Source organism: Aphidius gifuensis, linkage group LG4 (genome assembly GCF_014905175.1).
Source record: "Aphidius gifuensis isolate YNYX2018 linkage group LG4, ASM1490517v1, whole genome shotgun sequence".
Lineage (NCBI taxonomy): Eukaryota > Metazoa > Arthropoda > Insecta > Hymenoptera > Braconidae > Aphidius > Aphidius gifuensis.
The window spans coordinates 14483841-14555929 of record NC_057791.1 but is presented as its reverse complement, the minus strand read 5'-3'; the positions used below and the strand labels follow the sequence as shown (position 1 = coordinate 14555929).

The 72089-nt window shown below is 27.2% G+C and overlaps 8 protein-coding genes and 1 pseudogene across 8 annotated transcripts in view; 1 reads left to right on the top strand and 8 right to left on the bottom strand.

Moving 5' to 3' along the window:
• Positions 1 to 3177, bottom strand: part of LOC122855138 (dynamin-1-like) — a 3462-nt gene extending 285 nt beyond the window's left edge. The window contains exons 1-13 of the mRNA XM_044156305.1: positions 2908 to 3177; positions 2571 to 2775; positions 2425 to 2507; positions 2219 to 2353; positions 1943 to 2146; positions 1668 to 1860; positions 1374 to 1580; positions 1098 to 1294; positions 848 to 993; positions 619 to 776; positions 491 to 527; positions 177 to 410; positions 1 to 104 (exon numbers count right to left, since the gene is read on the bottom strand). The exon at positions 1 to 104 is cut by the window's left edge and continues 285 nt beyond it. Of these exons, the coding sequence (XP_044012240.1) occupies positions 1 to 104; positions 177 to 410; positions 491 to 527; positions 619 to 776; positions 848 to 993; positions 1098 to 1294; positions 1374 to 1580; positions 1668 to 1860; positions 1943 to 2146; positions 2219 to 2353; positions 2425 to 2507; positions 2571 to 2734 (1862 nt within the window). The 5' untranslated portion in view covers positions 2735 to 2775; positions 2908 to 3177. The remainder of the gene's footprint in view (positions 105 to 176; positions 411 to 490; positions 528 to 618; positions 777 to 847; positions 994 to 1097; positions 1295 to 1373; positions 1581 to 1667; positions 1861 to 1942; positions 2147 to 2218; positions 2354 to 2424; positions 2508 to 2570; positions 2776 to 2907) is intronic.
• A 2899-nt stretch (positions 3178 to 6076) lies between these two features.
• Positions 6077 to 8509, bottom strand: LOC122855137 (toll-like receptor 3). Its single transcript, XM_044156304.1, has 2 exons — positions 8412 to 8509; positions 6077 to 8310 (listed from the first exon to the last, which is right to left on the bottom strand). Exons 1-2 carry the CDS (start codon positions 8434 to 8436, stop codon positions 6401 to 6403), a joined length of 1935 nt encoding a protein of 644 aa, XP_044012239.1. The 5' UTR covers positions 8437 to 8509; the 3' UTR covers positions 6077 to 6400.
• A 19137-nt stretch (positions 8510 to 27646) lies between these two features.
• Positions 27647 to 28404, top strand: LOC122853898. Its single transcript, XM_044154306.1, has 3 exons — positions 27647 to 27790; positions 27871 to 28281; positions 28384 to 28404. Exons 1-3 carry the CDS (start codon positions 27647 to 27649, stop codon positions 28402 to 28404), a joined length of 576 nt encoding a protein of 191 aa, XP_044010241.1.
• Positions 28405 to 34327: 5923 nt separating this feature from the next.
• LOC122853897 lies at positions 34328 to 36210 on the bottom strand (annotated as a pseudogene).
• A 4967-nt stretch (positions 36211 to 41177) lies between these two features.
• LOC122855140 (dynamin-1-like) lies at positions 41178 to 44498 on the bottom strand. Its single transcript, XM_044156307.1, has 13 exons — positions 44290 to 44498; positions 44045 to 44227; positions 43896 to 43978; positions 43632 to 43778; positions 43331 to 43534; positions 43059 to 43251; positions 42736 to 42942; positions 42459 to 42655; positions 42222 to 42367; positions 41960 to 42117; positions 41852 to 41882; positions 41465 to 41734; positions 41178 to 41375 (listed from the first exon to the last, which is right to left on the bottom strand). The coding sequence occupies exons 1-13, from the start codon at positions 44325 to 44327 to the stop codon at positions 41244 to 41246; spliced, it is 1989 nt and encodes a 662-aa protein (XP_044012242.1). The 5' UTR covers positions 44328 to 44498; the 3' UTR covers positions 41178 to 41243.
• Positions 44499 to 46326: 1828 nt separating this feature from the next.
• LOC122855139 (dynamin-2-like) lies at positions 46327 to 46807 on the bottom strand. Its single transcript, XM_044156306.1, has 2 exons — positions 46629 to 46807; positions 46327 to 46543 (listed from the first exon to the last, which is right to left on the bottom strand). Exons 1-2 carry the CDS (start codon positions 46803 to 46805, stop codon positions 46409 to 46411), a joined length of 312 nt encoding a protein of 103 aa, XP_044012241.1. The 5' UTR covers positions 46806 to 46807; the 3' UTR covers positions 46327 to 46408.
• A 48-nt stretch (positions 46808 to 46855) lies between these two features.
• On the bottom strand, positions 46856 to 49594 carry LOC122853896 (dynamin-1-like). The gene is made up of 12 exons (XM_044154305.1): positions 49495 to 49594; positions 49117 to 49314; positions 48959 to 49041; positions 48743 to 48889; positions 48482 to 48685; positions 48207 to 48399; positions 47814 to 48020; positions 47540 to 47736; positions 47316 to 47461; positions 47087 to 47244; positions 46950 to 47000; positions 46856 to 46868 (listed from the first exon to the last, which is right to left on the bottom strand). The coding sequence occupies exons 2-12, from the start codon at positions 49278 to 49280 to the stop codon at positions 46856 to 46858; spliced, it is 1563 nt and encodes a 520-aa protein (XP_044010240.1). The 5' UTR covers positions 49281 to 49314; positions 49495 to 49594.
• A 14563-nt stretch (positions 49595 to 64157) lies between these two features.
• On the bottom strand, positions 64158 to 66122 carry LOC122853895 (F-box/LRR-repeat protein 2-like). Its single transcript, XM_044154304.1, has 5 exons — positions 66083 to 66122; positions 65804 to 65995; positions 64712 to 65287; positions 64308 to 64657; positions 64158 to 64172 (listed from the first exon to the last, which is right to left on the bottom strand). Exons 1-5 carry the CDS (start codon positions 66120 to 66122, stop codon positions 64158 to 64160), a joined length of 1173 nt encoding a protein of 390 aa, XP_044010239.1.
• Positions 66123 to 70383: 4261 nt separating this feature from the next.
• LOC122853894 (dynamin-like) lies at positions 70384 to 71526 on the bottom strand (the record flags this gene model as incomplete). Its single annotated transcript, XM_044154303.1, has 5 exons — positions 71511 to 71526; positions 71111 to 71173; positions 70838 to 71030; positions 70535 to 70741; positions 70384 to 70456 (listed from the first exon to the last, which is right to left on the bottom strand). Coding segments are annotated over exons 1-5 (552 nt in total), but the record flags the coding sequence as incomplete, so codon positions are not given.
• Between the last annotated feature and the right edge of the window lie 563 nt (positions 71527 to 72089).

The window sequence follows — 72089 nt, the reverse complement described above, 5'->3', positions numbered from 1 at the left end:
GACATTGAGGTAATTGTATCCAATGATTTTTGCAATGCTTCACGCATACGAAGAAGTTCATCATGCTTATCCTTCTGTTCTTTCAATGATTTCGTCAAGGGAGACTAAAAATAAATAATTGTTGATTAAAAATAAACAAAATATTCAAATAATAAAAAAATAATTTTGATGCTTACTTGATCATTGTCCTCGTAAAGTTCTACCAACAACTTATGATTAACATACTCTTTCATATTTTTCATTATAAAGAACATAATAGTTTTTGGAACAATATCAATAATATTTTTTGTAACTTTTATTAAATATGAATCAATCATGATGTGAATTTTTTCAACTTCTTGCATTTCACAAAGTATTGGCATTACATGAGTAATGCTGGAACAGGGAACTCCATTTTCTTGTGGTACCTCCTGAACAAATGGAAAGTCAATAAATTATAAAATTAGATTAGGAAAAAAATTATTTGTAAGCAAGTTCATTGTAGTATTACCTCTGATTTTATTTGAAAAGCCACAGGTTCTTGTGCCCTAATAAAAAAAGTTATTTTTAAATAATTGATGAGTTTATTCAAATTGGTAACAGGAAAAATAAAAAAGTTAATAATTTCAACGAAATTACCTCATGAAATTAACGAAATCTGGATTTTCAGTGTTCAAATAACTGAGTTGTATTTGAAATAAAACATCAAGATTTTCATTGCATTTTTTTTCACATTCTTGGACATGTGAAATTAATAATCTGTCAATTTCTTCTCGTAAACCTGGATATTCGAACATCTGAAAGTATAAAAATTGATTAATTTTTTGTAAATTATTATTGTGATTATTACAAAATAAAATAAACTCACATGCTTGGTACAATACTTCAAGATACCGATGAGTTCTTTAACAACAAGGCTGACACATTCGTTACTTGCTTCTTTCAACAGACTAATTTGTGCTTTAGCAACATTTTCAAATATCTTATCTGGCACGAAGATACCTTCTCTTGCACCTTGAATAAAGAATTCATGATAAACATTATAATCATTCTAAACACATAATAAACTTTTCTAATTCAATATAATGAAAGTATAATTAAAAAATTTTATAAGGCACCTTGAATGCTGGAAATTGTTTCAATAATTTTATTACGTAAATTATCAGCAGTGAGTGCTACACTGTGAATACCAAGTGAAAGACTTTCACGCATCATCTTATAAATATCGAACCCATCACGTGGTCTTTTACTGGCTCCATTAGATTCATGAAAACAAATTTCTTTATTGAACGTGACGAGAACAAATCTATGCATTCTGGAACACAATAAAATAATAAAGTCAGATAGTTGTGAAACAATCAATTATACTGTTAAAGATCAAATAAAATACTAACTCAAATAATGATTCTATTTTTGATGCTGACTTGATGACTTGACAATCCTTTTTTCCTAAATATTGTATAATATTTGATAATTCAGTATCCAACTTGTTTCGTAATGCTGGTAATTTATCACGAATGTGATTTGTCAATTGTTCATTGAGCATTTGATGTAGACAATGAACCCCAAGTCTATCAGGCAAAAATTTATATGCTGGATGACTGTAAAAGAAAAGTTGAACAGACATTAAAGAAAATAATTAATAAAAATGTATTTATTAATGAATAATTTTAAGGTTGATAAATTACCTGTTGAAAAATTCTTTCTCAAACTCAATTGCATCAGCAATACTTTTTTTTTCCTCACTATCATACTGATTACAATCGATGACGCCAACGTATCCTCTACTCAATGGATACAATCTATTTTCCAAAACAGCTTTGGCGTACCTAACATCACCCATCATGTCTAGCTTGGTAATGACTCCAATTGTCCTGGTACCTAAAAGTATATCATTATTTTTGGGTGATTAAAATATCAATAAGAAATATATCAAATGAAATTTTAATTTAATAATTTTTACCAGCTGGATCAACTTCTTTTGCAAGTTTAAGTGCATCACACTCAGCAAGATCAATATTAGAAGGTGTTACTGTTAATATCAAAGCATTTTCTTTGCTTATATAACTAAGAACCAATTTTTTTATTTGATCAGCAATATCATCTGGTTGTCCTTCAACTGCTACTGTTGTCAATTCAGGCAAATTAACCAATGTTAAATTTAAAACTGAAAAAAGTATTACAATTTATAGTTTTGATCTTTAATTATTTAATAAAATATTAGTATTAAATGTCTTACCAGTTGGTGAATAAATCTTCAAAGTTATTGGTTTAGGATTTATTCCATTGTCGCCAACTGTTTTATTCTCAATCTCTTTACAAATTTCATTGATTCTAAATTTTGCACTTTCGGTGTGTTCAAATTCAGCATACTCTATTGTCAATAAAAAAAAAAATTAAAATTGAATAGTCAATCTCAAAAAAAGGAAAAAAAAATTTAGTTACCTTCATCACTGTATTTGTTGGTTATTAATTGTAAAATCAGTGGCCTGCGTGTTACAATTCCATTGCCTCTTGGAAGAAAAACTCTGGAAAAAAAGTATTTTTTGATTAATTAATTTTTCAAGTTAAACAAAAAAAAAATGACATACTTTCCAACAAAATTTTCCAAGACTGTATCTTTACCAGCACTTTGACCACCAATAACCACAATTTGTGGTAAGTCAAATTTAAGAGAATCAGCATTTTTTGTTAATATATCTTGAATTTGATTCATAAATGGAATCAACTTTTCCATATTGTCGTTATTTGCCATTGTTACTTTTTTTTTTGGATGTCAATATGCACTGAACAATTCTCATAAAAAAAATTAAAATATTAAAATTAATCTTGTAACTGTTAATTATTTTTTGTCAATAAATAATCTTTGTTTTTCACTTTAATAAATTATGATAAATTAACACAAATTAACAAGTCCAAGCAAGTTACTTATTAGATGTTGCACAGCAGAGAGACCGAAACCAAATGAACTGTGGTGGTGAGTGCCGAGTGCCTTGAGTGCTGTGTGCTTTGTCTTTTGTGTCCCGTTTTTTGTTTCGGGTGACGTCAGGAGCATGGATCTTTCCAGATTCTCAACCGTTTTTCTCCTTCTCCCCCAATGTGATGGCCACATCAATTCTAGGAACAGAAACAAAATACATCCAGAAATAAATACAATACAAAATACATGTATTCGTCATCCAGTCACATGCCTATTTTATTTACTGTAAAAAAAAAATTTTTTTTTCCTTTTCACACGAATTATATTTTAGAAATAATTGCATTAATCCTTTAGCCTATTGAACAAAAAAAAATTCGACGATAATAATTTTAATATTTACATACACAAAATAATAATAATAATAATAAAAGAGAAAAATAAATACATAATTCGAAAAAACAGAATTATACATATAAAAAAGTAAATAATAATAATAAGTATTTTAGTTCCCTGATACTAACATAATAAAAATAATTTTATCCGTTTGGTTTTTATGATAGCAATCAGTCAACAATCAACATAGATATTTTCAAAAACAATCCGATTACTATAAATATTTTTATTTCGAAATTTTATATATTATTTATATTAGTAATAGCGATTTTATGTCTCAAGAAAAATATATGTATACATATAATATTTCCTTCAGCAAGAAACAAAAAAAAATTAATATTTTCATACGTATTGCTCAGAACATTTGAAGCTCTATCTTATCAATTTGTTAGTTTATTCTTTTATATATATATATATTTTTACATTAAAAATTAATATATTTTTATATTTTTTCTTACATATATATTTTATAATATATATTAATATAAATTTATATATTTTTTACATTAAAAAAAAAGATTATTGAAAAATTACAATCCGTCTATCTCATTTTTCACGAATTTTAGTGGAAGTTAAATGACTTTTAATTAATTTAAATGTCCATCGGATTTTACATTTGAATTGGAAAATTTCATAGGCTTGAAGTTTTTATCGACAGCGTGTTTTTCTTTATATAAAACATAGCTCAGCATTGGATCATTCATCATCTGCATAGATAGCATAGATAGATTTTTTTTTAAATAAAGATGATCTATTAAAAATGGTTTGAAAATTGTATTTCAACTTATTTTATTATGTTATTTTTAAATTTCAATTTTATTTGAATAATTTTTAAATGACAAAGATGAACATAATTTTATTAAAAGTACAGAATTATTTTAAAAAGAAATTGAATTATTAATAATTATCTTGAAATTTCACGTGAAAATCTTTGTCGAGGTATAGAGACAGACTGTTGAATTTATTATAAATAATTTACCTATAAAATTTAGTCCATTGAATGCTCTATGTGAAATAGATTATTATTGATACGTAAAAGTATGAGATTGGACAAGCTATTAAAAGTATTATTTTCAAGACTTGTCAGTTTATTTGATGACAAATCCAACCCAATCAGAGATTCCAATTCATCGAATATTCCTTGTAGAAGAGATGTTAAATGATTGTAATTGAGAAATAACTTTTATATTGGACAAGCTGATAAAAGTGTTGGGCTCAAGGTGATCCAGTTTATTTGAGCCTAGATCCAGACATTAGAAATATTAATCGATTGATCCAGTTTTTGATTTTTATTGAAAATATCAATTGGAAGATCTGTCAAACTATAGATCCAAAGACATTAGAAATATTAATCGATTGAATATTCCTTGTGGAAGAGATGACAAACTATTACTTGTAATACTTAAATGTTCCAGTTTAGACAAGCTATTAAAAGTCTCAAGCTCCAGACTGGTCAGATCATTTGAATCGAGATACAAATTAGTTAGAGATATTAATCCATCGAATATTTCTTGTGGTAGAGATGTTAAACCATTTCTATTGATGTATAAAAATTTAAGATTGGACAAACTTGTAAATGTTTGGTCAGTTTGTTTGAATCTAATTTTAAATGAGTCAGATATATCAATCCAGTAAATATATCTTGTAGAAGAGATGTTAAACCTTTGTTAGACAAATCAATATCTGAGGTTGCAGAATCATCACAAATATTTTCCATGTAAAATATTGAAGATGTATTACAAAAGTATTTTTCGTATGTTAGTCCTGAAACATACATACAATTATAACATTTAAAAATTAAAGAAATAGGAAAAAAAAATATATGCTTATTAATCAAAGTTGAAATAAAAATATAACTTACTTTGATTTGTTAATTGGTTATTCATGTCATTTTTCGGTACGATGCTGTCTTCAGCTTCTGAATTATTTGTTTGGGAATTGGGTTGGCAAAAATTTCGATGCTCCCTGAAATAATTATATACTATTATATCAATTTTAATTTCAAGTTAATAACAAATTTTATGATTAATTAAATTTGTTAAAATTTAATATTTTGTTAAATTAAATAAAAATTATATTTTTGTTTATTCATTTATTATTATTTTAAATATCTGTACAACTATATTGTTTAATTTGAAAAAACGAAAAAATTCGAGCGTGACAAAGATTTGAACTCAGGATTTTTCACGTGAAATTTTATGATGCTGTGATGCTAATGGTTTTTTTTTCTAAATAACGGTAAAGAAAAATGTCAGTGTTTAACTTGCTGAAACTAGGAAAAATTGAAAAGCTTTGTGGCCTAGAGGATTAAGGGATTAAGGCAATTACCCAGAAAAGAAAACGACTCGGGTTCCATGGTAAATATCACAGCATCCCAAAATTTTTTTTTTCTATGTGTGATGCAAGTCTTGTTGTTGATCTTGATACTCATATCAGTCATAATATATAGATTATTATCTCTTCGACAATGTATTAAAATAAAAACAAAAAACTTGCTTATTGATTGATATTGAAATAAAAAATGTATTAACTTACTTTGGGTTACGCTGATTGGTCAGGTCATATTTCGATACATATATATCTGTTATACCAGCTTTTCGATTTGGATTGGCAGATTTATTTCAACGCACATAATTATGAATAGCTATGGCTAAAAAAATTAAAAACTTTATGACGATAAAAAAAAAAATACTTCAATTTGAGTGTTTTTGGTTGAATTATAGATAATTCTTATTATTCAATAAATTATATACAATTGGTACATATTGATTCTAGTAATGACACTTTAAAATTGCAGTTTTTTAATTTTGTTATTATTCATAAATGATGAGTTTTTTTTTTATAGAATTTTACATTTTAATTATTTTATTATTATTATAGATTCTCGTGGATCAATAAAAAATATATTTTAAATGTTTAAAATATTTTAATATCAAAAAAATTATTAAGACGGTTTCTTTTTCTGTTATCAAGAATAACAAAAATTAAAAAAATTAAGTTCTATATATTTTTTGCAAAATATGATAATAATAATATTATTTTATCTTCCATTATGACTTATTTCAATACATCAATTAATTATTTTTATTATTTATTTCATAATATTTGTTAATATACTGTCATAGATGAAAAGCATGGTTCGTTTTTGAAAATATTATATGTAGTAGATTCATTGTAGGTTCGCTGTTTAATATTTTTTAAAATTAATTTTTTATCATCGTCTGTTAGACTAAATTTATTATCTTCAATATTAAGCAAATGAAGCTGCGTTAAATTAGTAAAAACTTCAGGCTTTGATTCATTGAGATTGTTTGATTGTAAATTTAAACATTCCAGTTTTTGATTTTTCTTGAAAATATCAGTTGGAAGATCAGTCAAATTATTATTATGAATATCTAAAATTTTAAGATTGACCAAGTCATTGAAAATATTAGATTCCACTTCATCGAATATTCCTTGTGCAAGAGATGTTAAACTATTATTACTAATAGATAAAATTTGAAGATTGTTCAATCTAGTAAATGTATTAATCTCTAGACTGATCAGTTTATTTGTATCTAAATGCAACTGACTTAGAGATTTCAATTCACTGAATATATATTGTGGAAGAGATGTTAAATTATTATTACCAATATCTAAATCTTCAAGATGGATCAACTTATTGAAAATATTAGACGGAAGACTTGTCAGTTTATTGGATCGCAAATGTAAAACTGTTAAAGATTTCAATTCATTAAATACTTCATGTTCAAGGGATGTTAGATTATTATTTTTGATGTATAAATGAGTGAGTTTGGACAAACTATTAAAAATATCAGAATCAAGACTTGTCAGTTCATTTGATGATAAATCCAACAAATCTAAAGACTCTAATCCAATGAATATTCCTTGTGGAAGAAATGTTAAATTATTATCACTGATATCTAAATCAGTAAGATAAGATAAGTTATAAAAAGTATTATTTTCAATACTTGACAGTTTGTTTGAATATAATTGCAAAGAAATTAGAGATATTAATTGATTGAATATTCCTTGTGGAAGAGATGTTAAATTGTTATTACTGATATCTAGAGTTTCAAGATTGAACAAGCCATGAAAAGTTTTATTTTTAAGACTTGACAGTTTGTTTGAATCTAATCCTAAATTAGTTAGAGATATTAATTTATTAAATATTCCTTGTGGAAGAGTCGTTAAGTTATTATTTGTGATGTATAAATGGGTGAGTTCGGTCAAGCTACTAAAAATATCAGGGTCAAGACTTGTCAGTTTATTTGATGATAAATCCAACAAATCTAGAGACTCTAATCTATCAAATATCCCTGGTAGAAGATATGTTAAACAATTATTATTGATACTTAAAGTTTTAAGATTGAACAAGCTATTAAAAGTATCAAGCTTTAGACTTGTTAGTTTATTTGAATGTAAATGCAACCTAGTTAGAGATTTTAATCCATCAAATATACCTTGCGGAAGAGATGATAAATTATTTTCACTGATAAATAAATTAACAAGATGAGATAATTTATTAAAGGTATTATTTTCAAGACTTATCAGTTTGTTTGAATCTAATTCCAAAATATTTAAAGATCTCAATCCTTTAAAAATATCTTGAGGAAGATGTGTTAAGTTATTCTTTTTGATTGCTAGATACTTTAGTTTGCGCGAACTATTGAAAGTGTTAGGCTTCAGGCTAGTTAGTTTGTTTGATTGTACGTCCAAATAAGTCAGTGATATCAATTCTTTAAAAATATTATGTGGAAGATGTGTTAAACTATTGTTACTGATGAATAAATATTCCAGTTTGGACAAACTATTAAAAGTTTCAGGCTTCAGACTGGTCAGTTTGTTTGCATCTAAATCCAAAATACGTAGAGATATCAATCCATTAAATACTCCTTTTGGGAGAGATGTTAAACCTCTGTTCGACATATAAATAACATGGGTTGAAGAATCGTCACAAACATTTTTCATGTAAAATACAGAAGATGTATTACAAAAGTATGTTTTGTGTGTTGGTGCTGAAACATACATACAATTATAACAATTAAAAATAAAAAAGAAAATAATTTAATTTTAATTTTGCTTATGAATGAAAGGTAAAATAAAAAATATAACTTACTTTGACTTGTTGATTGGTTATTCATGTGATTTATCGGTACAATGCTGTCTTCAGCTTCTAAATTATTTATTTGGGTTGGCAACAATTTCGATGCTCCCTGAAATAATCATGTATTTATAAATTAAAATAAATTTATTTAAATTTTTTTTCAAATTTCAATTTCAAGTTAATAATAAAATTTAATAAAATTTAATATATTTTGTATCTATAACTTATAAAATAACTATGTATTGTTTTATTTGAGCGTGACAATTATTGTTTTGTACTCGTCACAATATTTGAAATATGTAATTATATCTCATTATAAATTTTGTTATAAATTTAACAACATAATTTAGCAATACACTACATATTATATTTGTATCTGTAATATTAATTTTAAAACTTGAATAATTTAAAATTAAACATAATATTTCAAATTGTTATATCTACAATTTGATAGAAAATTTAAAAATCTATATATACTGTTTAAGAATTGTTATATTCTATGTATAAAAGTTGTCAACTTTAATTCATTATCTATAAAAAGCGAAAAAATTTAGGCAAGATGACAAAAAAATTTTAAGTGACTCAAATATTTACAAACAACCTTAACCCACATACTACTGTTTTTTTTCAAAAATAACGGTAAAAAAGGACATCAGTGTTAAACTTGTCGAAGCTAGGAAAAATTGAAAAGCCATGTAGCCTAGAGAATTGAGGGGATTAAGGCAGTTACCAAGAAAGAGAAAACGGGTTTCATGGTTGATATCTCATTATCATAATTCTACGTGAAAATTCTTGTCAATATAGGTATTGTTAGACGATTCACCGGAGTTTATTATTTTACAAGTACATTCTAAAGAAAAATTTATTCATCTCATTATTATATCTTTATATTTTTTTTTAAATATAAACTATATACACAGTCAGCTTAATAAGAAAATTTTTGAATAATTTTAACTCACCCCACTGGGACAATTAATCAAGACAGCTGCAGTAATTATGACAATCGTTATATAGCTGAACTTCTTCATTCTTGTAGTAATCGATCAGTAATAATTATCAATATCTATTTATAAGTCACCCTGAACAAACGTAAATGCATATATGTAGTATTAGATATATGCGTGAAATATGACAAACCTCAATAGTGGTCACTTGGTCAGTATGAAAAAAAAAATCCAAATCATGAAAATCACGCATGCGTTTTGCAATGTATAATGGTGTCCAACAAAAAAAAAAAAACATGATATTTTCTACCTTACCAAGCAACAAACACGCCAATTTCCCGCCAATATATTTTTTTTTGATAAATTTATTTTTTTTTTACCTGAACTATAAATTCTTTATCCTATGATAAATTTAAATTTGATTTTTTTTTAAATCTTGAAAGCAATATTTGTTATTCAATTCTTCTTAATCACATATCCAAGTATTTACACAAAAATTAATGATAATTATAAATAGTTAAGAAAAATTTTTTATAATATTAGTTTTGTATGTTGCTGCTGAAACATAAATTTAATTAAAATAATTATAAGTTTAACTCATAAATAAAATATAATATAAATTGATTAATCATATTGATAAATCAAAAAATTAACTAATTGAATTTTACAATTAAAAAATATCATACTTAATGAGTATAATAGTAGTCATAAAAAAAAATTTTAATAATGCATGAATTTTATTTGAATAATTTTTAAATGACAAAGATGAACATAATTTTATTGAAAGTACAAAAATGTTTAAAGAAAGTAATTGATTTGTTAATAATTAATAATTATTAGTCTAAAGAGCAAGATTCATTTTTAATAATATTATATGAAGTAGATTCATTGTAGGTTTGCTGTTTCATATTTTTAAAAATTAATTTTTTATCATCGTCTGTTAGACTAAATTTATTATCTTCAACATTGAGCAAATAAAGCTCCCTTAAATTAACGAAAACTTCAGGCTTTAATTCATTGAGATTGTTTGATTGTAAACATAAAGATTCCAGTAATTCATTTTCATTGAAAATATCAATTGGAAGATCTGTCAACCTATTATCATGAATATCTAAATATCGAAGATTGATTAAATTATTAAAAATATTAGACTGAAGATTTGTCAGTCTGTTGGATCCCAAATCAAGAGTATGTAGTTGTAGCAATTCAAAAAAAAAATCATTTTCAAAACTTGACAGTTTATTTGACGATAAAGACAAGAAATTGAGAGACTCTAATTCATTGAATATTCCTTTTGGCAGAGATGTTAAACTATTATTTTTGATACTTAAAGTTTCAAGATTTACCAACCTATTGAAAGTATTAAGCTCCAGACTGGTGAGTTTGTTTGAATATAATTTTAAAGTAGTTAAAAACTCTAATCCATTGAATACTCCTTGTGCAAGAGATGTTAAATTATTATTACTGATATCTAAAGTTTCAAGGTAGAACGATGTATGAAAAGTATTATTTTCAAGACTTGACAGTTTGTTTGAATCTAATTTTAAATAATTTAGAGATATCAAATCATGAAATATTCCTTGTGGAAGAGATGTTAAATAATTATAACTGATATCTAAAGTATAAAGATTGGACAACCCAAGAAACGTATTAAGCTCCAGACTGGTTAGTTTGTTTGAATATAATTCTATAGTATTTAAAGACATCAGTCCTTTGAATATATCTTGTGGAAGAAATGTTAAATTATTATGACTGATATCTAGATTAGTAAGATTAGGCAAGTTATAAAAAGTGTTATTTTCCAGACTCGACAGTTTGTTAGAATTTAATTTTAAATGAGTTAAAGATATTAATTCATTGAATATTCCTTGTGGAAGAGATGTTAAGTTATTATTTGCAATAAATAAATGGACGAGTTTGGTCAAGCTATTAAAAATATCAGGTTCAAGACTTGTCAGTTTATTTGATGATAATGACAAGAAATTAAGAGACTCTAATCCATTAAATATTCCTTGTGGAAGAAATGTTAAATTATTACCACTGATATCTAAAGTGTAAAGATTGGACAAGTTATGAAAAGTATTATTTTTAAGACTTGACAGTTTGTTAGATTTTAAGTTTAAATGAGTTAAAGATATCAATCCTTTGAATATATCTTGTGGAAGTGATGTTAAATTATTATAACCGATTGCTAAATTTTCCAGTTTGGACAAGCTATTAAAAGTTTCAGGCTCCAGACTGGTCAGTTTGTTTGAATTTACTTCCAAATCAGTTAAAGATACCAATCCTTCGAATATTTCTTGTGGAAGAGATGTTAAACTATTATCACTGAGATATAAATTTCTCAGTTTGGGCAAGTTATTAAAAGTGTTGAGCTCCAGACTGGTCAGTTTGTTTGAATCTAATTCTAAATGACTTAGAGATATCAATTCTTTAAATATATTTTGTGGAAGATGTGTTAATTCATTGTTCCTGATTGATAAGTATTCCAGTTTGGACAAGCCTTTAAATGTGTTGAGCTCCAGACTAGTTAATTTGTTTGATCCTAATTCCAAAATGATGAGAGATATCAATCCTTTAAAAATATCTTGTGGAAGATGTGTTAAATAATTGTTCCTGATTGCTAAATATCCCAGTTTGGACAAGCTATTAAAAGTTTCAGGCTCCAGAGTGGTCAGTTTGTTTGAATCTAATTTCAGAATACCTGGAGATATCAATCCATTAAATATTCCTTGTGGAAGACATGTTAAATCTATGTCAGCCAAATCAATTACCCAGATGGAAGAATCGTTACAAACATTTTTCAGGTAAAATACAGAAGATGTATTACAAAAATATGTTTTGTATGTTGTTGCTGAAATATACGCATTCAATTATACAAATTAAAAATGAAAAAGTGAATTTTGTTTATTAATTAAAGGTGAAATAAAAAATATAACTTACTTCGAGTTATTGATTGGTTATTCATGTCATTTTCCGGTACAATGCTGTCTTCAGCTTCTAAATTATTTGTTTGGTTTGGCAACAATTTCGATGCTTTCTGAAATTATCATGTACTTATCTTTTAAAAATAAATTTATTGAAAATTTTTTTGAATTTTAATTTCAATAGTTTATAATAAAATTTATTATTTTGTTAAATTAAATGAAAATTATATTTTATTTATTCATTCGTTCATATTATCTTAAATATCTAGAAATTATAAATTAATATTTTTTCATTTTAAAAAAACAAAAATATTCTAGCGCGACAAGGATTTGAACCTAGGATTTTCACGTGGAATTTCACGATGCTATGATACTAATGGTTTTTTTTAAATAACGGTAAAGAAGAACGTCGGTTAACTTGTCGAAGATAGAAAAAATTGTAAAGCCATGTAGCCTAGAGAATTGAGGGAATAAAGGCAATTACCAAGAAAAAGAGAAAACGACTCGGGTTTCATGGTAAATATCACAGCATCTAAAAATTCTACGTGAAAATCCTTGTCAAGGTATTGCTAGACGATTCACCAGAGTTTATTATATACAAGTACATTCTATTTAACTTTAATACATGCACCTGATAGAATGCTTGAAGAATTATATATTATATATTCATTATATACCCTTATATTCATTATATACTCTATAATTAAATAATTATAACTTACCCCAATTGGACAAATAATTAAGACTGCTGCAGTAATTATGACAATCGTTATATAGGTAAACTTCTTCATCCTTGTAGTGATCGATCAGTAATAACAATCAATACTTAAATCACTCTGAACAAACGTAACTGACATATAAAAATTCTCAATAGCACTCAATAGTGGTCAGTTGGTCGCTTGGTCTGCAGTATAAAAAAAAATCCAAAATCATAAAAATCACGCATGCGTTGTGCAATGTTTAATGGTGCCCAACAAAAAACAAGATATTTTCTACCTTACCAATTAACGAAAACACCAGTATTCTGATTTTTTTTTTTTTTTTTATTTACCAGCTTTATAATAATATATTTTTTGAAATACATTTATTATCATTTTACCCGAAATATAAACTCTTCACTCCATGATAATTTCAAGTCTGTTTTTTTTTTTAAATCTTGAAAACAATATTTGTTTTTTAATTTTTCTGAATCAAATATTCAAGTATTAACTTGAGACAATTTTATCTAATGCTTTTTTGAATGCTTCACGTTTACGAATAAATTCATCACGTTTATCCTTTTCTTGTTTTGATAGATCCATCAAAGAAGACTGAAATTGAATAAACCAATAATACAAAAGAAGCAAAATTTTCGAATGAAAAAAAAAAAAATTTTAATGTTTATTATCGTATTGCTGGAGTAGTTTAACGATTGAATCGCTTACGATAAAATTCTTCATATTTTTTATTACAAAACACATGATATTTTTAGGAACAATATCTTTGATACTTTTTGTAACAATTTTTAAATATAAATCAATCATGATGCGAAATTTTTCAGTGTCACTTCAGTGGTAGCATCACGTCATTTGAAAATTGTTTTTTATTTTAATTTATAATTATAATTGAAAATTATATTGCTATTATCATTAGGAAAACCTGTATACTTTTTTTAATTTTTAAATATGTTGTATTATTAAATATAAAAGCCATAATATCTTGATGAATAATGAAAACTGAAATAATCGAATTGTTTAAAAGCATCCTTGTGTGTATTTTCTAAAATAATTTTTTTTTTTGACCTACTATACATAAACACCAGCAAACTATATTTAATGCAAAAATTCACCAGTAACATTTATCTTAAATTAGTTGGCTTAGATGATGAAAAAATAAATTGATTTCTTGTAGAAAAAATGTCAAGTTGCTAGAAAAATTGTTTTTTATATATTTTCATTTATAATTACAATAATAATTATATTACTGTTGTCATTATAAAAAATACTATATACTTTTGATAATTTTTAATATAAATATATTTTTACTTTATCTTTGTTGCATTTAAATGTTTTTTGTTGTAAATAATGCTCGCTAAATAAGCATGATCTTCGGGAATCATTCCTGCAGACACTCATTCCTTCTTGCATTTTATGACTTGAATTGTCGCTAGAAGTACCAAAACTGTAGTCACGACTTGATAACTATTGTTTTTTATGTTAATTTATAATTACAATAATGATTATATTACTATTGTCATTATAAAATACTATATACTTTTGATAATTTTTAATATAAATATATTTTTTGTTGTAAATAATGCTCGCTAAATAAGCATGATCCTTGGTAACTCCAGGCACTTATGGCTTCTTGTTTTTGATTGCTCCTTGTGCCATTGCAAATATTACATTTATAGAGATGAATGCTATCACTAAAAAAAAAAAAAATATTTTTGAACTTGACCGGTGCAAATTATAAGTAAAAAAAAAATAAAATTCAACAGGATTAGTTCAACATACGGAGAGAAAAGACGCAACACCATCTCAATAAATATTGTGACATAACATGTGACTTGATACGGTCTTCACCAACACTAATTGACCAAAAAAGAATTATGAACATCTCGACCAAACGGGCAAGAAAATATAGTAGTATGTATCCACCCCATCTCTACATTGTAGAATTGAAGAAAACAAAATTATTAGCTAAAGAATATAATATGTCTAATAATTAATAAAAAAAAAAAAAACAAATTATCATAATTTTGCTTTTTATCAACTAACCTTAAGCACACTAATAAAACCTAATAAATGCACAAGAAAGAGCAGGGTTATCGGAATAGCCTCAACTGCAGCGGGCACATTTGTGAAGGTCAGTAATTCTTCGTGAGTGATCTTGGTGGAGTGAAATTTTTTATTCGGGAATATCAACACACCATATTGACCACCAATTACTTGTACCGTTAATGGTAACAACAAAGTTGAAATCTAAACATCAAAAAGATTCATTTTTTAGTATGGTGTTGTTGTTATTGACTGTTAGCTTATAAGTTTAAATTTTGTCAAAAGAATATTATACATATATATTTTATATATATACTTACAACGCCATGCAGTGAGACACATTTAGCAAGTCTATAGAGATTGAAGCAGCAACAAGTAGTCCGATGTGGTATTGGTTCTATCTACAGAAAAATAAATAAAATCATGAACAGCTGATTGATGAATGCAAGATTTTCATATATTTTTATCATTTTATATGTAAATAATTAACACCTTTCAATTCTTAAATTATGGATATAGCTGAAGTTAATATAATGAAAGTATTTTAATTTTAAATTGATTTTTTCAACTCACCTGTTTATTTGTCAATGGTATCATTCTGGTATAATTAGTATACTAATTATAGTAATATCTATTATAATATTATAATATATAATATAAGATATAATATAGATATATTATAATATTATATCTATTATAATTATATAGTAATATACTATTATTACTATAGTAATATCAAACTTTTTCCACTTTTTATCGCACGGAAAATATTAGCTTTTTCTGTAATTATAAACTTCAAAGACTGATAAATGATAATAATTATTATACAACTGAAATAATTAGAGATTATAAATTAGTTAATAATAATTTAATTAAAAATGACAAAACCACGTGTTTATAGTAACAAGCCACTCAGCTGATTGAGATTGACGTTTGCTTGAAAGAGAGAAAGACACACACCAAATGCACAATGCACTACGTTGCGCATTAAAAAAAAAATAGTTTTCTCTCAGATGAACCAAGATGTCTGACTATTTTCACAACTGCAATGGTCAAAAGCTCGCATGTTTTAGTAGTCATTACGGTCATTAAATAATTAGCAATGAAAACTATAATTTAAATACAAAAACAAAATTTATATTATTATTATTATTATTATTATTGCGACCAACAATATTACGTATATAACAAATCTCACATATTGTTTACATACACTTAGCTGACTGTCAGATTGACATGTGACTACGAGAGTCCGAGAGACATACGAACCAACACACTATGCGCATTAAAAAAAAAATGAGTTTTCCTGAGAGAAAACCAAGATGTCTGACCATTTTCAAAACTGCAATGGTCAAAAAAAAAAGTATACAGATAAGCTGTTGCATTCATCACATAATTATCTAGTAATGAAAACTCTTATACAAATTGCGAAACGAAATTTATATCTTACTATTATTCGACTCTTTTTGTAGGCGAATGTAGGAATAAAAATCGTTCAATTAAATAATAATAATAATAAGTTGAAGTATTGAATCGAAAAAAATCGGTTTTTTCAAATTTTTTATGAAAAATGTGATTCATACATCAAAATTTTCTCGGAAAGGCGATAGATTTTTCGAGTACGCATGTTTTAAGCATAATATGAAGTCTCTAATACCATTTCATTACGAGTTATTGTTTGCCTAAAAAATGAAAACGGCACAAGCTATAACTCAAAATAGAGTAGTCGCAGAGGTTTCATATTAGGCTTACAATAATCGTTTTTCAATTCTATAACTTTTTTAAATAAATTTTTCCCGGACGAATAGTATTTTTCGTGAAAAAAAAAAAAAAAATGGCCGAATAGATAATGTTTTTTTTTATTGGGGGCGATAGAATTTCCAAAGCTGCTTATTTTAGGCCAAATCCAAAGTCTTTACGATAATTAGTTTAAAAGTTATAAACGTTTTTTTTTTTTGGGGATAAATCCAATACTGCGGCTGACCCTGGTAGAAATAATCTCTCCGGATTTTCTCCAGATTCCTCCGGATTTTCTCCGGATTTCTCCAGATTTTTCCGGATCTCTCCGGATTTCTCCGGATTTTCTACGTGATTGAGACTTCCGGAGATATTTACGGAGTAATCTCCAGACTATTTCTATAATATCTCCGGATTTTTTCCGGAAATTTGACTCAAAAAAACAAACACAAAAAAATGGAAAAATTTTTAATAAGAAAAAGTAGAAATAAGAGTTTACTTACGAAAAATAAAAAAGAAATTTTTTCTGAAAAAATCCGGAGAAAATCCGGAGAAAACCCGAAAAAACTCCGGAATAATATCTCCAGAAGTCTCAATTGCGTAGAAAATCCGGAGAAATCCGTAGAAATCCGGAGAAAATCCGGAGAAAATCCGGAGAGATTATTTCTACCAGGGGAGCCTTTCGGCTCCTAGTCTCCGTAAAAAAATTACAATTGTACATTTAATAATATTTGAGTAAGGATTAATATTGTCATAATGGACAATTGCTGAAATAATTACAATTATACAAATAAATATAATTATACACAACCGAGCATTTGATAATTTCTTTTATATGTAAATATAAATAATAAAATATATTACTTTACTTTTTTACAGGCCCTTGGATACACCAGAAGATTTTTTAATACCAAAGAAAACATCAGTGTTGACTGATGTTGAAAACATTAGCCATGATGAATTAGCTGGTTAAGATCAACGAATTATAACTTTTTCTGATGTTATACGTATATTGTCGTGTCGTATGACATGGCTTGGACCAAGAGTTCAATTGGTCAAGGTAAAAAATACGACAGCTTATATGGCTGTGGAGCCATGTTTGGTTTGCAGTCAAAGAAAATTATTGATTATGGCTCCAAGTGCAGAAGCTGCAAACGTTGTGATGGGCCACAAAATAAAAAAAACCATGACTGTCGTCATAATTACGATGGCAGTGCCAAAAAGATGGAGGCAAAACTTGGCCAACAACTAATGACCAATAGCCCTGTGTTGAAAAAATTAAATCTTGAAGTTGGTGCTTTCATTGGTGACAATGATAGCTCAACAGCAGCAGCAGTGAGAACATCTTGCTCTTATCAACCAATAAAATTAGCAGACAAAAATCACACATCCAAAGAGGTTACTAGTGCGTTGTATGCTATTGCTGGTGATAACGAAAGTGACCCTGGTAAAGAACTGAATACATTAGTGATAAAATATTTACATAAAAATTTTACTTATGCCATTTCACAAAATCAAGGTGATAGTGTGGCAATGGCAAAAGCAAATTTTTTTTTTTTTATTATTATTTTTATTATTTACATAGTAAAAAATATTTTAAAAAATATTATATGATATCAAAAATCCGAAAACATCCACCGGTACTATAGTAGCATAGTAAAACGTAATATTTCTTTCTCTCAGTGTAAAATTATTCTTTTCACACGTTTCTCCGCGTGTTTTTTTTGCGGAGAAATATTCCCGAACGTTTCTTCACCCAAGTCGATTCGGAAAAAAATTTTGATCCCTTTTTTCGCTCATTTCTACGCATGGGTCAATTTGGGAGAAAATCGGAGTAATCACGAGGAAATATTTTCACCAGGAACGTTAAAAATTAGGCTTGGAAAGCCGTTGAAAAATTCTGTCTCAATTTCTTGTCACCAATTAGTTTATAATATTGTGTTAAAATTAATCGTAAGTGAGCTTGGTTGAAAACTTATTTATTTATATTCATCATTTTCAAAAACAATCAATTGAAATTGCGTTGATAATTTGATGCATACTTTATAATGCTTGAAATATTGAATTAAACAGTTTCAAAATCTATTTTTCATTAATTAATCAAACAGAGAACTTTTGAAAATACGTTTATTTGGTTTCCCAATTTTTTTTTCTATTAAAATATTGAAATATTTTGATTTTTTTTTTTTTGATTTAAAAAAATTCATAAAAATGTCAGATGAAGATGACGAAGATAGAGGTGCAGACTTTATCCCCGAAAAATATATCAAGATTCCATCTTCAAAAAGAAAAAGTTCAATGGCCAATCGTCCATCACTATCATCTGCACCACTATCATCAAATACAAATGCACCTCTTAATTCTCCATGTAAAAGATGGTATTATTATTGTTATTATTATTCATAGTATTATTTTGAAATTTTTTTTTTTTATTCAATGACAGTGTGACTGATGTTGATGACACTCTATTTACTGATGATGATGACGAGGATAGTTTTGACTCGAATGATACACTGAAAAAACGTTCCCGCTGCAGGCACGGTACGTTCCTGCTGCCGTAGCAGTAAAGTAGACTGCAAAGCGCTGTGCTGTACTGCTGCTGCAGCCGAACATTTTACTGTCGATGAGTTCAGGCGTATTAGCAGTACAAAGAATAGCTGTATGACACGTATAAACTCATTCGATAAATTAAATGATGTATATATGTATGTTATTAATATTAATTATTAATAAATATAATTATATATTACTATTATTATTGAATATGAATTGATTTTAAAATCTTGTATATTATAAAAAAATATGAATAAAGAATATGAAAAAAATATATTTTATTTGAATATAGAATTTAAAAAAAAAAAAATTACATTTTTAATTTACCGTGTAATAATAATAAATTAACTTATTGAATAAACGAAGAAATTGCATTAACTATAATGATAGCATAAAAATAATATTACACGGTAAATTAAAAATGTAAAAAATTTAATTTTTAACGTGAAACAAAAATTTCAAACTTAACATTAAAAGAAATGTTTAATTGAACGTTTAAAAAATTCTAAATTTTAATCCTAACCTATAAGTGATGTCAAAGTCGTAAACCGTATATGACCGCGCATACAGATGTGCGCATTCAGTTGCCACAGCAGTGCTTTGTACTGCTGAATCAGCAGTACAGTTTACCGAGAATATACGGGTGCTTACTGTGAATTTACATGTCGCTCTCTACCATTACCGGTACAATAGACCGTGCCTGCAGCGGGAACGTTTTTTCAGTGTACAGCTATATTTCTTCGTCAAAGAACAACATTGAGACCAATCAGTCTCTCGGAGAGTAAAATTAAGTCATTTACCTGATTTGATGGCTAGATGTCCATCACCATCATCATCATCATCATTAAATACCAAGTCATCAAATAACAAGTATTATTGTTATTATTATTTTGTTTTTATTTGCAAGTTATTTTTACTTTTATAAGTTTTAATAAATCTTTTTTTTTTTTTGACCAAGTCATTCAAATTTCACATCGACAATATTGTGAATTCTCAAACTACTCTGGTGAAAAAAATCTCTTCCCTGATTTTCTCCGGATTTCTTCAGATTTCTACGTATTTGAGACATCCGGAGATATTTACGGAGTAATCTCCAGACTATTTTTATAATATCTTCGAATTTTTTTCAGAATTTTCGCTTAAAAAAACCAACAAAAAAAAAAAAAAATTGAAAAATCAATAAAAAAACCAGCAATAAGAGTTTACATACGAGAAATAAGAGGAATTTTTTTTCAAAAAAATTCGGAGAAAATCCAATAAAATCCCGAGAAAATCCAAAAAACCCCGGAAAAATATCTCTGGAACTCTCAATCACGTAAGAAATCCGGGGAAACCCGGAGACGATCCGGAGAAAATCCGAGGAGATTATTTCTATCAGGGTACTCAAACGGATGATAGTAATGATGGAAAAAAGACCTTCACTCCATACAAAATAACACTAATCAAATCATCACTTGAAAAATATAAACACATGTATGCAAAGCTTGTGGAAAAAGAAACCATGGAACACAATACAGTCAAAAAAAGATTGAAAATATACCTTCGGCTAAAAGAAAAAAAAAATTAACTCAATCAAGGAAAACTGACAAAATTGAAAAGTCAAAATCAGAAGAAGCTCAAGTAATTAGACAACTCAATTATCAAAAATATAAACGTGTTGGAATACTGAAAGCTGTCAAGAAAAATATTCAACAATTAAATTAATTAAAATAGTATTAAATAAAATTATAAAAAAACCAAGAGGTTAAAAATGCAATAATTGATGATGTTAAAGTGTTGTCCCAATCGTTCATTGAATTTTTATATTTTGTTTCAATCATGAAAATAATGAAGCAATTAATTATATTGAAAATTTGACAACCTTCGGTGAAAATGATTATCTTTGATTCTCTCCGATTTTCTTCGATTTTTGTAAATCGGAGTAATTCGGAGATAATAGGAAAAAAAAATTTTTTGTTTTACTCCGATTTTTCTTCGAAATTTTTATTCAACAATACGCGGAGAAAATCGGAGTAAAACGTAGAAATTCGTAGAAAATCGGAGAAATATCTGAGAAAGATGTAAAAATATCGAAGAGAAACGGAAAATTGTCCAAGAAAATCGGAGAAAAATCATTTTCACCAGGGAAATCAAAAAACAATTTCATTTAATTGAATATTTAAACAAATTTACTTATTATTTTGAGAAACAAAAACCAAAAAAAAAAAGATTTTGTTGAATAATTATTCAAAGAATATGAAATCATTAGAAATGATATTGGTATGTCATTTTATTGTTAGGATTTACGGACAAATTTGATATCAATGGATATAATTAGTTTTGAAACAAATTTCATGAATAATATTATAGCCAATTCCCGAGTTAGAATTAGTAAACTTTTGAAAATAGTTGGTCAAATATACGTATAATAGAAGAAAAAGAAAAAAAATGTTGGACAACTTATTTTACAAAAATATTAAACCAAAAGATAAGGAAAATAAAATAATGGACATCTTTGGTGATTCAAATTTAAACTTTACTGAATTAAAAATTACAAATACAAATGGTGGAAGTTTATGGAGTTTTTCACAAATAATACATTAAAATAAATATATTACACATATATAAAATATTTGGGGAAACGCTATGATTAAAAACTAAAATATATAAAACCGTTTTATTTTTTTTCTATAACAAAGTTGTCTTAACCCTGGTAGAAATATTTCTCCAACTTTCTTCCAACTTTTCTCCGCCATTTCTCCACCTCTTCACGAAAATGACCCATGGTTGGAGAAATGGCAGACAAATTTCTCCAACCTTTCTCCAACCAAAAATTTACTCCAACTTTTTTCCAACTTCTTTCCAACTTTTTTCTAACCATGGGTCATTTTCGTAAAAAGGTGGAGAAAGTTGGAAAAAAGGCGGAGAAAGTTGGAAAAATATTTCTACCAGGGAATTTAAGTAAAAATAAAACAAAAAAAATCAAATACCAATTTTATAAATAAATGCCTCATATAAAAATCATTTAATTAAAAAAATATTGTAAAGGGTAACAATCCTAATCCTTATCTTCCTTAATCCTAAAATAAATAAATTCAAGTGCAGTTCCCGAGGAGTCGCGAGTTTTCGGGGGCCAGAGGATTTTATGTGTTATAAATGGCAACGCCGCAACCCTGGTAGAAATTAGTGAGCGCCGCCCGACTTAACCTGTATAAGCATATATGCTTATACATGTAAAGTCGGGACAATAAGTCGGGCCAACGGAATTTTTCTACCAGGAATATCGCATCTAATTCAATGATAGCTGTCCGAAAATTAAAAAGAGAGAGTAGTAAAAGAAGAAAACAATATTAAGTCAAAACGCACTATAAAAAAGTTCGAGGGGAGATTCATCAAGCCAGCACGCGTCCACGATAGCTGGGGAGGAGAACTAACGCACAAAGAGGAGAGCAATTAAAATGATATGAGATTTAAAATGTAACACATATATGCTTAATGAATATAATATATGAGTTAAACAAAGTAACAAAACAATACATTGTAACGACCGGATGTTGCGAAGGCCAACAACAAAATAATAATTAGTCACAACTAAGGCGTCGACCTGTCATGATTAAAAGCTTACCATACAAAATGATTAAATTGAAATTTTTCTTTTAAAAAAAATTAAAACAAAAAGAAATCTAAAAAAATGAATAACTACAGCAAATTAGATTTTGATTCCATTAAGGAAATCTGCAAAGGCTTAACCCTTGCTGAGAGAATTGATTTTATATGTGCGAATAAAAATTTATATGAAGTTGGAAATAAATTATTGCGTGAAAGTCAAATAATTGTGAGAGACATGGATATAAATGAAGAACAGTGTAAGAAATTGATGATAGCTAATAAGGAGTGGTTAAAAAAAATTAAGTTATCAATATTATTGAATCAAGAAAAAATAATACCAACATTGCTCACGTGTAAAAACCTAACAGAGATAATCGCCGTCTCATGTGGACTGGACTCAGATCAGTTATTACAAATTGCTCATACGTTAAAGAAAGTAAGAAAATTGGATATCAGTAGTAATGACGGAATAATCAGTGAAGTATTAATGATCGTGACAACAATGCCTGCGTTAAGCAAATTATTCATGTACGGCATAAATAGCGTGGATGATAAAATACTTTTGGAGTGCGTTCACATGGAGGAGATCGATGTCGGAAAAACAAATGTTACCACATTGGGATTATTAAAATTTGTTGCTTGGGCAAGAAATCTTAAAGTTATGAAGATCGAAGACTTATCTTTATCATGGGAGGCAATGAACGGGATGGTACAACTCCTGGAGGGACAACAAAATGTGGTGACCATTGTGACAGACTCCAACTCCAAGACAAGGTTAGTCACACAGGACGACTTGCTTTACGTCACCGTGGAGAACGTTGATGAAGAGGACATATTCACATATACCAGATAAATTATTGAATATTTTTTTTATCTATACTTTTTTTTTCTTTCACATTTCTTTTTTTTATATAAAAAAAAAAAAAAATGCTACTTTTTATAATGAGAATATTAAATAATCTTTTAGAATGTAGCTTCTTTTTTTTTTGGGGACTTTTGGGAAAAAATCTAATATAATAAAAAAAAAAAAAAGACGTAAAATTTTACAACAAAAAAATAAGAAAAAAAAAAAATTTAAAACGAAATAATAATAAATTTTATCAGACTTTAATTACTATTGTTAATTTCAATTTTAAAGGGGAACAATTCAACATGAATAATATTATTCAAATACTAATAAACAAAAAAAAACATAAAAGTTTCTAAAATTAATAAAAAAAAAACAAAACAAATAAAGAACATAATAATAAAATTTTGCTTAGAAAATTGTAAGGGATTTTTAACGCGCACGTCGGAGGCAAATTAATTCCGTGTGGGCGGGTGATTTACCAACAATGAATTCAATTTTCAGTCAACCTAAAAATAATAATATCTATAATATATTTTTATTTTGTCATTTTAAGGAGCTAGACTCTTGCGACGACTTTCGTTATATTCAAATCGTAAAATAATTAAATTCATTTCTAAATAAAATATAAAATCTAATATAATAAAAAAATTTCCATTTGAATTTCGACAGATATAAAAATAAAATCGATCTAATATTTTCATAATTAATAAAAATAAATTCATGCCAGTGAAGTTAAAATATAAGTTAATCCTTGTGATAAATTTTTTTTTTCCTTTATAAATTCAACCTCCCTAACTCCTAAATAATTGACTGTGAAATTTCTCCGGGGTGTTGTTTTTCTGTGCTTCGAGTTTTTTTACCGTTTGGATATTTTGAGACTACTACCATCAACAGGCAACCATCCAAATTGACACGCTCTCAACAACATTGGTTTCGGATTATTCTAACATCAAGGTACATCTACAATCATATACATTCCATCTTAACCCATTACCCTGTAGGGAATAACGAAATAAAAGGATTTTTAGTAGTTCAAGCCCTCATCACGGAAAAAGTCATCGCAGGAAGGCTGAGTTTTTGTGAGAAGACTTGTCTCGATGGGTACTATAGGCAAACCTTTGAACTGACACGTATAAATGGTCAAGTTTAGAGGTGGTATTCGGTTAAAAGGGGTGAAAAAATATGTTAACTTATGTCATCGCAGGAAGGCTGCCATTACGCGTAAAATATTCTTTAACATCGATACAATATGAAATGAATATTGGCTGACAAGTAAATAGTCAAAAAAAAAAGTTATCATAGAAAAACTGACCAGACCCGTAAAAATTCAATCAGTATGACATAAGTTAAGTTATGTCATTGCAGGAAGTCTGCCGGTGGGTATAATTAGTTGGAAATCATGTGTAATATATGAAAATAATGATGGCTGACAATTATCTGGTCATATGTCCAAAAAATAAAATAATCGAATTTCCCGGCACTTTTCCGGGCAACAATTGGACATATGACCAGATAAAAATTAGTTTTCCCGAGGAAACCAAGTTGTCTGACCATTATCAAAACTGCAGTAGTCAAAAACACATGTATGTTTTTGTGTTCATTAGATATTAGATAATTATTTAGCATCAAAAACTAATATAATTAAATTCTAAAGCAAAATTTATAATATTATCATTACTATACATTAATATTTTTGTGACCAATAGTTTATTGCATAAAACCTAGTATTATTTTGTTTTCATTTTCGTTATAGCCGAATGTAGGAATGAAAATCGTTTAATTAAATAATAATTATAATAAATTGAAGTATTATTATTAACAACATTTATAAAAGTCCCTAAATTTTTTAATGTTTATTCAAAGATCGAATATTTTATACATAATTATTGAAAGATATTTTAATAGTAATCACTAATACCTTCACGAATAATATAATGGAAATTGAAAAAGTCCTTGTGTGTGGATTCTTTGAAATAATTATTTTTCTTACTATTCTATATAACAAAATTATTTGAGTTGAATAAAAAAAGTATCAAACACTATATCTATATATATAATTTGCATTCTCAATTTGTTACAATACAAATACAACGACAATCTCTGAAACAATTTTATATTTATATCAGTATAAAGTGAATTTTTTTTTTTTAGCATTATAAAAAATAAATCAGCAATTGAACTAGTATATTTCGTTACAAGTGCCCAGGCAGAGAGTGTGCTCACAACGGATTTGGAGGGGCAAGCACGAGCCTTGGCGAGTTAACACTTTGTTGCAAAGAATAAAAACCACATTTCAATTACGTACATTCAAAAAAACTGTATATGATCAAAAACTTTTCATCAAATTTTCAAAATTTAGTATTTGACATTAGAATCATTAATCGGATTTTTTTTTTTAAACCGGAAACAAGAAAAATAAGAGAAAATGGAAACTGGAATCATCCCGGATGAAAACGAAGAGTTAGACGTAATTTTCAAATTATATATATTATGCCAAGATCAAGTGAATAGCCGCGATAATTTCTCAAGTTTTTAGATTATGTAATTGTCGATCCTATTTTTTTTTTCTCTTATATAAAAAGAAGAACTGTAATGCCGGTTCTTCGTTGTGATTGGTTGTTTCTCGGGTCCCTAATTGAATATTCTTTCTCTCTCTTTTTTTAAATTTATGATTCTGTTTTTTCGTCCTTTTTTCACAAATTATTATCCTATGTCTATTGAACTATCTTAACGATGGTCCTGTTTTAGTTAGGGAGTCCATCGTACTTAGTACGTTAGAGTCCAGTTTCAGTAGCCGATCGTTTTAGTGGAACGACAGGGGGTGGCCTACGGTCAAAGTAGGTGGATGACGTAAGTGAACTTCAATGTACGTCGAATAAACGTATTTCAAATCGTTATGCGATGAGGTAAGTAAAAGCACGATGGGCTCCCTAACTATTTCTGATCCTTTTTTTTTTTCAAAGGTTGAAGAGGCAGATGGCAGATGATCACCGTGAAAAAAAACTACATAATGTGTTAATAAATTTGACCCTATTAGATGATTAAATTTAAAAAGAATAACATCATTAATGTAGTCGTTCTAGTAATTTCTGGCTGTAAAAATTATTATATGACGTATTTACCAGACAACGACATCAATCATTTTATTTACGACAGTATATCTTAGATCGTTCAAATGAATATATCTACTCCTTTTTTCATTATTTATTAGATTTACATTTAGGAAAATAATTTATAAATTAAATAATAAATCATAAATTAAATTATGTGAATAATAAAAAAAATTGTTTTTTTTATAGGAACAAATGCATTTCGAAAAAAATAGAAGCGACTATGTTAGTATTGGTACTGATGAAATACTCATTTTTACAAATGACCCTGAAGTTGAATATGTTGTAAATAATAATTTTGATGATTCCAAGATAAAACGTTTGCATAAAACACTAAAATTGACTTGTATGCGCGTGTTGAGTATGCGTTCACGACTCGAAAAAAGTAAGAAATAACAACACCTTAATTTTTAATGATAAAAACGAAATACTATATTATATATATCATAAATACTATAATGATGATATTTTATTAATTTTTCAGTATGCACAGATGAGCAGAATCATTTCATTGCGTCACACTATAAATCATATAGATTTAATAAGGGTAAACATTAGACAATGAATTACATGAAAAAGAAAATGATTTCAAATACCTAATTAATCTTTGCGGATCTCACTTGAAGGCTCTATATGTAGAAGCATATCCTTTTTCTCGAATAATGCCATTCATTAATACTAATTGTCCTAATCTTAATGAACTTATATTACAATTTAAAAAAATTGAAGATCAAGATTTTAAAAATGTTTTTTCTAATTTGTCTCATCTTGAAGTACTGATGATTAATTGGCAATGTATAAATTCAAATGTACCATTGACTTTGGTCAAGTCATTAGAACAAGTTGGTAGAACCTTGAAAGAGTTATGTCTTTCACGTAATGAAAATCAAAATTATCTCTGCTTACCAGATTCATTGGCTTACGTAAGTATAATTTTTTTATTTATTTTATTACAGTTAAAAATTTGATTGAATTTTTAATTAACAAATTGATTTTTTTACAGGTACTACCTCAATTAATAACTTTGAAAAAGTTAAATATAATTAATTTTGAAACAAGCCAGTCATTACTCCAGTCGATAAGTGAAATAAAAAATTTGTTACATCTAAGATTCATGTGTTCTTGGGTGAACAATCATCCAGTGTTTGATGAACAAATCAATATGTATCCAATTGGGAATTTGCAAAATCTCGAGACGTTATATATTAATTATAATTGTGGCGTTACAGATGAATTTTTAGTTAATCTTTATAATGATGCTAAAAAATTAAAACATTTAGATATTTTTGGTAAAAATATAACAGATAATGGTATGATTGCACTTAATAATTTAACAGAATTAGAATCGCTTAAATTTAATTTAAATGAATTAGAAAATAATGAGTTTATAACAGATCAATCAATACAGTGTTTAGTAAATGAAAAATTGGAATACTTGCATTTATCCAATTGCATTAAAATCACTAATAGATTAGTGCTTACTAAGTTTACTAAATTTAAATATTTTATATGTTAGGAATACAAACGTAACTTTTGAAGTTGCCGGAGAAACGTTAGAATTAACAGAACATCATAAAAAACCAATATTTGTTTATGTATATCGTTTGAAGATCGTGATAATATGTTTAAATCATCAGCTCTATCAGATGTTTTTTTTAAGTCTAATTTTAATACTTGCAAATACATCGATATAGTGATTTAGATATTTATTTTAATTTTAAAAAGTATAAGTCACTGACCCATACTGATTTATTAACATTTATGTGTGTTTATATTTATATAATCATTTCTCTGTGAAAAATAAACAAGCTACTTTTAAAAAAAATTTATCGATTTTATATTTTTATTGTAACAATGATACCAATAATCCCTACCTGAAAGTTTTTTAATAATAAAGTATTTAAATGTTTAAATGTTCTTATTCATAATAAAGAAAATAATTAATCACTATGTTGATTAATTATTATTACATTGAATATATGCAGTTTTTATGCAAAAACAACATATTTGAACTAAACGGCTGAGTTTTAATAGTAAAAACGAAAAAAAAAAAAAAAATTCAATGCCTGATAATTATACAACCGGAAAAAGTTGAGTTTAATACTTTTATTTGAAATGACAAAATTTTTTTTTTTACCACGTGGTACACCTTGTTTTATTGCTCTTAATAACATTCGGTGAATATTATTTTGTTGATATTCTTGATTCTTTACTGTTGCTTCTTCTCTCCGTGCACGTAATCTTGTATTTTTTTTTCCATATAGCTTGTTGATTTATTGCATCTTTCCATAACTCACGTAGTAATTCATCACGTGTTCTTTTTGGCTTAATCATATTAACATTATTATGTAAATGGTAAATTACTATTTAATTTTTCACCATCACGATTAACTTGATCTTTTCCTGGTGTAACATCATATGTTATTTAATATTACTTGACACCATGATCTATGTGATTGTAAATGACTATAATCTTCAGATTCAGTAGGTGACGTTTTTGGTGAATTTCCAACTTTTAAAAATCTATAAATATAAATGAAATTTATTATTCTTAATAATACAATATATAAAGGTTTAATTATTTAAATATTTTTTTTTAAACTCACATATCCATCGTTGGACTTTTTGGTCCAGTTGTTATTGTCAATTGTTGCTCTGGTGATACACTCAATGATCTTGGTCTATTTGAATCAGGTGTTGTGTCACCAGTTGTAATAATTGGACCCCGACTAACTGGACTTTGACATTCACTTTTAGCTTCTTTAACACTTGTACCAATATCAAAATCATCACGTGAACTTTTTCTTTTCATTAAATGATCAAAACTATTTTGTCAATGATCTTTAGCTCTCATAAATATTGTTCTACCAACACCAACACGTAAATATTCATTTTAAAATTCACTACGATTTTCAGCAGTATCATGTACATGTCGTGTTTGTTTTGATTTACAGTGTATACGTAATAATATCATTGAAAATTAATTTTGTTCACGTAAACTAAATTCTCGTCCAGAACCACCAGCAGCTTCAGCACCTTTATATTTTGTAACGACAATTTCTTGTTCATCCTGTGGCAGCATTTCCATTCTTCAAATTATTATATTTTGTGTTTTTTCATCGTTTTGACCGTCAATTTCTTGGACTAATTTTGTATACCAAATCATTGGACAATGCTCGCAAGAAAAAACTGAATGTTCTTTCTTCAAGCTGTGACAAGTTGCAATGAATGCTTGAGTTATTGATGAAAATAAAAAATAATAAAATGTAGAAAAAATAAAATAACTATAGCAAAATTAATACTGCATGTCAAAAAAAATTAAGTTGTTTATTAAATAAATTATTAGGGTAAAAAAATAAGATGAAATTGTATGTATTGTATCTAGATTACTTACCAATTGAATATATTCTTGTTTGATAATTCTTTGATAAAATTATTTTTTATTGGTGCCATTTTTGAAAACTCATTTAAAAAAAATTAGAAATAACACAAATAAGTGATAATAATTTATTGATTTTCAATTAATTTATAAATGCTGTAATATTTATTTAGTTTTTAAAAATTTTAATTGTGCAATTTTATTTAGTTTATTAGTAAATTAGTAACAACATATTTATTACACATGTGTAATTATATCATTTAAATATTGTTTTTAAATTTAATTGTTTATTTTTTATTAATTATATAACTTTTTTGAGCAAAAACAACATTTGCTGCTTGACTTAAGTTAATTTTCTGCATCTGATGGAATTGATTCTTCCAATATCTGAAAAGAATAAGTTATTTTAATATGTAGTTAGTTTAATTTATTTTTTATTATATTTATTATTATTCAAACTCACAAGGCATTCCTTTGGGCTAAGTTTCTGCCTTCTCGTTTACGTTTTTTTTTATTTAAAAAAGGGTTGTATATTTTTTTGTTTTCTTGTTGTGGTTTTTTTGTATTTTCATTGACAGCTGTTGATTTTTTATCATTTTCATTGATAAATGTTTGTTGCTGAAAACAAAATAATTTTACTATTAATTTTAATTATTAATATTATTCAAGTTTGAAGGTTATGATTATTTATTGTTAAATATTGTAAAATCAAATATAAAATAATTATAATCAAAAATTAACAAATAATAATGAATAATTGATTATTTAAATAAATGAAGATTAATTTATAAATAAATTATTGTATCCAACATATAATCATTTATCAATTAAATCTGATATGATCATTGATATTTTTACAAATACACTAATGTTGATGATTAGAAATCTCATACCAAAACTCATGTAAAAACAAAACTTGAATTTGATATTATATCCAACATATTGCATTTAGATATCAATTTAGTAAATGTTTGAGTATTGCTTGCGTGCATTATGACTTCGTGAATTATTATGTTATGTTTATAATGTTGTTTATTAACATTTCTTGTTGCATTAATGTCAATTTAATCAAAGATGAAAAATGCAATATTAACACACGAAAAAATTATTAATGAAATCTGTATAAAATGTTGTATAAAAACTTTCAAGTCTTAAGATATTGCATTGAATATCTGATGAATATTAATTAAAATACCATAAATATATTGTTGTTTGACATTTTGGTTTGGATAAATTCAGAATTCTTGAAATTTTAATGATTAGAGTGCATAAAATACAATACGAGAATTTTTTATTTCATTGAAAAATACAATTTTATAAATTATATAACTGATGCGCAATTTGGCTTGTTGCAGTAAAATATCGTGTATGTATATTTTTTTTCTTTTGCATGTATTATTATTCAAACGCAAAATTTATTCTTTATTGAATATTATGCAAATTTTTTTTTTTATTGCTAATATTTATTTATTTATTGTTTATTTCATTTTATTTTTTATCATTTATTATAAATGTTTGCAAACCTTGCGAACGAATTTCTTCGTATGTAATGTTACTATGTTTTCATATTTGTTATGTTTTTATTAATAAAAATGTTGTTAAAATATTGTCAAAAGTTGCTAATCGATTCATACTTTTAAAATTGTTTTGCATTGAATAAATTTCTAAAAATTCAAATTTTAATATGTAACTGAAATTTCAGAATCATTTTTACTTTTTATGATTGTAATAAATGTTGTTGTATAAAGTGACCTCTCTATAATTTCTGAAAGAATTAAATATTAATTGTAAATTAATATTTTAATTTTGTACAGAACGTAAAAATTCTTTTATGAATTATTATAAAAAAATAATAATTGCTTATGAATATTGAGCTAAAATTAACTTATAATTGTATATATTCGAAAATTTCTTTTTGGTTGTTGTAATTTTATTCGAAAAATAAAGCAAAAAAAACATTATATGAATAACTATGGTAAATTTTAAATTTTGAAATCAAAAAACTTATAATATATTGAATATTTTAATGAAAGATAGATCAATGAGTATCCATTCTAAAATTTGAAAAAAATTTTTTCCCGATATACAGTTACGTATTTTTTTTGAATAAAAAATATTGATATGGATTTCAGTAGTATTTTTTTTGTAGAAAACAATGGGCATAGTAAAAATCCGATGACTTCGATGGTTTTTTTAGATATTAATAGTTGAAAATTAATGAAATCTCTTTTTTTTGAATTACAACCTGTCATCAAAGAAATATTTCGATATTTTTAATTTTCAACTAATCCATAATATTCCTCGTAAAAATCACTATAAGAATCAATTAATAAATTAATTTTTTGTTATCTATTAATATCAATATCTGTCTTTTCTCAGTTTTAAATCACCTTGCATTGCAACTTTTAATTCATCACTTGTTAATAGACGTCCATAGCTTTTTAATTCAATTGTTTATTTCCAATTAACAATTGATTTTTGTATATCTTTAAACTCAGTTTAGACTTTCAGAATCAGCCTTTAATTTTTCATCATATGTTGTAATATCACGAACAACTTCAGATACTTTTGTTAATTGACATAAATCTTCAGTTCTTTCACGTGATATTTTTAAAAAACCAATAATATTGTCATAAAGTCAAAATAGTACATAATTAAATTGTCAACAACCATGACAGTTATATATAAAAACAAAAAAATAATATAATTAATTTATAACAATATCATTCAATTTGATCTGAGTATAATAACCTGTAAAACAAAGTCTTTTAAATTACGAAATATAATTAATTTTTAACAAAAAACTTGAGCATTTGATAATTAACTCATTGATACACAATTGTTTATAGGCATTTCTATTGACATGAGGAATAATATGTATTTTTTAATTAACAATTTTTATCGAAAAAAAAAAAAACAAAACAAAACCACAGAAATTTAAGAATAAAACAGGTAAATTCCAAGTGAAAGTTTTTCAGAGCAAAAAAAAAAAAAATAAAAACGTATAATAAAAAAAAAAAACTTGTATAGTTTTATGAGGGACTTAATTTATATTTTTTTGAAGCTTATTACTTCATAGAATTCGCTTACACAATATCTGAATATATATACTTAAAAATAGATATACAACTTTTAGTTGATGTAATATTAATTTGAAAAGACACACAAAAATTATTATTCTCAAAATAGAATACAGCAATAATTGAATAAAATGAATACGTTGATAAAAAAAATTAACGTTCGTTTGGATATAAAAATGTAAATGATTTGAATAAAGCATAACTTTTTGAAGCTTTATGAATTAAATCAGATGATTTTTATTCGACTAAGGTAATTGATGACATAATTGAGTCAATTTCATTCAATGCTTCTTCTAATGCCTTACGCATTCGAAGAAATTCATCACGCCTGTCCTTTTCTTGTTGCGACAATTCCGTCAAAGAAGACTGAAAATAAATGAATAGTGATTAAATAGTAATTATTAATTTCTGATTAGGCATAATATTTAATTAGAGATAAAAAAAAAATAATTGTAATGCTTACTTTCTTATTGTTGGTAAGTAATTTTACCAATAAATTCTGCTTGATGAACTTTTTCATATTTTCTATTATAAAATACATGATGGCTTTTGGAACAATATGTTAATATTTTTTGTAATGATTTTTAAATATGAATCAATCATGTAGCGAAATTTTTCATTAACAAAAGTTGAAATATTAAAACCATCAAAAGTCCTAATGGAAAATTAAAAAAAAATCTATACAAGTCTTCAAATTTGAAAAAATATATATGTATATATTATATAATTGTACAGATGGGTGCAGATAGGAAAAAGAAAAATTAATTTTAATGAAATTACTTGTTGAAATTAACGAACTCTGCATTTTCAGTATTCAGATAACCAAGTTGTATTTGAATTGAAATATCAAGGTACTCCTTACATTTTTTTTCACATTCTAAAACATGTAAAATTAAAATTCTCCTAGTTTCTTCTAGTAATTTTGGATATGCGGACATCTTAAAATATAAAAATTGATTAATTTTTTTGTAAGTTAGTTTATTAATTGTTAGAAAATAAAATTAATAACTAACATGTTCAGTGCAATAAAATAAAGTATTAGTAAGTTCCTTAATAACAAGACTGACACATCTCATACTTGGTTCTTCGTATTTACTAATTTGTGCTTTAAGAACAATTTCAAATGCCTTATCTGGGGCAAACTGACCTTTTCTTGCTCCTTAAATAATTCGTCAAAATTATTATCGAAATTTTTAAACGCATAATGAATGTATGATTAAAAATTTAATAACCCACCTCGAACATTTTGAATTGTTCCAATAACTTGTTTTCGTAGATCTTCTAGTGTTTCATGGCTAAAAATAAGCGGAAGACTTGTATGCATTAATTTATTAATTTTGGAACCCCCATTTGGTATTTCGCTCACTTCATCCGACTCATAAAAACCGATTTCGCTATGAAACGAGTCGAGAACAAGTCGATGCATTCTAGAACATATAATTAAATAATATAGGATTAGTCAGTTGTCAAAAACTGATTATACTGAAAATGATTAAGACGAAATACTAACTCAAATAAATTTATTTCTGATGCTGTATCGTCAAGTTGGTAATACTTTTCTAATAAATATTTTACAATATCTAACGATTCAGCTGTCAACTCGTTTCGTAATGCTGGTAATGTATAAGATATGTGATTTGTGAATTGTTCAATGAGTATTCGTTGTAGACAATGAATCCCAAGTCTGTCAGACAAAAATTTATATGCTGGATGACTGTAAAAAAGGAAAAAATAAAACATTTATTAAAAAAACAATTGATAACAAAATCTATTTATTGGAAAATAATTCTAAGCTTAATAGATTACGTGTTGAAAAATTTTTTCTCCGACTCAATTGCATCAGCAATACTTTTTTTTTTGTCGATATCACTTTGATTACGATTAATGACACCAACGTAGCCTCGACTCAATGGATACAATTTGTTTTCTAAAACAGCTCTGGCATCATTGCCTTCACCCATGATGTCTATAGCTTTGTAATGACTCCAATTGTTCTGGTACCTAAAAGTATATTATTATTTTTTGATTATTTGAATATCAATAAGAAATATATGAAATGAAACTTTAATATAACAATTTTTACCAGTAGGATCAACTTTTCTTGCAAGTTTAAGTGCCTCACACTCGGCAAGATCAATATTACCCGGTGTTACTGCTAATATAAGAGCATTTTCTTTAGTTATATACCCAAGAACCATTTCTCTTATTTGATCAGCAATATCAACTGGTTGTTTTTCAACTGGTACTTTTTTTAATCCAGGCAAATCAACCAATGTCAAATTTACAACTGAGATACAAAATTGTAATTTAAAGTTTTGGTCTTTAATTATTTTCGAAAATATTAGTATCAAATGTCTTACCAGATGGTGAATAAATCTTCAGAGTTATTGGTTCATGATTTATTCCTTTGCCTCCATATGTTGATTTGTATGTTTTGTCCTTAATCTCCTCACAAACTTCGTTAATACCAAATTTTTTACTTTCAGTGTGTTTGAATTCTGCGAATTCTATTTTAAACAAAAAAAAATTAAAATTCAAAAGTAAATCTCAAAAAACAAATTATTTATCTACCTTCATCACTTTTTGTGTTGGTGATTAATTGTAAAATAAGTGGCCTGCGTGTTATAATGTCAGTGCTTTTTGGAAGAAAATCTCTGGAGAAAAAATATTTTTTGATTAATTATCTTTTCAAGTTTAAAAATAATAATAATAATAATAATAATAATACGACACAAACATACCTTCCAACAAAACTCTCCAACACTGAATTCTTTCCAGCACTTTGACCTCCAATAACCACAAGTTGTGGTAAATTAAATTTAACTGCATGTTTTGTAAATATATCTTGTATTCGATTCATAAATGGAATCAATTTTTCCATACTCTTGTTATTCGCCATTGTTTCTTTTTTTTTTTTTGTCTGTCAACCTGATGAATCTGAGGAAAAAAATTATAAGTAGATTGGAGACTATATAAATATGAGCAAAAAAAACAAATAAAACGAGCCAATAATTAATTTGATAATTTTATCATCATTAAAATAAATTAAAATTTCAATTAGCATGGTATCAAAATTATCCGATAATTTGAAAAATTAAAACAACAAAATAATTCTATGAACTGACTTTTTTTTTCAATGATCAATGATCATTTTCATTAAAAAAAAGAAATTAATAAACGAGCTCTTCACTGAGTTACGAGTTTAACTCTGCTTGTGAACCTGATACCTCACATCGTTTGAATTTCTTTTTTAGTTTGCAATATAATGTAAAAAAATTCGTTACCTAGGCTGTTTTCATTATCTTCAATGAGTTTTATTTATACAAAATTGAAGCTGATATAGAAAAATATCTTCAAAACATCAAACGTCATTCAAAATTTAGTGAATTTTTACCTGTCTCACCTGGATTAAATTGACCAACCTTTTTAAGAGCATAGGTGATTCCTTGTTCTTAGGTGTGTCTTCAGAGCATTAGTTGGTCATTCAGTTTCAATCAAATATCAGGTGCAAGCCACGGGCTATTATTATTATTATTATTTATTTTAAGGGTTTGAATATCAGCTTTAAAAAACAGCAGAAAAAAAAACCACGTCTCCATTCTTAATTTTCCCTCCAATAAAAATTTTGCGATTACTTTTAAATTTTTCTCGTAAACTCTTCAATCTATACATAAAAAAAACTTCCAAAGAACAAATGATCACTAAAGTTTTTTCCTATATAATGATTCCTTTTTTTCCTCTATATATTTTCCCGATGCGATCTACATACGGAGAGAAATCCGCAGCATGGTGTCACGATGATTATTTTTCATCTATAATATTGCCCATAAAATAGCTAATAAATAGGTAAAAGTTACAGACGAATATTAGTTTTTTTAAAGTGCTCTAGAGGGTGCTTCGGTAAATAGGATATGGCGGACCTGAATCCACTGTTGACGTCACTCTACTTATTCTATTGACAGAGGTCAGTGAACAACAATATTTACATTATTTATTATTGTTTTTATTTAGTGAAAAAAGATTTAAATTAATTTTGAAAATGTTAAGAAAAAATACATTACACGTCCGAAAGCACCGTGAAATAAAACGAATTCGAGAAAGAGTCAGGTTAATGTTTGAAAACAGTGATAATAGTGAACGTGAAAGCATAGTAAGTGAACAAAGTCCAATAAGAAGTAATGATTGTTTATTTGAAAGTAATAATAACGAGAACGACATTTACAACTCACAAGTTAATATAACAGATAACGAACACCCACTAATAAATGATATAATAAACAGTGATGAAAGTGATCAAGAATCAGCTATTAACAATCAATTATCTGATGGCCAAGATGAGAGTGATATATCAGATGACATATTAATTGACACAGAAAATGATGCAATTGACGCAATTAAAGGCATGAAAAAAACGGTGTTCAATACAGGTACCAAGACTTTTGTTTTTTTTTATTTCTTATGATTGTATCAAAAATTTCATAATCCTGTTTCACTCATTATTTTTATTTCACAGACACCCCAATAAATATTGCTGAAACGGAAAATAATATTTTTGATGATGAGGCTGTATCTGATGATGATAACGATGATGAGGATGATGAAACTTTCAATAATAAAATTAAAAAATTAAAAAAGAAAAGGATTAGAAAGAGTAAAAGAGATCGCTCTTATTCAGGTATGTTATCTGTTCTTACAGTAAAAATTTAATGTATATAATGTATATTTATAATCATACTTTTTATATAATTATTTATTATCCTCCAGGGAGTGATACTCAAAGCAAAAGAAGAGAAATTGAGAGGCCTGTATCATCATCGAGCAGTCAACCAAACATCAATGAAAATATTGAAGATGAAGAAACGTTTGAGTTGGATCTGCCAATAACGAATGACCATCAAGTATCAACACAAGACGTTTTACCCATTAATAATGACATTTTAAACCGTACATTATCAAAAATACTGCCAAGTAAACCTCAAAAAACGAAAAAAAAAAATATTGCAGGTAAGTTATTTCCTTCATGAAATAAATAGACATATTTTAAAATATATTCAAGCTGATAAGATATTTTTTAAAGTTCTTTTAGAAGATTCAGATGAAACTCAACCAACCATTTTCAATTCTATATTCAAGGACGATAATAATAACAAAAATATGAAAAATGAATTGATTGATACATCAAAGTGCCATCAAAAACCACAAAAAATAAAAAAAGAAATAAAAAATGATGGTAGAATTTTAACTATGAGTAACAATGATTTGCTGATTGAGATTGTTTATCAAATTAAAAATTTGAGCAAAATATTACAATCTCATGTTAATTCTTGCAACTGTCATAGTGAAAAATTACAGACTACAATGACAATAGAAACACTTGGAAAAACATACCAATTAAATTTTCCACTAAATGAAACAGAAGAGTTTAATCAATTAAATAATCTGATAGACACTAATCCATCATTTAAAAATGATATTGTAAGTGATAACGATTTTAATGATGATTTAAATATTTTTACGTTTGTATATATTATTAATGACTGAGAAAACTCCATTCAATTTCGCTGACTGTTGTTGCCATGCTCAAAGCATTTTTTTCAAAAGAACTGACGATGAAATTTGTGGCACAGAGAGAAACTCAAGATAAAATGATTATGAAAGGAACCTCATTTTATAGCTGTTTGAAAGGTATTACTGTTAAAATTTTTAGTTCAAAAATGATGTTTTTGAGTTACGTGTACTGTTTAATCGTTTTGTATTTTATTTCACAGAAACTATCATTGATGACCGTTTATCTATTAAACAACAAACTTCAGAAGTGGAAATATTAAATGCACTAGGAACTCACCTCACAAACTCTAAGAATTGGTTCAAAAAAGGCAGCAAAAAATCCAATGAAACTTTGTAAATTTTTATTATTGCAAAAATAAAAAAAAAATTATCATCATTATTGTAATTATTATTATTAAACCTATGCGTGAACTCGTGAATACCTAATATTTAGCTATTTACATGCCCATATAAGAACTAACTGTTAGCTAAGAAATGGCTATTTATGAGTCTAATAGAAATAGCCATCCAATTGGAAGATACCGCTTACATTTATCCCTCATAATCGCCTAAATATTAGTCTAAGAATTAGCTAACTGTGAGTTTAAATCTAATAAAAATTGGTAATTATTAGCTATGTGTGGGACAGGATTTCTACCAGGGTAAACGATCTCGATTTACCGAACTATGAGTTAGGCCATAGCCAGCTAAAAAAAATCTGCTTTAGACTATAAGTTAAAGAAACTTACATTCAAGGTGTCGCACAACAGAGTGAACTGTTTCTACTACCTACCTTTACTCAAACACCATCTAACAGCCTTCTCCTACCATCTCAACGAATACAGCGAATAAAAAAAAAAAAAAAAAAAATCGTCACTCGTACGAACGAAAATTTTTATGGTAAATGATTGTTATGTCTGAAAATATATATAATATATAACTTATATAATATTTTGTTTCTTTGCTTACGAAACAAAAAAATTATTAATTTTTTTCACACGTATTATATTTTAACGACTTGCATGATAATAAATTCTTCAGTTTATCAAAAAAAAGTGGATTGAATGTCAAGATCGTATTATGTCAATTGCACTAAGCTATATGCTGACTACGATGAAATATAGTTCTTGAAAGCATTTAAGCATTAGTTAACAATATTGTTTTGCAAAACTCGAAAAAAAAAAAAAAAATGATAGAAACAAAGATCATCAGTCAATAAGCATTTACCAGAAAATAAAGAAAAAAGAAAATAAAATAAAACCGTTAACGAAACAATAATTAATTTAATGATTTTTTTTTATTTAAAATGATTAAAAAAAAAATTATAAATGAGCTTCTTGCTGAGTTAAGAGTTTATTTTCGCTTGCGTAGACCCTGCAATACCCCACACGTTTATATTTTTTTTTCGGCCTCCAGACTTTAAACGTAGAGTTGAAATTTAGTGAATTTTCACCTGTCTCATCTGGGTTATGTTAACCAGAAGAGTATAGGTGATTTCTCGTTCTCATAAGGTGAGCTTTAGTTGGTCATTTCGTTTCAATCAAATATTAAATGGTTTTGTTACCAAGCCACGGGTTATTATTGTTATTTATTTTAAAGGTTCGAATTTCAACTCCAAACGACAGCATGCAAAAAGAGAGACCACGTCCCCATTTCAATTTTGCCTCCGATAAAAATTTTGCAATTACTTTTCAATGAAACCGCGGATTTCTCGTTAATCTTTCAATCTACATAAAAAAAAACTTCCGAATCATCACTAAAGTTTTTCTCTATATTATTTTCTTCTGATCTACAGTTCGCTCGCGACAATATTAGTGGTTTAATGGTTTTTATATGCGTTTACACGCCTCAAAATTTTCTCTCGATTTTTCGTTATCACCACTTGATTGTACTTGATTAACTCTATAAAATTTTTTTTTTCAACAACTGATCTCAATTTACCGAACTGAGTTAGGACATTATCAGCTAAAAAAAACAACATTTATGAGCATTTGATTATATTTGGTCGTTTCTCGTGGTTTTTATGAGGTTTTTCTAACTGGAAGAAGTTGGATATAAATAAACTTTCGGTTTTTAAATTTTTACTCAAGTGTTTAAGCAGAAATTTTTTTGTTTATTAATATGAACATTCAAAGTCTACAAGATCATTGAAAAATTATATGTAAAAAAAGTACTTGAACAAAATTAATCTACTTTGGTTAACAAAAAATTTAATTAGATGTATTTAACAAAGTATGAGTTGTTAAAATGAGTAAAAAAAAAATTATTAATCAATAAACATGTTAAACCAAGTTCTTAGCAACTCGTTGAAATTAAATAAATGATTTCAATATGAAGAACGATTTTTGCTTATAGTAGATAATTATTTATTCAAACTCCATTTTTTGAGATTGATGATGAAACTTCTCTCACAATTTTCAATGCATCTTTGGTAGCGTGGTACATACGTACTAAATCATCACGTTTATTTTTTTCATCCTTACAAAGTTCCATTAATGTGAACTAATAAAATAAAAAATAAATTGTATATTCCTTTTTTTTTGGAATAAAAACTATTATAAAAAAGGTTTAAAAAATAAATTTGTACTCACAATGTCTTCTTCAGCCAGGAGTTGAGACAAAAGTTCCAGCTTGATAAAATTCTTGATCTTCTTGATGATTAAACACATTACTGTTTTTGGAACAAGATCTTGAACAGTTTTGGTGACAATCGTCATGTACGAGTTGACCAATATTTCAAATATTTCAACTTCGCGATCGATGATTCCATTATTTTTGATATCTTCAATTAAAATATTTGTAATATCAAATACTTTTTGATTATCATCATCATTCATATTATCCTCTCTCTCTTTGTCACCCTTTAAATTATTCGAGTAAAGATTAATACAAAAGTCGTGAAAAAAATAAAGACTAAATTTAATTGAATTTCGATTTTATATTTAAATTGAGGAAATACGACAAAAAAAAAGTCTCACCTTTTGATAATAAGCTAATTGTGATTTCACTCTGTATTAAAAAAAAAAGTTGATAGATATAAATGTAAATGGAGTTGAAAAATTTCTTTTTATGTTTTATCAATTTACCCTTTGAGTCCAACGAAATCAATATGTTTCGTATTTATATACGATAATTCATACTCCAAAAGAGCAGAAAGCTGCTCTTGACATTTTTCTTCACACTCTCTGACATGTAGCATTAATTTTTCATCAACCATCTCACGTAATTTTGGATATTTATCCATCTATGCAAAAAAAAAAAAAAATATTGTAGATCAATTCTTGTAATTAACCACTTGCAAAGACAAAAAAAAAAAAAGTTCGAATATATATTTAAAAATTAACTGACCAGTTGTGTACAGTCATCAAGTAGTTCCTGCAGTTCTGACACAACCTGGCTGATACAATTCATTGCTGGCTCTTTTAAATGGGCAATTTGTTCTTTGGCAACAGCCTCAAAAGCCATATCTGGAGTAAACATACCTGATCTAACACCTAATAAAAATAGTTACACATTTAGCATATAGATATATAAAATAAGAAAATACAAATGAATGTTTTAATAATTTAATAAATAAATACTCACCACGAATGTTTAAAATAGCAAGTTTAATTTGTTGACACAAATCATCGTCACTTAGCTTTATTTTTTCGATTTCTTGAGGAAAATGTTCGTGCATTAAGTAGTGGATTTTGGATCCATTATTCAAACTTTTCCCAATATTATCGGACTCATAACAGCCAATTGCGTTGATGAAAACTGCTTCGAGTTGATTCATCAACCTGGAAAAACAATTAGAAATAGTTGCATCAAAATTAAATTAGTAAAATTTAAAAGTTGACAAGTGGAAATAATAGCTTACAAAATCATTGTTTTTGTCTTAACAGCTGATTCATCGAGATTCATATCTTCACGTTTCATATCTTTTTCAAAAGCCTTCATTTGGTCCAGTAATTTTTTTCTTAGTGCTGGTAATGTTTCACGAATGTGACTTGAAAGCTGTTGATTTAAAATTTTTTGAAGATAAGGTGTACCAAGTTTTTCAGCCATATGTTTATAGTCTCCATGGCTAATTTAAAATAATAGATAATCGAAATAAATAAATGAATAAAAAAATTTAAAAAATTTTGAGAAACAAATTAATGCTTGATTAACTTTGTAGCATATGAAATCAAAAAATTTTACCATTGAAAAAACTGTTTTTCTTCATCGATGGCAGCAACAATTTCTTTGTTGTCATTGATCGCCTTTTGGCTTCTGTTAACCACACCAACATAGCCTCGTCTCAATGGCAATAATCTATTTTCAAGAATATCACGAGCATTGGTACCTTCATCCATCAAATCCAACTTTGTAATGACACCAATTGTCCTTGTGCCTGGAGAATATATTAAATTAATAAACAGTTGAGTAATTAGTGTAATTTAAAGATAAAAATATAATAATTTCATAATCACCTTTTGGATCGACTTCTTTTGCCAGCTTCAAGGCATCGCTATTAGCGAGATCTGTGTTGGCAGGTGTGACAGCCAAAATTAAACATGATTCTTTGGATATGAATTCTAGTATCATGTTACGGATACGTGCTTCAATGTCAAGTGGTTGGTTTCCAATTGCGACCTTGGTTAAACCAGGAAGGTCAACCAATGTTAAATTTAACACTACATAAAATAGAAAATTTTAATACACTGACATATATATATTTACGATAATTGTTTGATCGACAATATGTATATTTTTTTAATTGAATTTTCATACCTTTTGGTGAGAAAACTCGAAGATTAATAGGAATATTCGATATCCCTTTTCCACCAATTACTCTATCAGTTTCTTCTTCTATTTCTCTTCGAACTTCGTCAAAATCAGTGAACTTTTCATTGGGACAATGCAAAAATTCAGCATATTCTTTAAAAGTATAAAATTCATCAAAATAAAAATTTAAAAAATGACACAGAATAAAATAATTTTTATTTTGATGAAAATTATGTTTTATTTATTTATTTTTTTAATTCAATTTTTTACCTTCTTTTCGACTGCCATTATTAACAAGTTGTAGAACTAGAGGACGTCTAGTAACGATTCCAGATCCTCTTGGTAAAAAATCCCTTGAATAACAAAAAGAAACATTTGTAAAATAAATGATGGTGAAAAAAAACGACTGTAATAAATACCGTCCAACAAAGTTCTCAAGTACTGATGACTTGCCAGCACTTTGACCTCCAACAACAGCAATTTGTGGCAAGTCCATGTCCATAGCCACCCCTGAACGAGTTGCCACATCTTGAAGACGATTGACAAGTGTGATTAAATTTTCCATACCCTCGTTACCAGCCATTTTTTTTTCTATTGAAGACCTTGAAATCGATTGATTAAGCTTTTAACAATATTTATTAATTTTCATCATTCGATTACTTACTCTCGATTACTCCAATATAATTTTTTTAAATAACTCATCTCAATTTACCGAACTATGAGTTAGGGCATTGTCAGCTAAAAAAATTAACTTTAAACTACAAGTTGAAGAAACTTACTCGTCGCACAACAGAGTGACTCAAACCAATATTACCAAATGAACGTTGCTAGTTGCTACATTAAAATGATCTGTGTGCTTTGTTTGTATCGTATTTTTTTGTTTTAGTCCACGTCTTCCCAAGTCTTTCAACCGTTTTTCTTCTTCCTCCTGCTTCCTCCACAATGTGAACGATTCCAGCTACCCAGATAACACAATATATAATAATCAGTTACTGGTACGCTATATCATATTATATGTGTTTTTTGGTACTGTACTCCTAAATGTTATCTGGGAATAAAAAAAAAAACAAAATCGTTATCTGTAGATATGAATATTCACATATATTGTATTTCATTTACTATGAAAAAAAATATATATATATTTAAGATAATAATTGCAAATGAAAAAATTATTAATTGAAAAAAAAAAGGACTGCTTGTGTCAAAACAATATTATTGTGATTTGAAAAAAAATGAATCAAGTTCAATACTTGTTATAAAAGTGTTTGAATAAATATTATAAAAAATGGTTAAGTTGGGGAATATGTTGCAAGTGTTTACACGAAAAAAAAATGATTGATTCAACAAATGAATCTTCATTGACAAGATGTATGTTGACTTTGGATCTGACTTCAAGGGGGAATGGTTCAACACTTGGTGTTGGTATCTATGTATACTTGCTGGATCAATTTCACACCACGAGTCAGGACCTGCAATTATAATTTATTTTGCAATTGCTTCAATATTTTCTGGTGAATTTATTGAAAATTATATTTATTTATTAATTTATTATAAAGTTACAGCATATCATTAAAAATAAATCAACAAACTATTACAGTAAATTTGTATTGAAATTAAAATAAGACGTTTATTTTTTTTTATTTTATAACTTTATTATCTTTTATTTTTAATGATAAAAAAAAAATAATGCTAAAACGGTGCGTTGCAGTGAAATAATGTTTCCGTTTAGATAAGCAAAAATAATTTCGAGGAAAATTTCGACTTGTTTGTGTGATAAATTTTGATAATCGTTAAACGATCGTTGTTGTTATTTGTTGGTCAGGATTAATTATGAAAATTTATCGCATAAATGAATCAATATAATGTAAGTCATTCGAAGAAACAAAAAAATATGAACGCAATCGATTTTTTAAATAAACTCAAATCGAACTTCTTGTATTTAAATATATAGGTACAACTTATTTAGCAGCGAATAAATTTTACTTTAAATATAATAAAAATAAATTTTTATAAGCATAAAAATTATTTATTATCTCGATGAAGTTTATGAAATGATTTTTGAATATTTGACTTTCTTCTATAATAGCAATGATAACAACGCAAATAGTCGAGATCATTTATAGAAAATTTACAAAATTCTAAGTCTATTTTTGTTGACAGATTTTCTAGTTATTTATTTGGAAGTATAACAACATTTTAAATTATTGATGATTCGGTAAACTTGAAGCTATATATAAACTATAATAAACAGATAAAAAGAAAAAGATAACGATATAATTGTTGCGTTTCAAATATTCATTGTTGACTTCAAAGAATATATTTATCTCAAATAACAATTGATAAAAATGAGCATCTTGAATAAACTTTTATTGGTTAATTAACTATTTGCATTATAATTTTAAAATAAATACATGAGAGTTAAATGATAGCTTGAAACCAAATTAATGATTGAATAGAAGAAAAAAATAAAAAAAATAAAGAGTAATATTGAATTTTTTTTTTATTATTATCACTTCACACATGCAAAAATAAATTTTTTTAATTTCAAAAATGTACTAAACAGATATACATTTTTTTAAAAACACTAATGGTTTTATAATCGACGTAAGTTATATTTTTTTTTCAAGGTTATTAATTATTATACTATTGATACAATTTGTTTTTGCAGTAATCGAACGAAATGAATACAACAGTAGAAAATTTTAAAGTTAGTTTGAATATAAAAATATAATAGTTTGAATAAAGCATAACTATTGAAAGCTATGGATTGAATCAAATATTTTTTACTCGATTGAAGTAAATGATGACATTTCATGAAATGAGTCAATTTCATTCAATGCTTCTTCTAATGCTTCACGCGTACGAAGAAATTCATCACGCTTATCTTTTTCGTGTTTTGATAACTCCATCAAGGAAGACTGAAAATAAATAAATATATAGTGATTCAACCAAAGAAGCAAAATGTTTGATTATAAAAAAACAAAAAGCAAATTTAATGCTTACTTTGTCGTTGCTGATAAGTAGTTCTACCAGCAAATCATGTTTGATAAATTTTTTTATATTTTCTATTACAAAATACATAATGACTTTTGGAACAATATCATTAATATTTTTTGTAACAATTTTCCAATATGAATTAATCATGAAGCGAAATTTTTCATCTTCTTGAACTTCAGGCATTGTTTGCGTTAACTTTGAAAAATTGAAAGCTGTAGGAAAAGTTCCATTTCCTATCGATACTGCCTGAACAGATCAAAAGTCAATATAATATTATATAATTGAATAATTGAGAAAAAAAATTAATTCTAAGCTTCTTAGTTTTACCTGATATTGATGTGGTTTATTTTCATTTGATTAACCGCAGTTTCTTCGGCCCTAAAAAAAAAATTGAAAAAATAACCGGTAAAAGTTTATTCAAATTACCAAAAGTATAAAAGAAAAATTAATTTTAATGGAATTACTTCTTGAAATTAATAAGTTCTTCATTTGCAGTGTTCAAATAACTAAGGTGTATTTGAATTGAAATATCAAGGTGTTCTTTACATTTTTTTTCACAATCTTTAACACGTGACATCAAAATACGCTTAGTCTCTGCTCGTAATTTTGGATATGCAGACATCTGAAAATATAAAAATTCATTAGTTTAAAATGAGTATTTTAGTTCTTTACTAAATAAAATTTATAGCTCACATGATCAATGCAATAAAGTAAGATATTGGTGAGTTCCTTAATAACAAGACTGACATATTTGATACATGGTTCTTGTAATTTACGAATTTGTGCTTTTGCAACATTCTCAAATGCCTTATCTGGCAAAAAAAGACCTTTTCTTGCACCTTCAATAAATAATTCGTCAAAATTATTATCAATATTTTTAAACGCATAATGAATGGTTAAAAAATTTGATAACCCACCTCGAACATTTTGAATTGTTCCAATAATTTCTTTTCGTAATTCTTCATCGGCCAGTATTACACGGGAAATAGAATGTGGAAGACTCTTATGCATCAATTGTTTGATTTTGCAACCACCATTTGGTATGGTGCTCACTTCATCCGACTCATAAAAACCAATTTGGTTATTAAACACGTTGAGAACAGCTCTATGCATTCTGGCACATGAAATAATAAGATTAGTCAGTTGTAAAACAATAGATTATACTAATAATAATGAACATAAATTACTAACTCAGATAAAGATTTTATTTTTAATGAGGTGTCGTCAAGTTGATAATCTTTTTCTCCTAAATGTTTTATAATATTTGACAATTCAGCTAGCAACTCGTTTCGTAATCCTGGTAATTTATCACGTATGTGATTTGTCAATTGTTCATTGAGGATTCGTTGTAGACAATGAATCCCGAGTTTATCAGAGAAAAATTTATATGCTGCATGACTGTAAAAAAAAAAAAAAATGAAACATTTATTAAAAAAAACAATTGATGAAAATAGTATATTTCGTTACAAGTGCCCACTCAGAGAGTGTGCTCTCAACGAATTTGGAGGGGCAAGCACGAGCCTTGGCGAGTGTTTCCCCTCCAAATCTATTTATTGGAAAATAATTCTAAGGTTGATAGATTACGTGTTGAAAAATTTTTTCTCCGACTCAATTGCATCAGCAATACTTTTTTTTTTGTCAATATCACTCTGATTACGATTGATGACACCAACGTATCCTCTACTCAATGGATACAATTTGTTTTCTAAAACAGCTCTGGCATCACTACCTTCACTCATCATGTCCAGCTTTGTAATGACTCCAATTGTTCTTGTACCTAAAAGTATATCATTATCTTTTAATCATTAAAATATTAATAAAAAATATATTAAATAAAATTTCAATTTAATAATTTTTACCAGAAGGATCGACTTCCTTTGCAAGTTCAAGTGCATCACTAGTTGCAAGATCAATATTACCAGGTGTTACTGCTAATATAAGAGCATTTTCTTTGGTTATATATTCAAGAACCATTTTTCTTATTTGAACAGCAATATCATCTGGTTGTCCTTCAACTGGTACTTTCGTTAATCCAGGCAAATCAACCAATGTCAAGTTCAAAACTAAAATGAAATGTTATAATTTATATTTTTTAAAAATATTAGTATCAAATCTCTTACCAGTTGGTGAATAAATCTTCAAAGTTATTGGTTTGGGATTTATTCCTTTGTCGCCATCTGTTGATTTGTCTGTTTCGTCCTCAATTTCTTTACAAACTTCATCAATTTGAAATTTTTTGTTTTCGGTGTGTTCAAATTCAGCATATTCTATTTTCAAAAAAAAATTATAAAAATTGAATAATCAATCTCAAAAAAAGAAAAAAAAAAATTATTTACCTTCATCACTAATTGTGTTGGTGATTAATTGTAAAATCAGTGGCCTGCGTGTTATAATTCCACTTCCTCTTGGAAGAAAATCTCTGAAGGAAAAATGTTTATTGATTCATTAATTATTCAAGTTTTTTCTTAAAAAAAGAATAACGACACAAACATACCTTCCAACAAAACTTTCCAACACTGAACTTTTTCCAGCACTTTGACTACCAATAACCACAATTTGTGGTAAATCAAATTTAACAGAAACTGCATGTTTTGTAAATATATCTTGTATTTGATTCATAAATGGAATCAACTTTCCCATGCTCTCGTTATTTGCCATTATCGCTTTTTTTTTGTATATGCACTGAACAATTCTGAGAAAAAAAATTAAAATAATGCGATAGTTGATAATAAAAATAATAAAATAGTTCTATCAACTAATTGTTATTATTTCATAAAAAAAATAATGAATCCATCTTTACTTTTCACTGAATAAACAAATTTTTATTTTAAAAATATTTTAGTTAACAAATCAACAAGTTAAAGCAACTCACATTCAAGGCTTCGCCCAACAGTGACTCAAACGAAATAGATGTTGCCAGTTTTGCTACAATAAATGAACTGTGTGCTTTTTATCAATTGTCACGTTCTCGGTTTCAGTCACGTCTTTTCAGACCTTTCACTCCTTTTACTCTTTTCTTCACAATGCGAACGATTCCAGCAACCCAGATAACATAATATATAACAATCAGTTACGGGTATGCTGTATCATATGTGTTTATTGGCACTGCACTACTAAATGTTATCTGAGAATAAAAAAAAACATAATTGCTATCTGCAGATATGAAAATTTATATGTATATTATATTTCATTTACTATGAAAAAAAAAATATCTGTTTTTTTTACACGTATTACTTTAAAAGTACTTGCATTATTTAAAATCCATAAATTCTTTTGGTTAATTGAGAAAAATAAAATGTTAAATATAATAATTGCGTTGGATCTGAATTCAATGGGGAGTGGTACAAGACTTGGTGATGGTATCTATGTACTTGCTGGATCAATTGCAATGGAAAGTCCGGAGAAATTATTTTTACCAGGATTTTGTATGCAAAATATTAATTACTAACCGTGGCAAAAATTTTTCTCCGTTTTTCTCCGATAATCTTCCGATTTTTCCTGATATTTTTTAGTTTTTCAATTTAAAATTCGCTTGTAGGATAAATTAGCAGTATTTTGTATTTTTAAATCTGATTTTTATGAATAAATAATCAGCGGGAATATATAATATTATAAATAAAATTTTTAATATAATAATCAATTTAATATTATTAATATAATTTTATCAATTTTTATTCCTCGATATTTTTTATTTAAATATAAGAACTCATATTTATTAAACGATTAATTGTGTTTTGATAAATAATGTAAAAAATTATTTTTATTATTATTAGTTCATTTACTTAGATCTTTATTCATAAAATTTATTTTATATATATGCATTATATAATATATATTCTATATATACATAATATATATGCAAACATGCACAAGCGTCGCTCTCTGTATTTATAGGCACTGTTCAACTGTATTCATTGAGCAAGCGATGTGCTCAGGCTGCTCAACGAATACAGCTGAACAGCGCTTTTGGATTAGCGGAGCGACTAGACTGGGATTGGAGTTCCTTAAATATCATTGAGCAGCGCGCTCTGTAACGCGTGCTCCATGAATCCAATGGAACCAGTGCCTATAATCCAAAGGCGCAGTTTTTGCAGTGTAATTTCTATTGATGCTGACCATGCTGACCACGTGTGTACTACACGTGTTTTTAAAAAAAAATACTTTCGTTTTTAATTTTTCCGGCGAAATCCCGTGTTCATCTCGATTATTCCAAATTCATTACAGTTTAATTTTTTTTACAATTTTAAATTATATGGTTGAATTTTTTTTTTTTTTGCCCTGACGTGCGCTGTCAAATTATGTACACAAATCAAAATACAGATAAAACAAATTTGAGGTTATACTTCATGTAGGTATTGATATCAATGATTCTATTAGATTTTTTTCAAGAAATAAATCAATACAAATATATTAAAAAAATAAATCTTTCAATTTACTTTTTTTTTAACTAAACAAATTTTTTTTTCAAATCATTTTGTTTAATACTTTTATTTATAAAAATTTTTTCGTGGCAACGTGATAATTTAAATAACTATTTTATCGATCAAGCAAATTATAACCACAGCAAAGAAACTTTTACGCATGCGCGCATTCCTTTTTTGTCAAAAAAACAGTGTTAAAATTTAAATTATTTTTTTTTTTTATACTTTCAATAACTTTTGAACAAATAAACATAAAAAAAATTTGTAAAGCTTAAAAATTTCCTGATTAAATTTCTGAGAGCCACACTCTCTTCTGAAAAATCGTTAAAAGCAATTCTTCATGTATTTTTTTTTTTTAGAACATACCAGACACTACTTATTATTATAAACAATTGTTGATAACTAATTAACGCGAGTTCGGAGCGTTTTTTATCAAGACAGTGTGGCTCTTGGTATTTAAAAGGCCAACAATTTGAGACCAAATGGAAGTATATAAGTTAATTTTTTATAAAGTCATTTTAAATTTAATTTTTAAGAATACAAATGTCCAAAAAAAAGCAGTAGCTAAGGAAAAGATGTAGCTAAAAAATTACAGTTGCCAAGACAATTATATTTTAAGCAACATTATTTCCTTGAAACATAATTCTTTGGCAACATTAATTTCTTAGCTACATCTTTTTCTTAGCTACTGCTTTTCCTTGGACATTTTTATTTATTTCAGAAATAAAATACATGTAAATTTAATTTTTAAGAATACAAATGTCCAAAAAAAAGCAGTAGCTAAAGAAAAGATGTAGCTAAAAAATTACAGTTGCCAAGAAAATTATATTTCAAGCAACACTATTTCCTCAAAACATAATTCTTTAATCTTTGGCAACATTAATTTCTTAGCTACATCTTTTCCTTAGCTACTGCTTTTCCTTGGACATTTTTATTTTTGTTAAATAAATTTACATGTACTTTATTTATTAAATGAATAAAAATGTTCAAGGAAAAGCAGTATGGTTAGCTACCTTATTTCCTACATGATAATGATAATAATTATAATAGTAATATACCTGAGTCAACAATACAATATACAGATGTTAAAACAATCGGTAATTATATTCTAATACAATATTCAAGACTTTTTTTTTATTCTTTATTTATTTATTTATTTATTTTTATTTTTTATTTATTTATTTATTTTATTTTTTTATTTATTAAACTTGTTGTTTTTAATCCAAACTGATCCAAACATGAACATGATTGTTAAAGTTGCATATTTGAAATTACTCGTCGCTAGCCTGCCGGTAAAACAGCAGGCTTAGTATTTTCGATATACAGTAATTGGATGAGAACCGTTTTCTCATAAATGTCGTCTAAAATCTCGACTATAACCTCAAGCTGTCATTTTAATGTTAATTCGAGTAAAACAAAAAATTATGCTTAATCTATTGAAAAATATTCATGATTAGAATGATTAGAAACAAAGTACAAACATAAATAGTCTATCTATCAACACTTTAGTTTCTTTGGGAAAATGCAATCGATATTCTAAATTTTTTACTTTAAGGGAATTTAACAGAATATCCGACGTCGGCCCGACCGAAATTCCGACTTTCCTCCGACTTTATTAAGTCGGGCGCGACACATATTTTTCTACCTGGGTATAGGAATGGTAAATATTTAAAAATATCTGGGAAAATATATGATAAAAGAAAAAGAAAAAAAATGTTGGACAACTTATTTTACGAAAGCATTAAACCAAAAGATAAGGAAAATAAAATAATGGACATATTTGATGATTCAAATTTAAACTGTACTGCATGAAAATACAAGTGGTAGAAGCTTATGGGGTTTTTCAAGAAATTATCCAACATCAACCTCATGAACTTTCCATTAACATCAATTTATAATCCACCCTGGTAGAAATAATTTCTGCGGATTTTCTCCGGATTCCTCAAGACTTTCTCCGGATTTTCTACGTAATTGAGACTTCCGGAGATATTGTTCCGGAGATTTTTCGGATTTTCTCCGGATGTTGTTGGATTTTCTCCGGATTTTTTTCGGAAAAAATTCCTTTTTTATTTTTTGTAGATGTAAACTCTTCTTTTTGTTTTTTTTTATTGATTTTTCCATTTTTTTTTTTTTTTTCTGGACTTTTTAAGCAAAAATTCCCGGAAAAATCCGGAGATATTATGAGAATAAATCGGAGGTTACTCCGTAAGGATCTCCGAAAGTCTCAATCGCGTAGAAATCCGGAGAAAATAGGGAGAGATTTTTTCCACCAGGGATAATAAAGAAAAAGAACGTTATTTGTTAAGAAGTAAGTCTTTGCTCGCTAAATCGGGTCATTGAACACGTCAGTCTGTTATTAAAAAATAATTAAAAATGTTGAAAACAAAAAAAGCAAGTTTATGATCACTTTGTCGAAATTAAAAAACAAGAATTTGAAAATATTGTTGGCGACAACAGCTTTAACAACAATAAAAAGAAAATAATATAAAACATGATGATGGCATAACCAGAAATTGGAACAAATGTAAGCAGTTGTTAAAGAACGAAAAAAATAATTGTAAGACTTCAAGTTAATAAATATATAAGAAAAAACAAGGCAGTATCAAAAGAAGTAAATTACTTGGAACATGGTACATATGATGGAAAAAAAAAATGAATTTAAAAAAAAAAACAGATTTCTGGCAGGCAGTTTAAAATATCAAAATATATGCGAGGCTATCCATCAGCACCATCATCATTATTAAAAAAAAAAGGACAAGAAAATAATAAAATTTAATTGATTATTGTTGATGAATTTAAAACAACAATATTGTGTAACAAATGCAACAACTTGTGTGTAACAAGTAAATCTCCGCATCGATATCAGTATTGTAATAATTGCAAAATTACATTTAATAGAGATATCAATGCAGGATGTAATATATTACATTGAGGAATATTCAGAACCGATGTAACATATGAGTATTTAGTTCCAAAACCATGGAATTTTACTTGCTCAGCACAAGTTGTTATTGCTGTTGTAAAAAATTTAAATAAAAAAAAAAAAATTATTATAATTTTGTTTATTTATCAGTATTTTTCAGTTAATTTACAAATTGGATAATATAAATTATCAGGGTAATCCTTTGGTAATCCTTGATAAGACAATCATCACATGATCGTTCTGCACGCCTTTATCCTTCACTTATGTGATAGGGGCTTGAAAAAAATTAGTACACTATATCTATATATGGGGCATTCTGAGTCAATTCAGCTGGTCATCTGCCTGACCCTCTCGGATTGAGTTGAAAATTTTTTTATACATTATTTTTGGCTTTTTATGCAGCCTGAATTTTTTCGGAAATTTTATGACGTATTTTAGCCGGTAAGTAGAGTGTTTTAATGTTAATTCTCTTCTTTCATAAAAAAAGCCCCAAGTATTTAAATACATGAAATTTTCCGCAAAATAGTACTCAATCCACGTGTGTTCGATTAAAATTAGAGTGGGCCGAGACGTTTTATGCTTTTCAATTTTTTTTTCAAAATTTTTGAAAAAAAAAAAAAAGAATAAATTACAAATACAAAAAAATAAAACAAAAATTAAAAACATATCTTGGTAAATTTTATTTTCGGCATATTTTCAAAAAACTTAAAATTGGAAATTTCAATTTTTAACGAAATGTTCGTGAAATTTTCACTTTTGAAGTTTTAAAATATGCCGAAAATGAAATTTTATAGGAATATGTTTAATTTTGTTTATTTTTTGTATTAAAATTAATTTTCAAAATATTTTTCTTTGCATAAAACGTCTCGGCCCTGGCCATCGGGCTGCACGTCAGACGAAGTACACTGTTATGAAAAACTAACTGTTAGAAACCTTTTATGAAAAGAATAACATTATTTTACTCTGCCCCACTGCTCACTCGCCATCCAGCGGAAAGCATAAAAGCAAAAATAAAATTTTTCAACTCAGCCGAGTCGAACAGGCTGTTTCAGCTAGTATTCATAAATACCCATATATGTATATTAAATCTGAAAACAGGTTCTTTTTCTTCCTTGCGGGAATCTGAATCATCAACAGATTTATCGCCTAAAATGGTCAAATAAAGCATTGGAATTTTCCTTGTAAAACTAATTTCTCATGATAACTACGGATTTCTAGGTAATTGAGACTTCCGGAATTAGAGTGTTTAGTAAAAAATGATCAAACAATACCTGATTTCAAGTTGCAATTATTGGTTTTATCATCAAAATCCACGGATGGTGGTGACGCTTGTTTTGGGAAGAACAATAAATGTATAAATTTTTTTATATAAATATTTTATATACCCTAGTGAAAATGATTTCTTCGATTTTCTTCGATATTTCTTCGATTTTGTCCGATATTCTTCTATTTCCTTCCGATATTTTTCTGTTCTTCCCCGATATTTCTCCGATTTTCTACGATTTATTCCGCATATTGTTGAATAAAAATTTCGAAGAAAAACCGAAGTAAAACAAAAAATCATTTTTTCCGATTATCTCCGACTTGTTCCGAATTTTGTCCGCATTTTCTCCGGTTTTCTCCGATTTTTTCTGAATTACTCCGATTTTTAAAAATCGAAGAAAATCTGAGAAATCATTTTCACCAGGGTAACCATCGTACAAAACCTATGAATAAAAGTACCTAATTGTTCAAGGAGATGTACACTTTTTGCCCTGTAGCTTCACTACCTTCCTAGCGGATAGGCTTTAGACTATATTTGTCCTTTCACTGTTTGACCTCAGCTTCAGCGCTCATCAATTGACTTTTCAAGCTTGTAGTATCATATTGGTGATCGATAATTTTATCCTGATAGTAGCTTGTAATCAACGGTGGTAACCCCTCATCGGAGTTGACACAAATAGATGATAACAGTCTTAAAACGTACTTAATGCTGTTTTTTCTCTCGAAACTGTTGCCGGGTTCTTTGTCTGGTTGTTATAATAACTTCATCAAGATAAATTATATCTCTGCAAAGATGGGCATGTATAAAACATCATGTTTTAAAAACATAGTTTTAAACATTTTTAGTTTTATCCATTTGTATCAGTGTTGGGTAGGTAAGATACCATGTAAGATACTGTATCTTACATCATTGGTTTCATACATCGAGGTATCTTACACTGCGTTCCCAGCGCCTACTATGATTTTTTAGTGGAACTTTCATGCCACAATTTTTTTTTTATTCGATAAATACATGTCATTTATTTATTAAATAAATAAAAATCCCAAGAACAAGCAGTAGCTAAGAAAAAGATGGAGCTAAGGAATTACAGTTGCTGCAGTGGGTATAAGGAATTTTTTTTTGAGCAACTGTAATTCCTGAGCCACGCATCTTTTCCTTAGCTACTGCTAAGGAAATAATGTTGCTTAAAATATAATTCTTTGGCAACCTTAATTCCTTAGCTACATCTTTTCCTTAGCTACTGCTTTTCCTTGGACATTTTTATTTATTTTATGAATAAAATACATGTAAATTTATTTTTTAAAAATACAAATGTCCAAGGAAAAGCAGTAGCTAAGGAAAAGATGTAGCTAAGGAATTACAGTTGCCAAAAAAATTTTGTTTCAAGCAACATTACTTTCTTAAAACATAATTGTTTGGCAACATTAGTTTCCGAGCTACATCTTTTCTTAGCCACTGCTTCTTCTTGATATCTTATATATTTATTTAACAAATAAAATACATGTACCAACATATATCGAGCAATGACAGCTAATTGTCGAGTTGACAGTCGGTAAGAATGTTCAAAAATGGTGTCTCAGGTATCTTACAGTTTCTTACAGTATCTTACTGTAAGTGTAAGAAACCTCAAAAATCGACCATTTACCCATCACTGATTTGTATAAAACATCTTCCTCTAGCGGTAAAACTTGAAACTATTCTAAAATGAAACAAATTGAATATAACTTGAAAATAAATACTATATAACATAATGAATAAATAAATGATTGGGTTTAATATATTTTATTACCTCTGTTTCAATACAAAAAACGAAATATTAAAAAATGAATTTCTATCAATAGACTTTTTTTTGCAAACCTTCATATAATCACTAAATCCATTTTGAGTTTCTTTTTTTTTTAAATTTAATACGTTTTTCAAATTGATTATTTCGTTACATAAAAATTCAACTGTCATGTAAAAAAATTAAGAAGATGAATATTAACTATGTTTCAAATTATAGATTAATGAAAGCTTCATGATAAAATAAACTACCTTGATAATAATTAATGTTACAATACATGCATGACAAAACGAATAAAAAAAATTGTGATATTATCTTTAATTTTGATTCTGTTTATAAATTGTAATTGATGTCGAAAAAATATAGAATTAATTGGTTCAAGTTCAGGCAAATCCATTTTTGATGTTTTCGGTTTTTCTTGCGCACATTCTAACCTCAAGACAACCTCAAGATCAACGGTTCATAAGGAATTGGAACGTACCGTTTGGGCTCTAAATTATGTCAACTTAGAATAATTGTTAATTTCATAAGCTTCTCTTTGGTTTTAATTTTGGTAAGTTATACCTTAACAATAGGTAAAAATTTTTAGAAATCCAGCTGTTATCATTTAGGCTCTGGACAGCTGTTTTATATGATTTGAAGTTCGTACGAAACTTCGAGAAATCGAATAAATATATCAAGACTTGAGTAACATTAAAGTTATTTTCAAAAATGATGCATTGTGTTTTATTCTTTATAAAAAATATTATTTTATGATGACAAAATTTTTAATTATAGTGTTGTATATTATTATCATAGTTATCAACGCATATATATAGTAGGTTTGTCAATCGATTATATAGATTTTTCGATTAATCGATTAGCTTATGAACGGTTTATCGATGATAAAGAGTCTTATGTATAAGGCCTGAAGGCCTGATTATCCTACAGTCACCACTCAGTACGCTCAGTACTCATTGTGCCTACTTGTGCTTTCTATTCAGCGGGTTTATGTACATAGTGGGAATCTCTCATTTAACATTTCTATCGTGCATCAGTAGGCCTCATATGAGTTGAGTTTTACAAATACACAAGTACGATTAGTCTGATACTCAAAACTTATTAGTCTGACAACGAATATTAATTAACACAATCATGTCAGAACTTGCTGAACCCATAACCCAAAATTGTGTTAAACTTATAATGTCAAAACAAGACTATGTTACTGGTATGGAATGTTGTGAATTTAAATATGTATGGACAATTAAAAACTTCCGTCAGTGGGCCAAAACAATGATTAAATCACCAAGTTTTTCATCTCATTATGGTGATTTTGACGATAAATGGATTTTGGAAATTTATTCACAATTTATTCCTAACGACGATGGTGATATATATATAAGTGCTAATTTACAGCTTCAATCATTCAATAAAAATTCACAACTACAAACAAAATGTAAAATAGCCATTGATGATAAAGATGGAAAAACTAAAGAATATAATTTCAGTAAATTTCTAGAAAATATTGAATGGGTTTGTTGTACTAATAGAACAAACGTGTTAAATCCAACTCAATATTTACCAAATGATGATCTGAAAATTTGTTGTACAATAATAATGTCAAAAAAACAAACAAATAGTTTTGATGAAATTTCAATATTTAATGCAAAACAACAACTGAGTAAAAATTTACATGAACTTTTGTTAAATGAAAAATCAGCTGATGTTATAATTCAAGTTGGTCAAAAATCATTTCGTGCAATCAAAGGAATTCTTGCAGTACGTAGTCCTGTTTTTTCTGCAATGTTTAATCATAAAGAATTCAAAGAAAATGAAAAAAAGAAGATTGTCATTGAAGATATTAAAGAAGATGTTTTCGAAGAATTTCTACATTATATTTATACGGATGAATCACCAAATATTAGCAAAATGCCGATGGAACTACTTGCTGTTGCTGGAAAATATCAGGTTAATTGTCTTAAAAATACTTGTGAAAAAATAATTTGCAAAAAAAACGATAAATTTTGATAATGTTGCTAATGTATTTGTTTGTTCCGATCGATATAATCTCAAAAAACTGAATCGAAAATGTTTCGAGTTTATGAAAAGAAATTTACGAGATGTTATGGTAAATAAAACATTTCAAGTTTACAAAAAAAAATATCCTGAAATTTTTGTAGGTGTTCTTGAGGAATTGCTGTTGTCAGCAGATTCAGTTAATTACAGTTGAGTGGGTCATAAAATGAAAAATATTCATTGGTATTTCGTTGAAAATAAAAAAACACACGTTTTACATATTTTATATTAACATTTTGAACTAACTTACTTAAATTTTTTCGATATACCATGCAACTATTGTAATAAAAGAAAAATATTAAAAAATTAATTTTCATCAAGACTTATTTTTTATTAAAACCTTTTTTTTGTTATTGAGTTTATTCTTGAAAAATAAATTCATTATATTCCTTATTATTTTGTTATAAAAAAATAAGAATAATATTATCTTTGAGGGTGTTTAAAAAAGTTACCACCAGGTTGTTGAAATATATAGTGATTGACGTACTTGTCCAATAATCTAAAGCAATTCTCAATAGACATGCAGCTTCCCAAACAGTTAATTTACTTTTGTCTAATTGCTTGTTGATTTTGGATAGCATATTGAATAGTATACCGTCAGTAAGACGTAGTGCGTCTTTTCTCATAATTATGACCCATTACTTTCATCTAGATTTGAAGAAAAATAAATCAATAACGTTATGCTATTATTACTATTACATAAACTATTTCCTTACTTTTTAAAAAATATTAATTATATTGATATACATAGTTAATAAAATTCTTTTTAGCATTAGCTCAGCATTCGTTTGATTCAGCTGGTTTACAAGGTATAATAATGATTTTTGTTCCTGAGAAGTTGCTGGAATACTTGATTGCAATCCTTTTGAAAAATTAATTTGATTTAAATATGTAATATCATTTAGATATTTTTTTACATTTCGTATTTTTATTTAACATTTATTTTTGAATAACTACGAATTACGATTACGAATTTCTATCCATCATATTACCACAAAAATGACATTTAAAACTTTTGAAGTTTGTACGAAAAGTCGAGAAATCGAATAGAAAAAACGAGACTTTGGCCATATAAAAGTTATTTTGAAAAATGATTGTTTTCTTTTCTATTTTATTTGTTATTATTGTACTTTATTTATTTATTTATTATTTATTTATTTATTTATTTATTTATTTATTATTAATATCCCAGCGGCAAGAGGCCATTATTGGGATTTATATCATCTAATAATTGTTAATAATAAACAGTTGTTTAATCAGAATGTGACATGTTACTATTGATAGTTAAAGTAATAGTTAACAACAATTAAAAGTTGTTGGAAATCCAATTGGTATCGATTAGGCTTTGAACTATATTCTATCGTTTTCTATGATTTGAAGTTTGTACGAAACGTCGAGAAATCGAATAGAAAACCAAGACTTTTTTGCTATCAATGCTATTTTGAAAAAATTCTATGTTTGTTTATTATTATTAAAAAATATTATTTAAGAATAAAAAGTTTTTAATTAGAGTGTTGCATATATTACTATATTGTAGTTATCAACGCATATACATATAATAGGTTTCTCAATCGATTGTGTAGATTTTTCGATGCATCTAATAGTTCGTGTAACGGTTTATCGATGATGAAGCGTCTGATGCTGTATGATCTAGGATTCCCGGAATACCCAAAACCTATCGTGCCTAGAGTAAAACCGGCAGAAAGGAATCATGAAAAACTTTATGCCCATGCGCGAATATTGAAACACACAACAGTCCAAAGGGTGCTTTCTATTGGGTGTTTTTATTTTTTCCCTATTTATTTTTGTATATTTGTAGTTGACTGCGCAGTCAGCAAAAAGTCAGTTTGCAACAGCAAACATGTCCCTCGTAGTACATGAGGAACTGGATCAGCTATGTTTTGATTATTATTTTTTAAGAATTATTCGTTCGACGCCACTGTTCTCCCTCCATATCATGCGCATTGAAGTACCAAAAAAAAACCCAAAAGGAAGGTGCTTTTGAGTGGGAAGGAAGTTGTACACACAGATATACAATTTGCCTTTGTGTGCTGCAATATTCGCACACGTGCTTAAGGCTTCTCATGATCTTTTTCTGCCAGTTTCACTCTATTATTCTGCCTACAGTATCCAGAGTCTAGTTTGGTTAAGTTGTACAAATACGCAAGTACGATTGTGCTATAAAAGAAATTTATTAGTCTAAAAACAAATATTAATTATCAAAATCATGTCGGTATTTGCGGAATCTGCCCAGGACTCCTTAAATTTTGTGTCAAAACAAGATTATGTTTCTTCTATAGAAACTTGTGAATTTACATATGAATGGACAATTAAGAACATTAAAAACTTAAGTTCGTGGGCCAGAGAAAAAATTATATCACCAAGTTTTTCATCTTATTATTCTGATTTTGACGATAAATGGATTTTAGAAGTATACTCAGATTTTGATGAACGTGGTACTGCATACATATTTGTTGATCTACAGCTTCAATCATTCAATAATACTTCACAATTACGAACAAAATGTAAAATATCAGTTAATGATAAAAATGAAAAATCTAAAGAAAATAATTTCCGTAAATTTCCAGAAAAAATTACATGGGATATTTCCAAATCAATCCTCTTGGGTGGACAATATTTTTCATTTCAAGCACAAGAAGGTTCACATAAAATTCGTTGTAGAATAACAATGTCAAAAGAACAAACGAATAAAACTATGGTAATTCCAAGAAATAGTGCAACTCAACAACTAAGTGTCGACTGGAAAAAACTTTTGTTGAGTGAAAAATCAGCTGATGTTACCATTAGAGTAGGTCAAAAATCATTTCGTGCAATCAAAGGAATTCTTGGAGCACGCAGTCCTGTTTTTGCAGCAATGTTTAATCATGAACAATTAAAAGAAAATAAAAAAAATGAAGTTGTCATTGAAGAAATTGAAGAAGATATTTTTGAAGAATTTTTACATTATATTTATACTGGTGAATCATCAAATATTGACAAAATGCCAATGGAACTACTTGCTGTTGCTGAAAAATATCAGGTTAATTGTCTTAAAAATATTTGTGAAGAAGTAATATGCAAAACGATAGATTTTGAGAATGTTGCAAGTATGCTTATTTTTTCCGATAAATATAATCTTGAGAAATTAAATAAAAAATGTTTAGACTTGATCAAAGAAAATGTACCAGCTGTTTTGATGAATAAAACGTGTCAAGTTTACCAAAAAAAATATCCTGAAGTTTTCGTACGTGTTCTTCAGGAGTTGCTGTTGTCAGCAAAATTCAATGAATTACAGTTGAGTAAGTCATAAAATAAAAAAATTTTGTTGAAAAAATAAAACAACAGTTTTATATATTTTATATCAACATTTTAAAATGCTTTACTTAATTTTTTTTAAAACCACTATGTTATAATAAAAAAAAAATATAAAATAAATTTTCATTTCACTTATTATTTCAAAAACCTTATTATCCTTCTTTTTTGTTTTTTTTTTATTATTATTTTTTTTTTTATATAAATGCAAACCAAAAAAGAAAAATTTTTAGTAACGAATTCGTTCTATTGAAAATTGAAAATTTTCAAAACTTCGGCGAAAGCCCGTGTGGTTTATCTCGATTATTCCAAATTTATTACAGTTTAATTTTTTTTCACAATTTTAAATTATATGATTGAATTTTTTTTTTTTTTTTGCCCTGACGTGCGCTGTCAAATTATGTACACAAATCAAAATACAGATAAAACAAATTTGAGGTTATACTTCATGTAGGTATTGATATCAATGATTCTATTAGATTTGTTCAAGAAATAAATCAATACAAATATTAAAAAAATAAATTGTTCGATTTACTTTTTTTTTAACTAAACAAATTTTTTTCAAGTGATTAAATAAATATACTTGATGAATCGGAAGAATTTCTACAAACGCAATTGAATAGTATTGAAATATTGATGATTTAATAAAATCAATAGAAAAAAAATTATTCATTGAAAAAGAACATCAAAAATGATTGTCAACATGGCTATTAATAATTTAGATTAAGGTGAATTATGAATACAATTTATTGATTAAATTAATATTAACTCAAGTATAAAACAAGAGAAAAGAGTTTACAAGAATGAATCCGTAAAATTCAACAGCTAAGCAATGGTATTCAAATATTAAATATAATAATGAAAAATAAAAAAAATATATAATTGTAAAAAACAAATAATTAATTTGAAGCTATTTATTAATAATTCTGATAATAAATGTTTAAATATTAATGACAGATAATATAATTGAATTTGAAAATAGTTTCGTTTAGAAAAAAAAGAAAAGTAAAGTTTTTTTTTTTTTTTTTTTTTTTCAAATAAAATTTAATATTATTATTTTTTTAACGATGATATACTATATTTTAATTTTCTTAGTGTAATTTATTATTGATATTTTCAAAAAAATTTACAAATATTAAAACACACATAAATATATTTGACAAGTATATGTACACTTACGACTGACAGATTTCTTTAAAGTTCATGAATGAAATAAAGTAGTGTCACGTTCGTCAATACAGAATGAAAAATAACTTTCTCTCGAGTAATTTATTTTTCAAAAATTACAAAACTGATGAATGATTTTTTTCGAGGATACAATAATTATTACAACATGGACAAGTGAAGTCATTGCAATGCTTCACCAAGTGTCCAACTGTAATTCCACTAATTTACTCGGATGATATTTAAAAAGTTGTATCGAAAAAAGTAACAGTTATTTTTAATTAGTAATTGGTTATTAATTAGTCATTCATCTTTTCCATGTAAACAATTACCATGGTACAACAGCAATAATTATTATGATAGTGAAATGATACGTAAGGAGCGTGAGCTTTGACCATTGATGACTAGTGCTCGCTATTATAGTCCATCTAACGAAAAATGATGGATTCTCTGAAAAAACTATGGAACAGGTTCAGGGTTGTTAGTAAATAATTGTGAATTTTCATTTTTTTAATTTTTTTTAATTAGGTATATTATTATTACTGATATTACTATACTATTATTATTATTTTAGAATTATTGTTATTATTATAACTGATACTTTTAATAGTGATTATCCGCAATAATTCTAAAAAAAGAAAAAATTATACATATTTAATTTAATTCAATATTTTTCTAAAATATAGTGAAATTATATGAATAACTTAACAACTACATGTAAATACTAAACGACTATTTTTTTTTAGTTCATATCATTTCATACCCGCTTTCCGGGACGAAGAACTAACCATTTGGATTTAGTTTTTAACTTTGAAGCTTCTGTAGAATTATTATAGAATAAATACAAAACAATATTATTTATACGATTTTGAGTTATTTCATCAGCACCAACAAGCGTGTTAATTGTAATGTTAGAGTGGTAGAGACAAAGAGCTTCAAGATTTGGACAATTTTTTAAGCATTGAATCATGCCAGCATCAGTGATGTTTTTAGAATATTCACACCGAAGTTTCTTTAGTCCTTTCAATTTACTGATAAAATTATCTGTAACACCATCAATATTACCGACATTTAATTCTTCTAAATTTTCCAAGCTGATTATAGACATGAGAGCTGCTTCAGTAATAAAAACGCATGATGCTATATCTAATTTTTTTAGATTTTTACATGAATTAGCAATAGCAATAATACTGCTATCTTGGAAATCACGCATATTTAACACATTTAACTCTTCAAGATATTGCAATTTTGACAACTCATCATAAATTACTGAAGGATCAAATGGTTCAATATTATCAACATCAATATCATCTGGGGGACTATCATCTGATATAGTCAGATGTTTAAGTTTTTTCCAGGTGTTTGAAATTGTAAGTATTGCATTATCAAGTTCATCCATTGCAATTCCATCCGCGAAAGAATAATTTAAAGTGTCAAGATTTTTTAGTTCTGTCAATTTTTGAAGAGCTGTTTCTATTATTCCTTCACTCCTTATATCTAAAGACCTTAAATTCTTGCAATATTTTACCAATTTGATTGCTGTGTTATTATTAATTCTCCAACGAGTACCGAGATGTTCCAAGTTTAGAAGATTATCCCAATTTTTAATTGAAATATCTGGTGCATTACAATCTGGATGCAACATAATATTGCAATATCTTATACTCTTGGATGAATTCAAAATATTATTGAGTATGTTTGGAGTCTTTATGTCCCAGTGGTTAATATTAATATCAATGTGTTCTAAATTTACAAATTGATTGAAAATATTATCAGGATCGTACAAGCAGTATTTGCTCACAAAACAATTGGAAAAAGTGAGTCCTACAATTGTTGTTGTTTCAGATATTCCTTGAATTATAAGATCCAGGAGGCAGCCACTTAATGATAAATGTTGAAGTTTTTTGAATTTCCTTATATTCTGAAAAATTATAAAAATTAATTTAGACAAATTTGATTTATTTCAATGAATTCATTTGATTTATAGTATTAATTATCAATAGTTACTTACGAAAAGCACTGGTGTCAGAAAAATGTCTTTTTCATAATTTAAAAGAATGTGATTCATTCCTTCTGGAAGATGATTGATTATGTAAGATTGAAACTTTATATTCTTACAATTTCCCATATTCATTATGCGTATATCAATTCTTGTTAGTTTATCTAAGTTTTTGAACGCATGAATGTAGTGATTGTTGTTGATTTCCAATCCCCCATTGACAATTAAACTAAGACTTGTTAAATTTTTGCAGCGCTCACCTATGATAGGCATAACACTAGAGTTGCAATTTCTCCAAAGAGCCAGAACTCTCAAATAAATACCAAAATTTGATAATGCTTCTTCAACATATGATGGTGCCAACAACTTTCCATCAAAAACACCACCGCCAAATGAGTAATTTTTAATGTCGTACCAAGCTAGTTCACATGCTTCTTTCCATTTGGAACAAACTGTAAAAAAAAAAAATCAAATTAAAGAAAATAAAAACATTAAAATTATAATTCAAATAAGTAAAACTTAATTTTTATTTTTATTACCTTTTTTTATGGCTATTCTTTCAGGCACTGGTAGCAGCATGAATATTTTTGCCAATGAATCATGATTCAAAGTGTTGATGAGATCTATTTTTTCGTCATGATGATCATGTTGTTTTTGAACATGACAGATCCTTTTTTGACTCATGATGATAAATTCTAAAAGTGAAAAAAAAAAAAAATATCTTGAAACAATAACGATAAGTTTGATTTTTAAGACTTTCCCAGTCCTCCCCCACTGAATAGCCAAATAGTGTTAAGCGTTGTATATCAAAACGTTGTATATCAAAACGTTTCAAATTAACTAGTGAATATATACCGAATAATAAAATGTCCTGTTATCATTCACAAGTTGATTATTTTGTAAAACGTTTTAAAACAAGCTCGAGCTCGTACAAAATAAAAAATAGGACGTATTGAATTGTTTTAAAAATAATTAACTTGCTGTGTGAAAAAAATGTTGATTATACTTACAAGTATTTAATTAATTAATTATTAATCCTATATTTCATTAGCAATGACCAAAAAACCAAACAATATTTATTATTTTTTCTACAAGAAGTCGCGTACGTTTATTGAGAGCATTCAGCACGTTGACTGATAGTTTTGAATAGAGTGAAACCGTCAAAAGAAGTTCACGAGGTATGTTATGCGCATGCGCGAATATTGACGCACACAGAGACAAATTGTATGTCTGTGTGTACAAGAATTGTGAGTGGGGGAATGAAGCTGTTCACACAGATATACAATTTGCCTTTGTGTGCTTCCATATTCGCGCATGTGCCTGGGGTTACCACCTGAAGCTTATACTTGATTTTATATTTTCATTGTGGTAATACGATTTCTCAGTTTTATATAAACATTATTGTAATATAACACAAATTATGAAAACACTCTGAACTAACATCAAAAATAGTATGCATATAAAATAATATCTCGAATAGCTAAGATACTTTGAAATACTTGGGTTTCGAGTGATTTTCGAAGTCTTCTGCTAGCTTATACGGCTTATACCCACTCTAGTATTAAACATTCTTAGTTTCATACTTTCAGCCGTTTGTATAAAACATCTCTCTCTAGCGGGGAAACTTGGAACTATCATCAAAAGTAACCAAAATGAATAACAATCTCGAAAGAGCTCAGGAATTGATGTAAAATACTTAGGAAAAGAAGTAGCTAAGAAAAAATGTAGCTAAGAAATAGATGTAGCTGAGGAATTGATGTTCCTCACCACATAATTTTTTGGCAAACATAATTTTTTCGCAGCATTAATTCCTTAGCTACTGTTTTTCCTTGGAAATTTTTATTTTTTGTATGTATTTTACTTGTAAAAGGCCCATCTCTGGATGTATGTCTATCTATGATGTACCCGGCCAAAGAGCGGAGCGACAGTTTTTATGTAAACCATGAACAGTATTAGGGATGTGACTTGTGAGTCTGGATTTTTTACCGGTTCTTAACCGGATTTTTTACTGGTAAAAAACAGTCCTTTTTCAACTGTTTTTAACGACCAGAAGGCAGAGCCACAAACCTGCGCCGACACGCTTACTGCGCACTTTATGTTTGCACATTTTTTCACAGGGCAAACTTTATACAATTTAGGGCTTTTTTCATCCACCGGTGGCGCTTGTGAGCTTTTATATGTAAAATCTATATAAAAAAAATTTTATAAGCGCCATCAACGGCAAAAAAAAGCCCTAAATTGTATTAAGTTTGCCCTGTGAATACGAGTGCTGCTATTTACTAACTTATTAATTTATTCTGCGATTAATTAGTAACAATTAATAAGATTTACAACAATTATTTTAATTTAGTATGGCAAATATCGTTAAGGGATTAATGAAGAAAAATAGTAGCTAAGGAAAAGATCTTATTTTAAAAATGAATTACATGTATTTTATTTGTTGAATCAATAAATGACTAAAAACAAGCAGTAGCTAAAAAAAAGATGTAGCTAAAAAAAAATATATGGTAAAAATTTGAGCTACTGAGAGATCACGTGGGTTTTATGCGCTTTATCCTGTTTTAAATGTTTCATCCATAGACAATTGTAAACAACTCAAAAACTTACAATATGCCCATCCCTGATATGAACCATATGGATTAGACCTTAGTCTTGCCAGACTAGATAGCCATCTTCCCCATCTTCCAACTAAAATAAATATATCACTAGTTTCATGAGAATTAGGACGGCCATGTTTACAAGTTGGACATAACCCAACTTGTTGCGCATGTGAAATGTTGTTTGTCGTGAGTTTTCTTGGTTTGAGCCCTCACAACAAGCAACATTTCGCTTATGTAAAACGGACTGAGCATGCGCAACAAGTTGGGTTGTGCCGAACTTGTAAACATGGCCATTCTAATTCTTATAAAACTAGTAATATATTCCTAGTTGACGTGATTTTCCTAGTAATTTTACGTGTAGCGCATGATCAGATCCCTCAGAATTATATCGGCCATGCATGTCTACAATGCTTGTTATGAGTTTGAGCCCTTACCCACTAAACTTTTATAAACTTGAAATTTTACTCAAAAAAGCAAAAAAAGAAAATGAATTGTAAATTTTATTATTATCTCACAGATCAACTGCCAATAGATTTTATATGTATTTTTTTTATGATATATGATAATAAAATATCCGTTTCATATATCAATTTATGTTCAAATATTGTTATATTTTTATTTTTTAAATAAATAAAGTCTTGACCTTCTTTTTTATAAATAAAATATTAACATTCATTTTATAAATATGTATATATTCTTAAATAATATAATAATAAAATTTTTATGTTTTGAATAAAGTCTTTATAATCGAAGTAAATTCCATTGTTTTTTTTTTTCACTTTAAACTTATTACTTAATAGAATTTGTTTAAACAAAATCCGAATATGTAATGAAAAATAGTGACAACTTCTATAGTTAATGTAACATTAATTTAAAAACACAAAAAAATCATTATTCTCAAGAATAATATGAATACGATGGTAGAAATAGTTAAAGTTAGGTTGAATATAAAAATATAATAGTTTGAATAAGGCATAACTTTTTTAAGCTATGTATTGAACCAAATAGTTTTCACTCGACTGAAGTAAATGATGACATTGAGTCGATTTTATCCAATGCTTCCTCTAATGCATTACGCATACGAAGGAGTTCATCACGTTTATTCTTTTCTTGTTTCGATAATTCTGTCAAGGAAGACTGCAAATAATTAAATATTTATTAAAAATAAACAAAGGATTGAAAACGAAAAACATAATTTCAATGCTTACTTTATTATTACTGATGAGTAGTTTTGTTTGATAAACTTTTTCATATTTTCTATTACAAAATACATAATGATTTTTGGGACAACACCATTAATATTTTTTGTGACATTTTGTAAATATGAATCAATCATGATGCGAAATTTTTCAGCTTCTTGCATTTGAGGACTTTTTGGCATTACAGTTTTCAAAATAGGTGTCAAACCATAAACTCCATTTGATGTCGATTCTCCCTGAACAGATCCCTCCCTGGACAGAAAAACTTCTTCTGCCCTATAAAAAAAAAAATTTTAAATATCAATCATAATACCAAATTTTCGAGCCTCTTGCAATCAAGGTTTGACTTTGATAGATTACAAGCAGCATCAGTTTCTTCTGCCCTAATAAAAAATTTAAAAAATAATCGATAAAAGTTTAATTAAATTTCAAAAATATATATACTTGAAACAAGAAAAAATAATTTTAATAGAATTACTTCTTGAAATCGACAAAATCTGGATTTTCAGTGTTCAAATAACCAAGTTCGACTTGAATCGAAATGTCAAGATGTTCTTTGCATTTTTTTTCACATTCTTTGACATGTGAAATTAAAATACTTTCAGTCTCCGCTCGTAATTTTGGGTATGCAGACATCTAAAAGTAGAAAAATTAATTAATATTTTTGTAAATTATTTTATTGGTTGTTGAAAAATAACATTAATAACTCACATGTTTAGTGCAATCGAGATATTGGTGAGCTCTTTAACAACAAGACTGACACACTTGATACTCGGTTCTTTCAAACGACTAATTTGTGCTTTTGCAACATTTTCAAATGCTTTATCTGGCGAGAAAATACCTTTTCTCGCACCTGCAATAAATAGTTCATAATAATTATTATAAACATTTTTAAATATAATGAACGTTTGATTACAAGTTCAACAACGCACCTCGAACATTTTGAATTGTTCTAACAATATCATTTCGTAGATCTTCATCGGCCAGTGTTACGCGGGCAATAATGTATGAAAAAGTTTCATGCATCAATTGTTTAATTGATGTTTTGCCTACTTGATCCGACTCATAAAAACCGATTTCGTTATTGAACATGTCAAGAGTAAGTCTATGCATTCTAGAACACATAATTGAATAATAGAATTAGTTGTACAACAATAGATCATACTGATAATAATCGAAATAAATTACTGACTCAGATAAAGCTTGTAATTTTGATTCTGCATCGTTAAGCTTGTATTCTTTCTCTCCTAAATATATATTAATATCAGACAATTTAGCTTCCATTTCGTTTCGTAATGCTGGTAATTTATCACGTATGTGATTTGTTAATTGTTCATTAAGTATTTGTTGTAGACAAGCAGTCCCAAGTCTATCAGAAAAAAATTGATATGCTCGATGTCTGTAAAAAGAAACAAAACATTAAACCATGAATTAAAAAAAATAATTGATGAAAAATTGTAATTATTGGTAAATAATTTCAAGGTTGATAGATTACTCGTTGAAAAATTTTTTCTCAGACTCAATTGCATCAGCAATACTTTTATTTTTGTCAATATCACTCTGATTACGATTGATGATACCAACGTAGCCTCTACTCAATGGATACAATTTGTTTTCTAACGCAGCTCTGGCATCGTTACCTTCACCCATCATGTCCAGCTTGGTAATCACTCCAATAGTTCTGATACCTAAAAGATTTTATTTTTTTATTATTAAAGTATCAATAAAAAATCTATCTAATGAAATTTTAATTAAATTATGTTTATACCAGTAGGATCAACTTCTTTTGCAAGTTCATCACTAGTTGCAAGATCAATATTACCAGGTGTTACTACTAATATCAGAACATTTTCTTTAGTTATATATAATAATACTTGAGAACCATTTTTCTCATTTGATCAGCAATATCAATTAGTTGTCCTTGAACTGGTACTTTTGTTGATTCAAGCAAATCAATTTAATCAACCAATGTCAAATTTGAAACTGAAACACAACATTATGATTTTTACTTTTGTTTTTTAATTATTTCTAAGAATATTAGTATCAAATCTTTTACCAGTTGGTGAATGAACCGTTTTTCTCCTTCCCCCGCATTGTGAACGATTCTAGCAATAACAGAAAAAAAAAATCGTTCTGTGATATATACAGGTATATTGCATTTTATTTACTAGTTTTTTTGTCCATGTATTACTTTAAAAGTACCTGCATTATTTAAAACCAATAAATTTTTGAAAAATTATTGAAAAAGAGAAGGTGCATATAAAAAAATTGATAATCGACAAAATAAAACATATGATTATTTCACAAGCATTTGAACGTAGATTATTTTATTATTATTGATGGCCAATGTCAATTCAGTCAAGCTGAAATAAAAGGAACAGAATAAATTGTAAAGAGTTTTTAAGTAAAAAAAAAAAACAATTAACAAATATTTATTCAAAACAATATATTTATTTATTTATTCATTTTTCATAAACCCAACAGGAAAATCTATTGCCACTTTATTCTATAATTAAGAGGTCATGCAATAATTAGTTTTATAAAAATTTATAAAATTTTTATGCAACTTTAGTTTGTAAAAATTTATAATTTATTACGTAGGAGAAGCTCATAAGTATTGAATTCATAAACGTTTTTTTTAAATGATCATATCTTGTAAAAGTAATAAAGTTAGAAGAATCGTGTCTAACGTACAAATGCTTAGTAAACTTGATGAATGAAAGCAAATGCTTTGAAATTTTGAGATT

What these genes read in the sequence shown, in the direction of transcription:
- LOC122853895 (XM_044154304.1), bottom strand. Translation starts at nt 66,122, where the DNA reads ATGCTGCTACCAGTGCCTGAAAGAATAGCCATAAAAAAAG. An exon ending in AAGAATAGCCATAAAAAAAG is followed by an intron (nt 65,996 to 66,082) that starts GTAATAAAAATA and finishes TTTTTTTTACAG; the next exon opens with TTTGTTCCAAATGGAAAGAA. An exon ending in TAGTGTTATGCCTATCATAG is followed by an intron (nt 65,288 to 65,803) that starts GTGAGCGCTGCA and finishes TTGTAAATTTAG; the next exon opens with AACACATTGATATTAATATT.
- LOC122855140 (XM_044156307.1), bottom strand. Translation starts at nt 44,327, where the DNA reads ATGAGTTATTTAAAAAAATTATATTGGAGTAATCGAGA. An exon ending in TTGATGACTGTACACAACTG is followed by an intron (nt 42,118 to 42,221) that starts GTCAGTTAATTT and finishes TTTTTTGCATAG; the next exon opens with ATGGATAAATATCCAAAATT. An exon ending in GATTTCGTTGGACTCAAAGG is followed by an intron (nt 41,883 to 41,959) that starts GTAAATTGATAA and finishes TTTTTAATACAG; the next exon opens with AGTGAAATCACAATTAGCTT.
- LOC122853898 (XM_044154306.1), top strand. Translation starts at nt 27,647, where the DNA reads ATGATTAATTGGCAATGTATAAATTCAAATGTACCATTGACTTTGGTC. An exon ending in TACCAGATTCATTGGCTTAC is followed by an intron (nt 27,791 to 27,870) that starts GTAAGTATAATT and finishes ATTTTTTTACAG; the next exon opens with GTACTACCTCAATTAATAAC. An exon ending in ATCAATCAATACAGTGTTTA is followed by an intron (nt 28,282 to 28,383) that starts GTAAATGAAAAA and finishes TTTATATGTTAG; the next exon opens with GAATACAAACGTAACTTTTG.
- LOC122853896 (XM_044154305.1), bottom strand. Translation starts at nt 49,280, where the DNA reads ATGGCAAATAACGAGAGCATGGGAAAGTTGATTCCATTTATGAATCAA. An exon ending in TTGGAAAGTTTTGTTGGAAG is followed by an intron (nt 49,042 to 49,116) that starts GTATGTTTGTGT and finishes TTTTTCCTTCAG; the next exon opens with AGATTTTCTTCCAAGAGGAA. An exon ending in AAAGGAAGTCGATCCTTCTG is followed by an intron (nt 48,400 to 48,481) that starts GTAAAAATTATT and finishes ATATACTTTTAG; the next exon opens with GTACAAGAACAATTGGAGTC.
- LOC122855139 (XM_044156306.1), bottom strand. Translation starts at nt 46,805, where the DNA reads ATGCCTGAAGTTCAAGAAGATGAAAAATTTCGCTTCATGATTAATTCA. An exon ending in TACTTATCAGCAACGACAAA is followed by an intron (nt 46,544 to 46,628) that starts GTAAGCATTAAA and finishes ATTTATTTTCAG; the next exon opens with TCTTCCTTGATGGAGTTATC.
- LOC122855137 (XM_044156304.1), bottom strand. Translation starts at nt 8,436, where the DNA reads ATGAATAACCAATCAACAAGTCAAA. An exon ending in TAACCAATCAACAAGTCAAA is followed by an intron (nt 8,311 to 8,411) that starts GTAAGTTATATT and finishes TGTATGTTTCAG; the next exon opens with CACCAACACACAAAACATAC.